The 72,089-nt window shown below is 33.6% G+C and overlaps 4 protein-coding genes and 2 long non-coding RNA genes across 13 annotated transcripts in view; 4 read left to right on the forward strand and 2 right to left on the reverse strand.

The window, feature by feature from the left end:
- Positions 1-8,004: 8,004 nt before the first annotated feature.
- Positions 8,005-9,753, reverse strand: LOC107893544 (uncharacterized). Of its 3 annotated transcripts, XR_001682864.2 has the most exons (6): positions 9,423-9,745; positions 9,132-9,196; positions 8,962-9,044; positions 8,786-8,853; positions 8,343-8,456; positions 8,005-8,227 (listed from the first exon to the last, which is right to left on the reverse strand). It is a non-coding gene; the product is annotated as an uncharacterized lncRNA (long non-coding RNA). The 3 variants fall into 3 exon arrangements; XR_001682862.2 differs by having other exon boundaries at positions 8,343-8,853; positions 8,962-9,058; positions 9,423-9,753; XR_001682861.2 differs by having other exon boundaries at positions 8,343-8,853; positions 9,423-9,748.
- An 11,629-nt stretch (positions 9,754-21,382) lies between these two features.
- On the reverse strand, positions 21,383-22,650 carry LOC121212466 (uncharacterized). 5 transcript variants are annotated; one of them, XR_005907686.1, is made up of 4 exons: positions 22,457-22,649; positions 22,162-22,233; positions 21,815-22,022; positions 21,383-21,727 (listed from the first exon to the last, which is right to left on the reverse strand). It is a non-coding gene; the product is annotated as an uncharacterized lncRNA (long non-coding RNA). The 5 variants fall into 5 exon arrangements; XR_005907683.1 differs by having other exon boundaries at positions 21,815-22,233; XR_005907684.1 differs by having other exon boundaries at positions 21,383-21,732; positions 21,815-22,233.
- Positions 22,651-27,602: 4,952 nt separating this feature from the next.
- On the forward strand, positions 27,603-33,269 carry LOC107893545 (CTP synthase). The gene is made up of 21 exons (XM_016818577.2): positions 27,603-28,205; positions 28,286-28,365; positions 28,444-28,530; positions 28,619-28,669; positions 28,764-28,881; positions 28,973-29,029; positions 29,126-29,190; positions 29,286-29,369; positions 29,462-29,512; positions 29,600-29,662; positions 29,771-29,817; positions 29,998-30,067; positions 30,155-30,217; positions 30,426-30,515; positions 30,601-30,639; positions 30,756-30,983; positions 31,071-31,156; positions 31,272-31,320; positions 31,413-31,493; positions 31,625-31,718; positions 32,395-33,269. The coding sequence occupies exons 1-21, from the start codon at positions 28,088-28,090 to the stop codon at positions 32,580-32,582; spliced, it is 1,809 nt and encodes a 602-aa protein (XP_016674066.1). The 5' UTR covers positions 27,603-28,087; the 3' UTR covers positions 32,583-33,269.
- A 436-nt stretch (positions 33,270-33,705) lies between these two features.
- On the forward strand, positions 33,706-36,371 carry LOC107893546 (serine/threonine-protein kinase RHS3). The gene is made up of 4 exons (XM_016818578.2): positions 33,706-34,019; positions 34,244-34,314; positions 34,402-35,138; positions 35,218-36,371. Exons 2-4 carry the CDS (start codon positions 34,270-34,272, stop codon positions 36,086-36,088), a joined length of 1,653 nt encoding a protein of 550 aa, XP_016674067.1. The 5' UTR covers positions 33,706-34,019; positions 34,244-34,269; the 3' UTR covers positions 36,089-36,371.
- Positions 36,372-55,852: 19,481 nt separating this feature from the next.
- On the forward strand, positions 55,853-65,187 carry LOC107893548 (isocitrate dehydrogenase [NADP]). Its single transcript, XM_016818579.2, has 15 exons — positions 55,853-56,733; positions 56,819-56,862; positions 56,932-57,041; positions 57,147-57,184; positions 57,776-57,853; positions 57,970-58,023; positions 58,106-58,207; positions 58,346-58,437; positions 58,526-58,629; positions 58,742-58,810; positions 58,894-59,009; positions 59,180-59,214; positions 59,867-60,009; positions 64,619-64,741; positions 64,824-65,187. Exons 1-15 carry the CDS (start codon positions 56,682-56,684, stop codon positions 64,915-64,917), a joined length of 1,254 nt encoding a protein of 417 aa, XP_016674068.1. The 5' UTR covers positions 55,853-56,681; the 3' UTR covers positions 64,918-65,187.
- Positions 65,188-66,369: 1,182 nt separating this feature from the next.
- LOC107893549 (UPF0678 fatty acid-binding protein-like protein At1g79260) overlaps positions 66,370-72,089 on the forward strand; it is a 6,018-nt gene continuing 298 nt past the window's right edge. The window contains exons 1-3 of one of the 2 annotated variants that reach the window (XM_016818580.2): positions 66,370-66,862; positions 66,946-67,014; positions 71,989-72,089. The exon at positions 71,989-72,089 is cut by the window's right edge and continues 298 nt beyond it. In XM_016818580.2, coding sequence (XP_016674069.2) covers positions 66,557-66,862; positions 66,946-67,014; positions 71,989-72,089 — 476 coding nt within the window. In that variant the 5' untranslated portion in view covers positions 66,370-66,556. The remainder of the gene's footprint in view (positions 66,863-66,945; positions 67,015-71,988) is intronic. The other variant, XM_016818581.2, reaches the window with a different exon arrangement.

The raw sequence follows: 72,089 nt of genomic DNA on the forward strand, positions 1-72,089 counted from the left end.
ACCCTCCCTTACAAAGCACAAATGTAACACCCTTCACCCAACCCGATCGCTAGATCCAAGCTATGGGATGCCACATTTGTTGTCGGAGTAACTACAATCAGATTTACAATAAAATAATCATTTTCACATGCATTCACACATCAATCATGATTTAAATACAATAATATCTCATTTCCAAGTTTTAATCGAGCTTACGAAAGCTTTTTTGACAACTCGAGCACGAAATAAGACCAAATTGCAAAATTTTAAAAGTTAAAAACTGATGTCATGAAGTCGCCAAAACAATGTCACGTTGTGACCTCAGGCCACTCGATGTCACGACGTGACTCACTATCATTCGATGTTGTGATGAGGTAGGTTGCTCGTTTAGACTTTGTCTTTGGTAAAAAAAATGAACCATTTGACACCTATTTCAATGCTTTCCATCAAACCTATCAATTGGTGCACAAAACATTAACTTCACCTAGTTCAGAACATGCCAAAATCATACCAAACAAGTTCAATGCTCATATTCAACTTTTCAACAAAGCATTTACCACTTAAGCATCATTTAGACTTAAATATTTTCATATCATTAAGGCATACCAACCTCAAATTATTCAAACATCTAACTTTACCTATACCATACCATTTTGAAACAAGACATTTCATTTCATTTACCTAGATTTATGAATCTTATACATAAATATGGCATAAAAGCTTCAAACGTATCTATCAACCATCCAAACTAGGTCATATTTTATAAGCATGTTTTAAGTTGCTAATGTTTAAATACATGACTATTCCATTCACTAACCAATCAAGCTACCATTTCTAACTCATTTAATGATATTCCACATTCCGTTCATATACTTATTGAATATCAAATCTTTAGCATATAAGCATATATATGTCCAACACCATAAACAATGCCAAAACACCAATTCAACATGGTTAAAACAACTCGCCAAAAATAACCACATTCACAAGTTAATAAATATGTCATGTCACCTATATACATGCCACAATCCTTTACTCAAAATAACTAAATAACTATAGAATTAAGGATAGTGTGAGCTTTAAAATGACCTGGCTTGACGTGTTTCATAAGATAACAATCTACAAGGAAAAGAGAATATATTTTGATAAGCATATAAAATGCTTAGTAAGTTCACAGGCATTAAACAACAACTTACCTTATCTTTCAATTAAATAAATTAAACTACCACAATTTGACATAGTTAGTTAGATATGACAAAGTACAAAATCAACAAGGTGAGTTTAACATATAATCAAACATATAATTTCTCAATCATACATCAAACCAATTCATTTCCAAAGCAATATTCCAATACCTTGCTCATTCTCAATTTAACATTTATCCATTTAAACATCAAGCTCATATCATCCAAGTTCAACTTTTCATTTAACTATAATCATATAGCCCGATGAACCCTAGTAAACGAACTCGGATACATAGGTATCTATGCCACACCAGTTACTCGTCCAAGCTAAGTATATTCGTGTCAGGTTACCAATCTAGGCTAAACCTTTATAATGACACATTTGATTGTTTGTCCAAATGGAAAATATACATGTCAAATTCCCCGTTTGGGGTAAACCTTTAAACCGACATCAGGTTACTAGTCCAAACTAAACTTATGTCACATATATCTTCGAGTTTGCAACAAATTTTGGATCTTAGTAACATACGTAATCAATCTTGTACAAGCACGCACAAAATTCTATTGGCATGCCAATCATATCCTAACCTTTACTAAGTTCAAATAGACATCTATTACACAAATTAACATTCTTTACAATTTAGTCTAAATTTCACACTTCATACCAATTTACCAACAATTAATTCACAATCAACTATACATATATAAATCAAACACATAATTATTTAACCACATTACCTAACAAAAAAAAACAAGTTGAATCTCTAGGGACTAATTGATAATTTTGGTTTTTCCTCGATTATATCTAATTTGATCCAATTCTCGATCTAGTCAATAATTTTAAGCAATTCATCAATACCAAACATTTTCTTGTTATGCCAAAATATGCATGAACCTATTTAATTCTATTTTTTGAATTTACCTTAAGCTTTGCATCTTATTCAATTTAGTCCATGAAATGAAAATAGTCATAACTTTCAATTTTGAGCCTTGGTTTAAAAATCGATCTTAATTACATCCTTAAGGACTTTCTAATTTCTATTATTGTTGAAATTTCACAATTTATTCACTTTAATCCTTTTGTACAAAACTAACAATTAAACATTACAATCTAGTCCTTTTTTACATTTAAACTTAAACTTTATCAATTTAACACCAATTTCTTCAAGAATTCATCAATGGAAACTTTCAAAAACTTTACAATTTTGCAAATTGGTACATGCACTAGCTAAATCAAGCTCTCATGACCTCAAAAACATAAAAGTTACAAGAAAAAGCCTTAGAAATTAATTTTTCTTAATCAAGGGTTGAATGTACAAAGCTTTCAAAGGTTTTTCTTCTTTATGTTTTCTTTTTATTTCTGTGGTGGAAGGAAGGAGAATATGAACATTCTCTCTTTCTTTCCACTTATCTTAATATATATGTCTTAATTAACTTAATTAAGTTTGGTTCATTAATTAAATTACTAATCACTTTATTAGTGATTAAACATAATCATCCACTATCACATATTAGGAAATAATTTAATTTTCATTTTGTACCTTTGGTTAATTGTAATTTAGGTCCCTTAATATTTGGCCAATTAAAAACTATAGCAATAACAAATTTACAATTTAGTCCTTGAATCTAAATTAAGCAATTAATTGCCAAAATTGAATGACTAAACTTCAATATTCTTTTATACCAACTCCATAAACATTTTAATTTAATATTTACGGACCCAATTTATGAAAATAGGGTTCTGAAATTGCCTTTTTTGATACCATTGAAAATCATGCTGTTTCAATAAAGACTCTTCCATAAAAGCATCATATTCGATATTCTTGAAAAAATAAGAAGCTTCTAAAAGCTTTAGCTGCTAGCACGAAATGAATAAGGGATTTAACAACCCTAAATTTTTGAATGAAGATAAGCGTGCAAATAGTTGGGATAGGACACTTGCTCAAACAATTTTTGGCAAGGAACATAATGCTTATAAATCCCCATCGTACATCATAAGTAAAGGTACACTCATCCAATAACTTTGAAACCTTATTTCACTTAGATTTTTAAAACTATGTTACTGACTTAAGCATTGAAAGGTGCTCCAAAGATCAAAATCTGGTGCCTTTTAAAGAATTTCTTGCAAATTATTTCCATCTCACCAACAATCCATTTAACCTAGTTCTATAAAATTGACCTAAAAATTGGCACCGTTTGTGGGAACCATTTTGAACAAAAGTCAAACTCTTCTACTAAGCAACATAGACTAACCATTAATGTCACACAAAACCTTGAACCTCGGTAATCGCTTTAAACAAATGCCTTTTAATCACCCATAGTTACCCTGACAACAAATCACTTAAAAAATTGGTGATCACTAAGAATACCTAGACAACCTTAGTTAGTGACCCTTCCTCATGGTATGTTCATTCAAAAATTCCATAAGTCTTTTGACTAGTTAGGTACAACTTAGCCAAAGTTATAATATTGTAACCATTGACCTACATCCTCACACTAATTTTTCATTTCCCACTAACTTGCAAACTAATATTAAACTACCATATGTAATTATAACCAATCCAACAATTCTCAGAATAAGTACTCTATTAGACAAATTTAGACCAATAAATGTTAATAACTTGCCATGAATATTTCTGTAGCTAACGATAACTAATGCCACACCATAAGTTTTACAATAGCCAAACCTCAGTCCAAATGCATTCCTCAATTCTTAATCTTATCTAACACCTTTGAAGCACGACAGAGAGCACTAGATAAAATACAAAAAAAAAATTAGAGCAACTTCTTCAAATCCATAAGGAATAATAATAATAAAAACTATGGTCTGTCCTTCAAAACTTGTAATGCCAAATGAAAGCTCGACATTTGCTACAAAACCTCTATATAAGCAGCAAACTCAGAACGTCTTCCAACCTCAATCAAAGCGCAAATTGGAGTGTTACCAACCTAAATCAAACTTTGCTTATTGATGCTGCAATTCTCAAGGTTGACCAAAAATCCAAAAGACTAGTGCCCTGAGCTATCCCATATTACATCACCTACATTTGCAAAATTTCGCTCTGATCTCCAACTACCATCCACTTTGAGTTTGTACCAGCCAGCCTTTGGATTCTCCCAATATAGTAACATCTTATGCTTCAACTTCATTGGATCCCGAACTCTCCACAAATAAGAAAATTCCTTAAGAGAGCTACTAATCAACTTGATCTTACAACTAAGTGGTAGGGTTGTATTTGGAAAACAAGTCCCATTTCTCCATTTCCAAAGTCTCCAACAAATGTAAGCAAAAACATAAGGCCATTTCCAATCCCCAACATCATGTCCTTGGTTTCAATTATGTTCCAGTGCCACCAACGATCAACCATAAAAGAAGAGAAGTTGCTAACAACTGAACTTCCTAGGAATTGTAGCTAGACGTCCTTATAAGTAACGTAATCTCGCAAAATAACATCCTTCTGGCCAAAACCACAAACATCACATGCTTTTAAACTAGTTAAATTCCTAGTTTTTCGATTATCATTACACATAATTCTGTTTCTCTAGCCACCCAGATTAAAAGTTGCACTTTCGATTGACAAGGGAGCTTCCATATGACAGTGGCAATTGGACACGACTCTCGTTTATATATGTTCATTTGTTATAGACATTAAAGCTTGGGATTATATCTTACGCACTGTCAGTGAATAAGTCCAATGCACTATAATTCGCCATATTATTAATGAGCAAAATAATAAAAAAATAAAAATATTTTTTAGTAAATACCTAAAAATTATTTAAAATTAATTATATTTTCTCCCTTTGTGACTTTCTTATCTCTCCCACACAAAATTTTATTAGTATAGACATTCGAAATTGAAAAAAAAAAAGGGAAAGAATGTTAAAATATTATTTTACTTATACCAAATAATGTTTTATGAATATAAGCATGAAGTTAGACTTAAAATATAATTTTACTTGTAACAAATCATATTTAGCAAAAAGGAAGAAAGTTTCAATCTTGATTTCAGTTCCATATTGTAAACACCCTCCCTCTTTAATGGAAAATTGTTGCATTCGACAAAAAGAAAGCATGAATCAAGATTATGGTGAAGTAAAATCATACTTTAAATTGATTATTTCAACAAAATTAAAAAAAAGGGATTGTCTTTGTTTGGTATAGTTTTTATTCCCAAAAATTTTGAGAACCCTAAATAAAAAGGTTTTAGTGTTGTTATAAGAGATGAAGATAAAAAATTTAATTAATTTAAATTATGTTTAAACAATTCTTATTTTTTTATTAAAAATCCTCCAATATTTTCTTATTTTGCTCATTAATGACGTGACAATTGTGGTACATTGATAGTGCATAGGACTCATTTATTGACAATGTATCAATTATAATCCCTTAAACTATTTGGATATTTTTAATCAAATCATTGAATGATGATTGTAATTTTTAGATAAAATAATGAAAACTTTTATTATTATTTTAATAGAGAAGCTTAGATTAAAAAGATTTTATTATTGGATTAAAAGAAAAGTTTTTTCATAAAGAAACATATGATTCATTACTAATGAAAAGCATCATTGCTAAGAACTTTAGCAAGAGAATCAAGGGGAACATAACACAATCCACTAAGCATAACATTTTTGTAGTTAGTTTCGTAATACAATCAACAACTTTTTTACAAGACCTGGGAATACATCTGGAACAAGTATTAAAAGAACTAGTTAAATAAAAAATCTCAGCTTCAACTTCACGAGATTTCCAGTACAATGAAATGTCATCTTTAAAAGAAGTGATCAGATCGTTGTTGTCAAATTCAAACACCACATCATTCCACTTTCTTCTCGCAATAAATGAAGCTGTAAGACGAACCGCTAAATCTTCTACAACCTGAACATAAGGGGTAATAATAATAGAATTTGCATCTTCGATATGTTGGGAAATGTACCCAAATTGTAGTAAACATGCAACTGTTTTCTATGTATTTGAACAATGAATAAATAAATAAAGTTAATTTCACATTTCATTGTTATATCTTTTTTGTTTTTGTCTTTTATGTTTCTCATGCATAGCAAAATTGTGACAAACAAATATTAGCTCATTGATTTTCTAAGTTCAAACTGATGATAAGTGGCACTATAAGAACGTTTACATTACAAGAAAGACAACTTACTTCAGTAGATAATCTAAATGAGTCCATAATCTCGTAAAAGAATCAAAGTAAGCATTTGATACAAATACTTAGAAGAATAATTATATCGCCTACAATTCCAATTGGGGAGATAGCTAGTCTTGGCTATCAGAATAGTTGGTTCCATGGGTAGAGACATAGATGTAATTATTGGAGGAATGATACATTGGACTAGACCCAAGATGAATTACTAGAGCCTAATTGTATATGTCCGATTGGTCCCACCGCTAGCTTCACGAAAGCTCGATTGGACTGCATTTGAATCAAAAGAAAATACTATGACTTTGGAAATAATTTAATTGAGTTGATTTATTCGATGTGGAATTAAATTAGGCAATCGTGAGAATTGTTCAACTAGAGAATTTGATTAAAGAATTTTATTGAAAAATTAATTTTGGAAAATTTCAATGATTTTTGGGAAAATTAATTTTGATCAAATAAAATTAAATTAATCAAATTAATTATAATTAATATGATATTTTTATAAATTAATTTTCAAGTTAGTCAATTGGCCCAATGGGTAATTAAACTTAAAAATTGGACCTGAGATAGAAAATTGGGCCCGAGAACCCAAAATCGAGGCCGAGACCCAAAAACTATTCGGATCAGACCTGGTATGTGAAACCAAGCCAACGGTCCAGCCGGTGGCAAGATCAGACCGGCTAGGCCATCACTAGGCTCAGACCAAACCGAGAACAATTGAACCGACTCGAGGTGTTGCATGTGCGATGGCACCATCGGACACAACAGTACCAACGACGGCGACGATGACATTCCGGTGGCCGATGATTTGTCCTTCGACGGATGAGCAGTGGAAGAATCACACTCCTATTGGGATTCTACGGGATTATTTGATTTTTGATTAAATAGTCCAAAAATAATATTATTTTAATAGTTTTAATATTAAATTTAATTTAATGCGTATCTTGATAGTATTTATTAATTTAATATTAAAGTGATTAAATTTAATATTTATCTTGTAGATAAATATTATTTTAATTTAATAGATTTAATATTAAATTTAATCTAATATTTATCTTGATAACTATTATATTAATTTAATATTAAAATGATTAAGTTTAATAATAGTTGAACTCTCTAAACTCTCCCTATATAAAAAGAGCCACAAGTAATTATTTTTCACACTTGAATTTAAGAGAAAACTATAGAGAGAAAATTCTCTTAAAAAATTGTTTCAAAAGATTTCTAAATATATGTTTCTTATTTACAACTTGACACGGAAGTTTAGAGAAATTGTAAAATTACCCTACTAGTAATTTTGTGAAAACTTTTCTGATTCAAAGCGAGCCCACACTCAGAAGACGTGAGCTTAAAGATAACGAAGAAGACTACTCAGTCGAAGCGTTCAGGTTCGATTTTAATTAAGAGTTTATTAATTTAGATATCACAACAAAGTTCTTATTTTTGGAAAATTTTTAAAACTCTAATTTTTTTCCTTAAACTTATTTTTCACTGCATTTTCCAAACCCGATTTTCCTACACAATAATAATATTATTTTAATCCCTGGATATGATAGCTGTCCTTGCTATCATTATTTATAAGCACCAAGATGCGTCACAATTACTTTTAATACCACCTTGGCCAGGGGATATCTATTGAGAGGTAGAAATCGCTGACAACAGTCTACGAACTTCCAAAGTCAAGTTTAATTCTTCAGCTTCTTTTATAGCTTTGTGCCAAATGTTTAAATGATTTTCTTTGGTACCTTCAAAGATCAATTGATTTCTAGTATTCCATAAGTTTCAACAAGTATAGGTCAACAACTCCACATGTTTGCTCCACCAAGGGTATACTTCAAGAAGAGATGTGCTGGAGAGTTGGTACTGGTACAAACAATCAAGTTAGAGACTCTGCATGGCTACCTGGTTTAGTTGATTTCAGAGTTGCAAGAAATGACAGTATTTTAGAGATATTGATGGTGGCAGATCTAATCTATGAATATTCAAGGCAATGGAAAAGGGACAAAATAGAAAATACCTTTGACGAGGTAGATGCCAATAGGATCATGTCTATCCCTCTAGCGAAGACCCCACATGCTAATTTTTTATTCTGGTGAGGTGAACCCACTGGTGTTTTTTCTGTTCATAGTGCCTACAAACAGATTTTACAGAAAGCTGCTAGTTCGAAACAATTACAAGCCCAGGCAAATTACAATCAATTTTACAAACAGCTATGGGATTTAAATTTGCCTTCCAAAGTAAAAATTACAATATGGAGGTGCTCAAAAATTTTTATCCCTAGTATTAGTAATCTTCACTACAAAAGATTGACGAGTAGTACTGTATACCCAAAATGTAGAGAGATGGTTGAGTCAAGAGAGTATGTATTCAAAGACTGTGCTACAACAAAGACATATGGCAGTGGATAAAATGTGCATGGCCAATTGAACTAGAAAGAACGAGATTCATGGAGTGGATTACCTGGCTCTTTGCTAATAATCCTACTCGACAGTGTCATTTTATTGCATGTGAGGTTTAGGCGCTGTAGACTGATAGAAATAAATAGGTTCATAAACGAAAAAGAAGATCAAGGTTTGAACTTACTAGATTAGTGAAGGATTACATTATAGATTTGGATGGGATAAAGAATGCCCTACCTAGGCCAACTTTGAGGTAAAATAGCTGGAAACCGCCAGTAGATCCATCGGTCAGAATCAATGTGGATGTTGCATATAGAAAACTGGAAAACAAGTCCTATTCAGGCATAGTGGTAAGGATTTTCAGAGAAGTGTAGTGGGTTCAAGAACAGTGCCAAAAGAAAATGTACCCTCTCTGCTTGTAGTTGAAGCACTGGCGTGTACGCAAGGGATACAGTTGGGTCTAGATATGGGGCTATAGATCGTCGAGATAGAAGGAGATACATTAACAATTATTAGAAATTTTAGAGGAAAATAAAAGATAAACCATAAATTCATGCTATCATCAAAGATTGTCTTTGTTTACAAAGAGGTTTTCGTATCTTTCAAGCATGGATATAGGGCTGTGAACAAAGTAGCACATCTGTTGGCTACAGAAGTAATTAAGAGAGGAGAACTATGGGATATGGGATATACAATACCTGAAAAAGTAGCAATGTAGCAATGGAGGTGGCGAAGGATTGTCAAAGGTTCTTAGCTTCTAGGACTAGAGAAAATGGATTTGAAAGATTCGAATCAGAGAAGATGGAGAGACGAGGGAGAGGTAGATGAAATGGTGAAAGCATTTTAGATGGATGTTTTTATTACTGTTCTTTCCAAAAAAATTTCAAGAGTTGTGATATTTTATTAATTGTTGCTGCAGTTGGGTAGAAGATTCGAGTTGTGATATTTTATTAATTGTTGCTGTAGTTGGGTAGAAGATTCTAGAGCACACTCTTTTGGTTGGTTACTAGATCGGGCCTAGTCTATTGGATTTATTTTATTGTTTTGTTTGTTGGATTGTATTCTACTTTATTTTGGTTTGGTTATCTAATAATAATATCCAACAACTTTTATTCAAAAAAAATTAATCACTTTAATATTAAATTAATATAATATTTATTAAGATAAATGTTACATTTTATTTAATATTAAGATAATCACTTTAATATTAAATTAATAAAATAATATTAAGATAAGTATTAAATTAATTTTAATATTAAACTATAAAATAATGTTTTTGGAATAATTAATCTGAAATCAAATTCTCTGGTAGAGTTTTAGTAGGAGTGTAACTCTTCCACTACTTAACCACCGACGACCAACCGTCGACGTCTCAACCGTCAACACCGCCGTGTCCCATGATGCATGTGCGACACCCTTACGGAACCCTGTGCCGGTTCGGTTCGGGTTAATAACGACCCGACTGGTCCGGTCTAGCCACCGATTGGACCATCGGCCTAGTTTTACATATCGGGCTCGATTCAACTAATTTTTTGGTCTTGATCTCGATTTTGGGCTCCTAGGCCTAATTTAAGATCACATGTCTTATTTTCAAGTTCAATTACCCAGTATACTAATTGTCTGACTTGAAAATTAACTTTCAAAAAGTATTATATTAATTTTAATTAATTTTATTAATTTAATTTTATTTGATCAAAATTAATTTTCCGAAAATCACTTACATTTTCAAGAAAATTCTTTAATCAAGTTCTCTAGTTTAACAATTCTCACGACCACCTAATTTAATTCCACATCGAATAAATTGACTCAATTAAATTATTCCAAAAGTCGTATGATTTACTTCTGATTCAAATGCAGTCCAATTGAGCTTTTTTTGAGGTAGCGGAGGGACCAATTAGATATATACAATTAGGCTCTAGTGATTGCAATTATGTGTAGAAGCATTGTTCCAATAATTCGCAAGTACTTAATCATGGAGTCGGTCTAAATGAAGTACCATAATTGAAATATCCTTATTGTATACTCTTTATGAATGGAATTCATCCAATTGCTTTGTCCAATGACCTGTCATGTATGTGTTACCCTCATATGATATCATTCATTCTCTTGAGTTAAATCTGTTCACTCAATACAATCCTATTTATCTCATTGTTACCATTGTGTCTTCTTAATGATTAATATGATCACTGTTAACAAATGATTGTGATAAGTTTCTTGTTCGAGAACAAGCAACCCGTGGCCACGTTCAATATTTATCAATCCATACAATACTATTGAGAGGATATTATTAACTCTTTAACTGAGCTATGAATTCCACTATTGCTCGTAAAGCTATGCCATACACAAGTCATGTACCCAACATATTGGCAATGAGCTCGATCATCTTTAAAGTATAAGCCTCCACTTATATCAAAGCATATGAGTTGCATACGCATGGTCAATGACTAACTCAGGATTTAGGTAAATCACACCATGAACGTCACAAGTGAATCAATTCACAAATGGATTCAGAATTAATTCATCTTGAGTCCAGTCCAATGTATCATTCTACCAATGAATACATTTATGTCTTTACTCGTAGAGTCAACTACTCCGATAGCCAAGACTAGCCATCTCCCCAGTTGGAATTGTAGACGACATAATAATCCTTCTCAATATATTTGAATCAAATGCTTACTTTGATTCTCTTACGAGATTACGGACTCATTTAGATTATCTACTGAAGTAAATTGTCTTTCTTGTAATGTAAACGTTTTTTACAATGCCACTTATCTTTAGTTTGAACTTTAGACAATCAATGAGCTAATATTTGCTTGTCACAAGTTTGCTATGCATGAAAAATATAAAAGACAAAAAATACAAAAGATATAATAGTGAAATGTGAGATTAACTTTATTTATTTATTAGTCGTCCAAATAAATAGAAAATAGTTACATTTTTACTACAATATGAGCACATTTCCCAACAATTTCCCACTTGCCTTAGTGGAGTAAATGTGGCATGTTTTGCATTCCCATATCCTCGACGTGTTTGTTAAAACTTCTAGTGACAAAAGTCTTAGTAAACAGATCTACAAGGTTATCTTCAAAAGCCACTTTCATCACATCTACAATTCTTTCGACTACTACCTCTCATATCAAGTGATACTTTCGATTAATGTGTTTCGTCCTCATGTGACTTCTCATTTCTTTGGTATTTGCTATTGTAGCACTGTTATCATAATATAGTGTTACAGCTTTTTCCATACTAGGAATAACTTCAGGTTTGGTTAAGAACTTTCAAAGCCATATTGCTTCTTTCATTGCTTCAGAAGCAGCCACATACTCAACCTCTATAATAGAGTCAGCAATGGAAGTTTGTTTTACACTTCTCCATACTATGGCTCCACGGCCTAGAACGAATACATTTCTCGACGTCGATTTCCTTGAATCTTTACAGGTGTGGAAGTCTGAGTCTGTGTATCTAACAGGAGTAAGGCCCTCCCTAGAAAAAAACAAGTATATATTCTCTGGTTCTTTTAAGATACATTAATATATGCTTTACAGCTTGCTAATGCCTGAAACCTAGATTCGTTTGATATCGACTAACCATTCCTATTATGAAACAAATATTTGGACATGTGCAAAGCATCGCATAAATAAAGCTTCCAACTATCGAAGCATATAGAACCTTACTCATATGCTCTCTTTTTTCCACTGTCTAATGACAAACATCTAAAAAAAAATGAAAACATGATACAGTCGGCTAAACATTTGGCTTTACATCGATTATTGCAAAATGTTCCAGTACCTTCTCGATGTATGAAGCTCGAGATAGAGCTATCATTTTATTCTTTGCATCCCTAAGGATTTGAATTCCAAGAATCTAATTAGCTTCCCCCGAGAATATAATTAGCTACATCAGTCATTGCTAAATTGTTGAGTTAACTACAGTTTAACCAATGGTAATTCTCTTACATCATTTCTGATAAGTAGAATATCATCGACATACAAAATGAGGAATACCACATTTTTTTCCTTTATACACTTATAAACACAAGGTTCATTAGCTTTTTGTCTCAAATCCAAAAGTCTTGATTGTTTGATCAAATCTTTTCTTCCATGAGCGGGACGCCTGCTTAAGTTCATAAATGGATCTTAGTAGTTTGCAAACTTTCTGCTCCTTTCTTTTGACAACATAGCTAGTAAGTTGAGCCATGTAAATGGTCTTATTAAGTAGCCATTCAAGAATGCTATCTTGACATCTATTTGTTAGATCTTGTGACCAACAGCGGTGATAATAGATAAGAGTATGCAGATAGACTTGAGCATGACTATAGGAGAAAAGGTCTCATTGTAATCGATGCCTTCTTTTTGTGTGTAGAGTTTCCCTGCAAGTCTAGCTTTGTATGTTTCCACTTTCCCTTCTACTTTTCTCTTCTTCTTGTAGATACACTTACACCTTATGGGTTTAATCCCAATCGATAAGTCTAAAAGTTCCTACACTGTATTAGATTTCATAGAATCTATCTCGGCATCCATGGCCTGTTTCTAGAGCTTGGAATCAACGTCCTACATAACCTCCTCGTATATGAGTGGATCACATCCTCATGATTGACTTTCGTATTATAAATACTACTATCATAGATGAAGAAGTCTGGTTTTTTAGAAACTCTCTCACTATGACAAATTCCTCTATATTGTTGACCATTTGCAGGTTTTTCTACAACTTTTTCAAGAATTAAACTTCGTGATTGTTCTACTACTCCCGAAAGTTCCTTAAGTACCACTTTAATTTGAGGCTTAAAGTTATCCATGTAACTTTCCTTGAAGAAAGTAGCATGAGTAGAAACTTTAATTGTATTATCTTTCAGATTGTAGAATAATCCTCTCTTTGTTCCTTTTGGATATCCTACAAACATACACAATTCTGTCCATGCATCCAACTTTTTTGTATTCTTATCCAGAACGTGTGCTGGATAACCCCAAATTCTAAAGTGATTTAGAGCGAATTTCTTTCCATACCACAGTTCATAAGGTGTCTTACAAGAAGACTTAGTTGGCACATCATTCAGAATATAACAAGCCATTTGTATCATATATCCCTAGAAGAAAGTAGAAAGTTATGAATAGCTTAACATTGAATGAACCATGTCAAGTAAGATTCTATTCCTTCTCTCAATTACGTCATTCTACTGTGGAGTGCCTGACGCAGTCAATTGTGATAAAATCTAATTCTTTATGTGGTATCCTAAGAACTTATCGGACAAATATTCCCCACTTTAGTCGAACCAAAGATTCTTTATGGATAAACCTAATTGCTTTTCCACTTCCGCACGAAACTCTCGAAATTTATCAAAGGTTTCGCTTTTTCGGTGCATTAGATACACAAATCCATAACCAGAATAGTATTTGGTAAAAGTCACATAATAATCTAAACCTCATCGGGCGCTGATGCTCTGGGACCACTTACATTAATGGGCACAAGTTCTAAAGGTTGGTTGGCACTTGTACTTTTCGTATTAAAAGAACTCTTTGTAATAACCCGTTTTTGGTCAAATTAGAACAGTAGTTTCGGGACTACAAATACGAGGTCCAAATATTATTTTATTATTATTTTAATGTTTACAGCATGATTGAATGATTGTGTGAAATTTTTGTTCAGTAATTTTATCATTTGAATGCTTAATTCGGTAAAAATGACTAAATCGCGTAAAGCGTAAAAGTGGAGTTCTATTAGCTAAAGGTGTCTAATAGCTATAGAACATTAAAGTAAAGGTCCCTAAGTATTAATTAGCCCAATATGGAGTTAATGGAATTTAGTGGCTTGGCATTTATGTGAATATTAAAGTTATTAAGGGTTAATTTAGTAAATTGGCTGATTTAAGTTAAATTAAAATAAAACAAAATCAAATTCTCATCATCTTTCTCCATTTTCAACTGAAACCTAAAGAGAAAGAAGTCATTTTTGTCTTCAACATTCAGAAACCTTAATCTCTTCAATTAAGGTACAATTTTTGTCCCGTTTTTAATGATTTCTACGTTTTTGAGATTGTTGCAGCTAGGTCTAGCTAGCCCAGGGACTATTTTGCAAAAATGTTAAAGATTTTAAATGATGCCATTGATGAATACATGTGTATTTTGGAGTTTCTTGATAGATTATGAATGCTTGTTGATAGATATATAAGTTTTGTCAAATGATTTTTAGTGAAAATGCAAAATAGGGATTAAATTGTGAAATAAGTAAATTTTTTGGTTAAAATGTGAAATAAATGAAAAATATAGGCTGTTAGGGGCATAATTGTAATTCGACTAGCATGGGATTATTTGGAATTTCATTAATTTGTGATTTTATGAAATAAGGACTAAATTGTAAAAATATGAAAGTTTAGGGGAAAATGTGTAAAATAGTCCTAATGTTAATTTTGGATTGAATTGAGTAAATAGATTATTAAATAAGTTAATTTTGAATATATATAGATCAAGAAAAGTAAAATTTGGATCTAGATCGGGGGAAAACTAAAGTTATTAACTAATCAACTTAATTTGTCGTTTTCACACTCGAGGTAAGTTCGTATGTGATAAATTTCAATAAAAATGTATTTTATATGCTTTGATATTGTATAAATTGCTAATACGAGACTGTGGATATAAACGATAGTGATTCGATGACAATTTGACATTCGAAATCCCGGTTGAACCTTAGGAATAGTTTAGGATGCTAGTGACATCTCATTAGGGGATACATTGAGTTGGCTTCGGGCAATGATATAGTACTTTGGGTGTGAGTTATACCAATTTGGCTTTAGGCCATGCATATCGATTGATTTGGCTTTGGGCCATAATATCAGTACTTCAGAGATAAATTACCTTGATTTGGCTTCGGGCCATGGTTTAGGTACTTACCGTTTGAAAACCTTGGTTATCTGACTTCTATTCCAAATGGTTCAACAAGTAAATGAAATAAATGATTGACTATGAGAAGGTATGATATGGTACAGGTATGTACGTGATTTGCATAAGTTCTAGTTCGAAGAAACTTGTGAAGAATGTAATTAATATTATAATTGTGAATGTGAAAGGTCTGTTAGCCAATATATATGCTAATTGTTGTTATATTTAAATTGCTGAATTATAATCTTGAGATTTCATTAAATTTATTTCATACGAGCTTACTAAGCTATAAAGCTTACTTATTTCTGAATTATAATCTTGAGATTTCATTAAGTTTATTTCATACGAGCTTACTAAGCTATAAAGCTTACTTTGTGTATTTCTCTGTGTTTTATAGTTTTCAAAGCTAGCTCAGATTCGGGGATCGTTAGAAATCGCGTCACACTATCCACCTATCTATCAGTACCTATGAAATTGGTATTTTAAGTATATGGCATATATAGGGACTTTGGTCATTTTGTTTATGACTTGATAATGAATTTGGCCAAATGAATTAGCTTGTAAATGTATATGTTTTGGGTTGTATGAATAGCCATGAGTGATGGCATATTTTGGTCTATTTTGACATGTTGAATTATGTATATATATGTGTGTGTGTGTGTGTGTGTGTGTGTGTGTGTGTTTATGCCTTGTGTTATGAATTGTTTGATGGTTGGATGATACTTGATGGCTATAGATATTACAAGTGTTCAAACGGTTGAATTGTGGATATTAGTATACTTGTGAAATTAGGCTAAATAATGCTTATTTAAGTTTGGTCATATTGATGTTTGAAGTAATTGGTATTTGGTATGTTTTGACTGGGTAAAACATGAGTTTATAAGCATGTTGTTTGTTAGTATTGGAAATGGTATATTTTTGTCTTGGTTGTGGTTGATTTGGATGCCCATATATGTTTTGAACTTGTGCCATTGGGTTTGTGTAGGTACATGCAAATTTGGGTGGCAAATTGGCATGGTAAATAGCCTATTTTTGTCCACATGAGCAGGGACACGGGTGTGTGTCTCAATCGTGTGTAACATTCGGTCATGTTACATGGCCGTGTGTCCCTTGGTGTTAAATTTGAAATCAAGTTAATATGCTCCACACGGCCTCACACACAAGCATGTGACTTTGCCGTGTGGTATAAGTAAGTATACCCTATAGGTTTGACACTGCCTGGCACACGGGCATGTATAGCCATTTTAGAGCACACGAGCTAGCCACATGGGTGTGTATGTTGGCCGTATGACCCAATTTAGAGAGTTACATGGGGTCAGACACGAGCTGGAACACGACCATGTGCTCCAATTTCGAATGCCACACAGCCTATGACATAGGCGTGTCTGGTGGCCGTGTGAGACACACGGCATGGCCACATAGGCGTAACATTTATGAGATACAAAAAGTAAGATGTTACATTTATGAGAAAATTCAAGAGTGCTCTCTCTCAATTTTTCAGAGAAACAATATCTTTATGGTTGGGTTGGAGGTGAGTGGTGACTTTGAGAATGGGGGGATAAGATATCCCTTTTTGAAGAGGAACTTATTCAACTTTCAGTGAAAAGTTCGTTGGTTGTTCTGAGTGAAAATCCATTATTGATATGCTCCGTCTGGACTAGGAAATCCTATAATTTGAATAGCTTTTGGAAACAAATGAAGAGTATATGGAAAACGAAAAAGAAGCTTGAGATCTAAGTGGTGGATCAAAGCTTTTTTCTGATTTCTTTTGAACATGAGAAGGATTTGGAGTTGATATTAGAAGGATGTCCTTGGAATTTTTTAAGACAATTGATTAGTTTTAATAGTTTAACTCATCCCATTAAAAAAGTAAAATTCGACTTGTATGTTCGCCTTACTGGCTTAAGATTGGTCGTGTCCTTCGGAGTGTGACAAGAAAGATTTGATGCATACGGTTGGCACCATTTTTGGAGGACTTATTCAACCGGAGAAAAAATGTGAGTTTTGTCATTTAAAAATTCAGTTACATGCGTAAATTCCTTTAAGGAGAGTGATTTTTATCTCTACTGCTATACAAGAAAAAGTTTGGCTTTCCTTCAAATATGAGAATTTGTCAATTTTTTGTTTTGGGTGAGGCCGTTTGGGTCATGGACTTAAGGAATACACTAAAATTTCATCTGAGGCACGAGAAAAAGGGGAGGATGAACAACCATACTCAATTGCGCTAAAAGCAGAGTCCAACTTGTTAGGTAAAGAAAGCAAAAAAATTAGTTTTTTCACAAAGAAATCAATGAAATAGTGTTATTACTTGGGTGAAGATGCTGTGACTAGCGTTGGTAAGTCACTGGTTAAAGAGGTGCCAGAATTTGCTCAGCATATGGAGAAGAAATTAGAATCAGTGATGACTTCTAATTTTTTTGGAATCTAATAATGTGCGTCATACTTTTGGGGATTCAATTGCTAATTTTCATCCTCAATTTAATGCCACTGATTTAGATGTGATGGGGGGAAAAGTTAATGCCAAATTGATGTAGTAAATAATGTGGAAAAAGAGAGATTTTAAGTGGGCCCGCTGGTTCTTAGGAAATGAAAGTTTATTTTTAAAAAATAGTTGGAAAAAGATGGCTAAAACAGGGATTTTTTTATATGAATATTGAAGGAATGGTGATGGGTAAAAGAAAGTGTGACACAAAGTTAATGGATAAGTTGGATAAACCCATGGGTCATGAGGGGGTATTAAAAGGTTCAAGTTGGACTTTGGGAATTGTGATGTTTCTATTTTATCAAATTTGTCAAATTTTATTTTAGAGAACACTGATGTTCTACTTGAACAAGGATAAGCGGTTGCTAATAGTAAGTTGACCGGGAGCAATGGAAATGATAAGCTTGAATGTCTACGGATTGGGGAATTTGCGGGCTATTAGAAGATTTCAACATATGTTGAAGATTTACAATCCCCAATTGTCTTCTTAATGGAGACAAAATTGACTGGAAATCAAATGGATAAGGTTCGCAGGAAATGCGATTTTAATAATGGCATAAATGTGGATACTGGTGGTATAAGAGGTAGATTAAGTCTAGCATTAACGGTAATGATTTAGTGCAGCTAAGAATCTTCTCGAAGAATCATATAGATATCGGTATAATGATGGATTATGGGGATAAGAGTTGGTGTTTTATAGGTTTTTATGGGCCTTCGGATGTGCGACATAGAGAGGAAGGGTGAGAGTTGCTTAGAAATTTAGGGAGAAACCAACATTCTCCCTCGATGGTTTGTGGGGATTTCAACGAAATTCTTTACTCATTTGAAAAAAAAAAGTTGGGATGCTAAGAGATGAGAGAAGAATGGAGAATTTTGTAAGGGTATTAGAAGACTGTCAAATAATAGACGTTGGTTTCTCTAGAGCTCGTTTCACTTGGGAGAGGGGGAATTTACCTGAAATGAATATTCGTGAAGGATTGGATCGTGGAGTGGCCAATGCAGAGTGGTTGGATTATTTTCCTAATTTTTCAATTCAACATTTATCACATTCCATTTCTGATCATTGCCCATTGTTAATTAAAACTGATAAAGAGAATCTATGTGATAATTGAAAAATTTTTAGATTTGAGTTTTGGTGGATGCTAAAGGAGTCTTTGAAAAGGAAATAAAACGAATTTGGAAGGGTAGCTCAGATACAATACTAGAAAAGTTGGTGGAGGTAGCAACGAGTCTAACTATTTGGGGAAGAAAAATTAAACGGGAAAGAGCAGAAGTTTCAAAGAGTCTGATTAATAAACTAGAACACCTTATGAAAAGCGAAAGAGATGATGTAACATTGCGAAAATAATAGATTAAAAAATTCATTTGAATATAGAAATGGATAAAGATGAGGCATACTATGAGCAAATAGCTTGAGAAATTTCGATGTGGTTGGGGGGTAAAAACACCAAAATTTTCCATAGCTTTGCCTCTCAAAGGAGGCACACAAATCGCATCCACAGACTATAAAATAAGGATGGGGAGGTGGCTTCAACAGAAAAAAATGTGGAAAGTTTTGCAAGAGCCTATTTTAATGACCTGATTGCTTCAATGGGGTAGGAAATTTGGATCAGATTTTGTCCAGAGTAAAGAGGATCATTACAACCATTATGAATCAAGTGCTTATGTGTAGTTACATATATGATGAGGTGGTAGGTACGCTGAAAGGCATGGGTCCGAAGTTTTTTTTAGAAAGTTTGGAATATTGTTGGGGAGGAGGTTAGCTCATTTTGTCTGAGTGTGGTAAACGGAGGTATGTCTTTGGATTCCATTAATATCACAAATATAGTGCTCATAGAAAAAATTGCTCAACCGACGGCTTTGAATAATTTTAGGCCAATAAGTCTTTGCACAATTTTATATAAAATTATTTCAAAAGCAGTGGCAACTAGGTTCCAACAAGTCTTGGATTTTTTATTGATGAGTCCCAAAGTACTTTTTTCCTGAGGCGTATGATTACCGATAATGTTCTTTTAGGTTTTAAAGTTCTTCATGCTTTGAAGCAAAAAAGAGTAGGTGGAATAGGTTCGTTGACACTTAAATTGGACATGAGCAAGGCGTACGATAGGGTTGAAAGAGGCTTTTTACAATAGATGATGCTAAAAATGGGCTTTGATAGTGGCTGAGTGAATTTTATCATAAAATGCATCATTCTGTTTCGTATTCAATTGTGCTAAATAGGAAAGAAGGTCAGAGATTTAAACCATTTAGAAGACTGAGACAGGGAGATTCTCTAAGTCCATATTTGTTTTTGATTTGTAGTGAAGAATTGTCTTCTTTAATAAGATTGGCGATACAAGATGGTTCTTTAAAATAAGCTAAGGTTTGTCGATGAGTACTAGTGATATCCCATCTTTTATTTTCCGATGATTGTATTCTCTTTGGAGAGTCGTCAGAGAGAGGGGTAAATGTGCTTAAAAACATTTTGAAACAGTATGAGGAAGCTTTAGGCCAATGTGTGAATTTTGATCAGTTAACGACTTTTAATAGTACGAACACTCTACCTAGAAACAATGATTTGGTGACTCAGATTCTTAATATTTGTAGTTTGGCTACTCTGGAAAAATACTTGCGCCTTCCTAATATGGTAGGCAATAGGAAAAAACTATGTTCCAATTGCTTAAAGACGGGTTAATGAGCAAAATTGAGTGCTGGAGCACAAGGTAGTTATCTCAAGGCAGAAAAGAGATCTTCATTAAATCTATTTTATAGTTTGTTCCTGTTTATGAAATGTCCTATTTTTTGCTCCCAAAATCTCTCTGTTAAGAAATAGAGAGCACTATTGCCAAATTCTGGTGGCAAAAAGGGCATGAAAGGCGTGGTATACATTGAAGTGAATAGCAAAATTTCTGTGAATTGAAAATAAATAGAGGTATGGGTTTTAGATCTTTATCACATTTTAATTTGTCATTACTTGCTAAACAAGGTTCGAGGCTTTTGAATTTTCCAGATTCATTATTAACCAATACTTTAAAAGCAAAATATTATCCCAATTCGGATTTTCTATAGTCAGAGTTAGGGAATATTCTTTCATATACCTGGAAAAGCGTTTGGTCCACCAAGGGTATACTTCAAGAAGGGATGTGATGGAGAGTTGGCACTGGTACAAACATTCCAGTTAGAGACTCTTCTTAGGTACCTAGTTCGGTTGATTTCAGAATTGCAAGAAATGATAGTATTTCAAATACGTTGATGGTGGCAGATTTCATCTATGAAGATTCAAGGCAGTAGAAAATGGACATAATAGAAAATACCTTTAACGAGGTAGATGCCAATAAGATCATGTCTATCCCTCTAACGAAGACCCTACATACTGATTTTTTAGTCTTACGAGGTGAACCCACTGGTGTTTTTTCTGTTCGTAGTGCTTACAAATAGATATTACAGAAATCTACTAGTTCGAAACAATTACTAGCCTATGCAAATTACAATTAATTTTACAAAAAAGGTATGTGATTTATATTTGCCTTCCAAATTAAAATTTACAAAATAGAGGTGCTAAAAAAATTAGCCTTAGTTTTAGTAATCTTCACTACAAAAGATTGGTGAGTAGTGTTGCATGCCCAAAATGTAGAGAGATGGTTGAGTCTAGATAGCATATATTCAAAGACTGCGCTGCGAAAAAAGACATATGGCAATGGATAAACCGTGCATGGTCAATTGATCTAAAAAGAACAAGATTCCTTGAGTGGATTACCTGGCTCTTTGTTAATAATCCTACTCGATAGTGTTGTCTTATTGCATGTGCGATTTGGGCGCTGTAGACTGATAGAAATAAATAGGTTCATGAACGAAAAAGAAGGTCAGGGGTTGAACTTGCTAGATTCTTGAAGGATTACGTTACAGAGTTGGATAGGCTAAAGAATGCCTTGCCTAGGCCAACTTTGAGGCAAAATAGCTGGAAACTGCTAGTAGATCCATTGGTCAGAATCAATGTAGATGTTACATATAGAAAATTGAAAAACAAGTCTTGTTTAGGCATAGTGATAATGGATTTTTGATGAAGTGTAGTGGGTTCAAGAACAGTGCTAAATGAAAATATACCTTCTCTGTTTGCAGTTGAAGCGCTAGCGTGAGCACAAGGGAGCCAGTTGGGTCTATATAGGGGGCTATAGACTGTGAGATAGAAGGAGATTCATTAACAATTATTAGAAAATTGTAGATGAAAATAGAAGATAAATCATAAATTCATGCTATCATCTAAGTTTGTCTTTGTTTACAAAGAAGTTTCAGATCTGTCATTTCAAGCATGGGTTTAGGGCTGTGAACAAAGTAGCACACCTGTTGGCTACAGAAGGAATTAAGAGAGGAGAATAATGGGATATGAGATATACAATACCTGAAAAAGTAGCAATGTAGCAATAGAAGTGCCGAAGGATTGTCAAAGGTTCTTAGCTTCCAGGACTGGAGAAGATTGGATCTGCAAGATGGGAATCAGAGAAGATTGGGAGACGAGGGAGAGGTAGATAAAAGGGTGAAAACATTTTAGATGGGTGTTTTTATTACTGTTCTTTCTAAAAAAAAAATTTAAGAGTCGAGGCATTTTATTAATTGTTGCTGCAGTTGGGTAAAAGATTCTAGAGCACACTCCTTTGGTTGGTTGTTGGATTGGGCCTAGTCTATTGGATTTATGTTATTGTTTTGTTTGTTGAATTGTATACTGTTTTAGTTTGGTTTGGTTTTCTAATAATAATATCCAATAGCTTTTATCGAAAAAATTAATCACTTTAATATTAAATTAATATAATATTTATCAAGACAAATATTAGATTTAATTTAATATTAAGATAATCACTTTAATATTAAATTAATAAAATAATATTAAGAAGATAAGTATTAAATTAAATTTAATATTGAACTATTAAAATAATATTGTTTTTGGAATAATTAATCTGAAATCGAATTCTCTGGTAGAGTTCTAGTAGGAGTGTAACTCTTCCATTGCTCAACCATTGACAACCAACCACCGTTGGCCATCGGGATCCACTGTCGCAACCGTTGGCACCGACGTGTCCGATGCTGCAGATGCAACACCCTTACGACACCCAGAGCCGATTCGACTGTTGCCGGTTTGGTTTGGGTCAGTGATGACCCAACCAGTTCGACCTAGCCATCAGTTGGACCATTAACCCAGTTTCACACAATGGGCCCAGTTTAACTGGTTTTTGGGGTCTTAGTATCAGTTTTGGGATCTCGGGCCCAATTTACGATCTTAATTTTTATTGACTCGTTCAAAGAATTCTTATACTTTACACTCACTGAAAACTTACTCTTTACGCCTTACTTCGTTAGACATTATTTGAACATCAGGGTTTCATCAGACGAGATGTTACAAATTAACTCTCAAGTCATTTCCATACTTAGTAAGAAACCATATTCTTTTTCAAATGTAACTCATTTCTATAACTATATCATTTCCAACCATTTTTTGTTCATTTGATTTAACAGACAATTCATTTCTAGTTTCAACAAACTAGTAAAGGGATCGATCAGACTTATATAATTAGACTCAAATGATTTATAATTAAGTTTCAACTTTTCGCCTATTAATTATATAAAATCATTTAGTCATGAAGTCATTCCACTATAGTATCGTGATTGAGCTCTTTCTAATAACATATCATTGCCAAAGCTACTCAATCAATGCTCGTCCAATAATCTATTCATAAGTGTGTTACCCTCATAGAATATCCTTAATTTCTTTAGGATAAATCTACTCTCCCAATATGATCATATTTTATTTCACGGCAATCATTATATTTTCCTTCATAAAAAGTCAATTACTATTAAGTAATTAAGTCATTCCTCACAAAGACGAATGACATGTGACCATGTTTACTTTTCATCTATCATGTAATACCAATGAGAGGATATCATTTACCCATGTATTGGGCTATAAACTCATTTATTGTAAATGATGTTATATACTGTAGAAGTCGTATACCCAATGCACCAGCTTTCAGTTCCTTACTTATTCAATGTTCAATACAAAACATCTCCCCAATTTGACCTGATAGACAACATATTAGTCTTTCGATCGATTTGCTCATTTCCGATTAGACTAAGGACATGTTTAGGTTCATTTATTAATATAAGTTGTCTATCCGTATTACGATCTAACCATGTAATACCACATAGTATTAGTTAACCATTAGACAACTAGTGAGCTAATATTTCTTTCCATTTTGCTTTGCATGCAAAAACCATTGAGGGCAATGTACAAAGAGTATTAATGTAATTCATGAATAATTTTAGTAAACCAATCTGTTCGAAAAATTACAAGTATACAAATGAATATACTACACTTAGGGCACCAGATACAACATATGCCATTTCATAATCAGAATAAGTCTTTTCTCCTTAAGCTTGGTGTTGATTTGATTATTGAGTCGAGCTCTTTTTGGATCTGAGTTCTACAAAAGAGGTATAAAGTTCATGATGCTCTTCCTAACCAGCTTCATCGTGCTAAGTGTTCATATGTTTGGAAATCATTGGCAAAGATCCAGGACTCTTTAAAAGATAATATTTGTTGGGATGTGGAAGATGGTAAAAATGTGAAGTTTTGGGTTGATTCGTGGGTTCTTGAGTTGGACCCGCTTGTGAATTTTAGTTTACCACCAATTCTGAACATTAAAGCAACTGTTAGTGAGATGGTGACTCTAAATGGCAACTATTCATGGCATAAATTCTTGAGGTACTTAAGCAACAAGAATTTATTGAGAATGGTAGTTGTACTTGTTCCAAATTCAAGTGCTAAGTGAGACATACTTGCTTGGAGATGGTCCTATCATGGTATATTTTTAGTTGTAGAATCTATGCTACGTTTTCAAAGTCTAGTTGGGGGCTGAAAGAGATTAAATTGTAAATTACATGGAGGTTGAATGTTTCTTATAGTTAATTTTTTTCTCTAATTAGTTCTCAAGGACCGAATATGGACAAATCAGGAAAGAACAAAAAGGGGGCTACCTGTCGATGCTAGTTGTGGTATTTGTCTGTTGCATGATGAGTCATTGATGCATGTTTGAAAGGATGGCGTGATTGCTAAAGCTATTTGGAATCGGGTGATACCTTTGGAACTATAGGGTGCGTTCTTTTCAATACCAACTGAGCAATGGATTTTGTTCAATGTTCTAAATCAGTTTTGTTTGATTTCTGATGTGATCAATTGAGAAATTATGTTTAGTATAATTTGTTAGAAGATTTGGAAGAATCGTTGTAATACTTTTTTAAAGGGTGTTAGACATTGTGCGGACGAGATCATGATGCAATGTTGGGCATGGGCAAGGCATCTAAAGCAAGCCTGATTTGCAATAGACATAAGATAACAACAAGAATCGGGGGTTGACAGATGGACAATACCTCCTACGAGCTAGGTGAAGATTAACTTAGATGATGATGTCCGTCAATATTCTAGTTGAGCTGCAGAGAGAAGCATTTTTTGAGACCATGATAGGAATTGGCTCATAAGATGTACGAGGGATTTGGGGGTTTGGTTGGTTAGGCATGTGGAGCTATGGGGAGTACTGGATGGTTTGAACCTTGGTTGGGACCTGGGGTATAGGAAGTTTTACCTGGAGTGTGATAATGAGGAAGTTACTAAGGCCTTAATGGTGTTACCTTAAATGCTAGTGGTTTGACATTGATTTGCGCCATTAGCAGTTTACTAGAACAAGCTTGAGAGGTTCACATAGCTCACATTCTCAAAGTGTTAAATGAGGTGAGATTACATGGCCAAGTTACAAGCAATAGATAAGTTCTAGTTCTGTACGTTTTTATGCCCACTTGTTACTATTGAGACTAGCTAATTGCATAAGAAGTTGGAAGCATTATCCATATCTTATCAAGCTTTCATGGTAATTATGTTTGACTTATTATTTTAAGATTTTGTTTTGTAAAATTTATTTTATTGATCTTCTTATTAATTTTGATTGAAATTTGCACATTTATATACCTTAAAATTAATAAATATGAATCTACTGTTTTTTCATAATTTTGAATTGCATAAAATATCATTGCGTATTCATACAATGACCAAATGATAAATGTATTTTATGTGAATATATCATGCATATATTTTGATATGTTGAGAATATTTGGTTATATTTACTCTTTCCATGTAGTGTCCAACAATTACAAAATCTTTTTGAGAAGGTGCATATTTATGTATATATTTATTTGTATTTTAATGTTTAGGAAAGTTATTTCATTTTGATCTTGATTGAAGTATATTTGTTATATTACGTTACAGGGATAAAATTCCCCAATATTTTTCTATTGTATAAAGGTATGGTGTTATTGCTAAGGATCTAAATCAATTGTTTAATTTTAGTTGCAAATGTTTTACATATAAATTTATTAAATCATCTTTACATGCATCTATTATGTAGTTGTTAAAATTTTAAATCATTACTTTAAAAGTAGTTTATTGATTTAGATCAAATTTGCAAATTATTATTTTTTAAAAAAAAAGTTATTTAAATAATTATATATGGCAAATGAAGTTAATGTGCAATTATTTGTAATATGGTTATTTTATATTAAATTTTATACATAGATGTCATTACTAATGGTCTAAATCACTGTTTGTCAATAGCCACAAGCTTGATTTAGATAATATTAATAATTATTTAAAATAAATTTTTCTTTAAATAATTATATATGGAAAATAATATTATACGAAATTATTTAAGATATATAAATGTAACGAGGTTTTGCACATTTATTTTTTTGTATAGAGATATGAAAAAACAATATTACTTTTTAAAAGTAAGTATTTTTGGTAATTAGTGATTGATAGCATTTTAGTAAAATGTTTAAACTTAAATTAAATTTATGTTACACCTATGATGCATGTGAATTTTATTTTATAATAAACATATTTATTAGAAATTCAGGTAAAGCTTAAATGATGCTTTAGTTATAATGACAAAGTTAAAAGTTTATCATGCACGTCTCTTAAATGCAAACCTTACCATAGTATTATTTTATTTTAAAAATATGTAAAGATAAAAAAATCCATGTATTACTATTTACTATTTTTGTTTTAAAAATAATTTTAGTAATTTCTCAATTGAATTAGTGCCTGATTGTTTCGTGACTCTAACTCAATAAAGGGTTTAATATAAGTACCAAAAATTCTACTACATAAGTGTATGTGTGAAAATCAAGCTTAAAATAATCAAACAATAAATAATTAAGCATAATGTTTGAAACTAATAATAACACATATACAATTTAAATCCCAAAAAATATATAAAATTTATATTTTTTTATGAATATAATTTATTTTAAATATAAAAAGATAATTTAATAAAATTTTGAATTGAAGTAATATTATTGATATATGGACAGATAAAATAATGACCATAACTCCAAAACCTTGAAAAAATGTATAGATTATAAGCTTAGGGCTCATGCGAATCTCACAGCACCGAATCAAAGTGATTTATTCATTCATCCACATGTAACCTTAATATTGTGATTATGCTTAATATCTAAAACTGTGACTTGGTCGCTCGTGTGCATAAATAGATATAAAAAATGAAAACCCTTTTCTTCCCATCCCATCCCTTTCCCTCACCCGCCGCCTTGAAGTTTAAGTTAAATATATATTTGCATTGTTGAAGCGCATTGAGCATAAACAGAGGGAGGCAGCTTTTCCTGATTTTGATTCTCTTATCCACATTCCCTCCTTTCCATTTCTCATTCCCATACTGCGAAATTTATCGTAAACACCGTCACCTGTCGTTGTTTCTTTTGATTTTCATTTTGTTTTCGTTTTCGATTTCGATTTAGAGGCTGCCCTTTGGCTTAGGCCTTGGATTTGGCTTTGGACTTTGGTTTTATCACAGCAAGACCAAAGCTTGCTTTTTTGCTTTTTTTTTTACTGCTATAAATAACCACTGTCTTGGCTCCTCCACTTTTTAATTTTGTTTCAAAGAAGGCATTTCTCAAGGAAAAGAAAAAAAATATGAAGTACGTGCTGGTTACTGGAGGCGTTGTTAGCGGTCTGGGGAAAGGGGTAACCGCTAGCAGTATCGGTCTTCTCCTTAAATCATGCGGCTTTCGCGTCACTTCCATTAAGATTGGTACTTATTTCTTCTTCTACGTTGAAATCCCAATGCTTTCGCCTATAGAATAAACCCTTTTGTTTTAATACCATCTGCAGATCCTTATCTCAACACTGATGCCGGTACAATGTCCCCTTTTGAGCATGGCGAGGTTTTTGTCCTCGATGATGGAGGCGAGGTAATCTTTTTTTTTTCTTTTTTTTTTATCATCAAATGCTGTTGATGATGCAAATTAAACCCTGTTCTGCATTTGAAGGTGGACTTAGACCTTGGAAACTATGAGCGGTTTCTTGACATTACGTTAACGCGTGACAATAATATAACAACAGGAAAGATTTATCAGGTCTATTCTCATCTTTTTTTTCTCTTTCAATTCAAGATTTCTAACTTCTGAAAGTCTCTTATCACTCACATGCCTTTGATTTTGACAGTATGTTATTAACAAGGAGAGAAAGGGAGATTATCTTGGAAAGACTGTTCAGGTCTGTTTTAGAGGTTATGGTATTTTTTCAAGAAAGCTTCCCAACATGTTTTATACTTTAAATTTCCTAATTTTGTTTTCCTTCTTTGCTTTAGGTTGTTCCTCACATTACAGATGCGATACAAGAGTGGATAGAACGTGCAGCATTGATACCAGTAGATGGGAAGGAAGGTCCTGCCGATATTTGTGTCATTGAATTAGGTGGAACAATAGGTACATTCACTTCAAGATTGTGTCTTTGTTGCGTTTCTTTTTTATTTTTTCTTTTTGTTATGTTTCTTACTTGCAACTTTTCTTGGTCCAGGGGACATTGAATCTATGCCATTTATTGAGGCACTTGGGCAATTCTCCTACCGCGTAGGTAAGACTATTCTGTTATGCATCCTTATCTAACCGGTTTATACTAATTCTTTTGAATGATCTGCTGGTGGGATTTACTTTGTGTTTCTCGTCTTAGGCACTGGCAATTTCTGTTTGGTTCATGTCAGCCTTGTGCCCGTTCTCAACGTTGTTGGTGAACAGGTATTTCTTGATGCTTTATCTTTTACATGAAATGAACTTCTCTGTTTTGACGTGTCATTATTTCTAATTATCATTATTACCAAATCGAATAACAGAAAACAAAACCTACCCAGCATAGTGTTCGTGGACTTAGAGGACTTGGCTTGACACCAAATATTCTTGCTTGTCGCAGTACAATGGTTCTACTCTCATTTCTCTTTTTCGAATGTATTTTCCAGTGCTGATTTGGCATTTCTTAATTCACTCACCTTTTTTTTTTTTTGTGCAATAGGCGCTTGATGAAAATGTCAAGGAAAAGCTCTCTCGGTTTTGCCATGTGCCGGTAATGCAACATAAAGCTCTTTGTCTGCTTTTTGTCCATCTCTGAAATCAGTAATTACTGTTATTAAGCAATATGACCTATTTTCAGGCAGAAAATATTGTCACACTCTATGACGTTCCAAATATTTGGCACATTCCTTTACTACTAAGGGTAAGTAGTTCACTTTTTGAGTATTTGTAGTCTACCATCTTAGGACAAAACTAGAACTGACAATATCTATTTACTAATTCATTTGTTTATTTTTCTGGTCATGAATAGGATCAAAAGGCACATGAAGCACTCTTGAAAGAACTGAACCTCCTAGGGTTTGTCCAATGAACTCTCTAATCCACCCTGCATTCATATCTTTTCCTTCTGATTGCATGATCTATCTCAAATTCGTCTATGTTCTCTTTATGTTTTGGCTATGATGAGGACACTTATTCATTTTGCCACCTCTGGATCTAGTTTTCTGGTACATATATTTACACTTGTATGAATTGCAGGATTGCAAGGAAACCTGACTTAACAGAGTGGACTGCTAGGACCAAAGTTTATGACATTCTTCATGATCCTGTGGGTGCAAAGCATCAGTAAATTGTTATCTGCATCTATTTGCATATGGTGAAAATCATAACGCATTTGCATTCTTTTACATTGCAGGTTAAAATTGCCATGGTTGGAAAATATGTTGGGCTTAAAGATTCTTACCTTTCTGTTTTGAAGGTGAAAGCTTTGTTTGTTCTGAAAAATATGAAAAGCTCCATCCTTTGTGGTTGTTGTTCATTTATTTATTTCTGCCCCTTCTACCAAGTCATTTCAGCTAGTGCTGCTTACTCTACTCTTACAATGCTTCCCTACAGAATCCTAGTTGGGAAGAGCAAATAGGCATGCAGTGAAATTGGTTTCTAATTTTTTCGGTTCACTGTGATAGGCACTTTTGCATGCATCTGTTCGCTGCCGCAAGAAGCTAGTTGTCGAGTGGGTTGAAGCAAGTCATCTTGAAGATATTACTGCTAAAGAGGTCAGTTTTGATTGTAATACTTCCCTACCACTTTTAACTTGTAGTACTTATATACTCACAATGTCTATAAATTACCACCTTACAGGATCCTGACACTTACAAAGCAGCATGGAATCGTTTGAAGGTTTTTCTCACCACAATTTTTAACTTGAATGATTTATTTTAAATTTGTGTTTATATCCTTCAGTTTCTCTTGAGCTATTTCCTCGGAAAGAACCTCTGAAAGGTCTTTTACTGTAGGGTGCTGATGGTATCTTGGTTCCCGGAGGTTTTGGTGATAGGGGAGTGCAAGGGAAAATTCTTGCTGCGAAGTATGCTCGTGAAAGCAAAGTTCCTTTCCTGGGCATCTGCCTTGGGATGCAAATAGCTGTAGTAGAGTATGCACGTTCGGTTCTTGGCCTGTATGATGCAAATACTGAAGAGTTTGATCCTCAAACCTCAAATCCTTGTGTCATATTTATGCCAGAGGTTTATAAACATATTATTTTTGAAAAAAAAAAAAACCCTTGTCTAGTACCATTAAGTATATTATGTATTGTTTGTTTTATTTCACAGGGTTCTAAAACTCATATGGGAGGAACAATGCGTCTGGGATCAAGGAGGACTTACTTCAAGGTTCCTGACTGCAAATCTGCCAAGTTGTAAGAACGTGGCTCTCTTAAGCTTAATGCTTATATGTGAAGTTACAAACTTAATGAAATTTTTAGGTTTATATTCTATGCATCATATCTTTTTCTTAATAGCTGTTTATTCTAGGTATGGTGATGCAACCTTTGTTGATGAACGGCATCGGCATAGATATGAGGTAGTCTACTCATGCATGGGAATTGCAATTTATATGTGAGTGGAAGACTGTTTATTTTTAAGTTCTTAAGAATGATGTTCATCCTTTTGTAGGTCAATCCTGATATGATATCACAACTTGAAGCAGCTGGTCTATCATTTGTTGGCAGAGATGAAAGTGGTAGGCGGATGGAGGTAATTTACATACAAGAGTAGCATAGTTTATCTATATGAAAGCCCATACTTCCCTGGCTCTACATTTTCACTGATTGTTACTTTTGAATTTAGTGCTTGATGTTTATGAGCATTGTATGTTGGCTGCGCAGATTGTAGAACTACCAAGTCATCCATATTTTATTGGTGTTCAGTTCCATCCTGAATTCAAGTCCAGGCCGGGAAAACCATCTGCACTTTTCTCAGGTACTTATCCACAATTTTGTAATATCTGGAATAAAGGGTTTACGGTGATTGTAGCATAATTGCATTTGGTATTTAAGCTTATTTCATCTTTATGTGTTGTGCCTCCACTTGCTTAATGCTGCATTTTCTCCACAGTCCACTAGAACAGTTAGCTAAATTTAGGGGTGCTACTGCATGTAGGACATTTGGGTCATTTTGTAATGTGCAACAATTGAAGGTGATGTGCTGTTTTCGTTCTTGTTGCTCCTGATTCTCATTCAATACAAAAATATTTCCTCCATATTTTGAAGTATTGCATATTTGTTAGTTGTGCCATAAATGAGCTCAGTTAGAATGCCAAAGCAGCAAAAGTGCATCTTGCTGCTGCATTGGAATCTGTAACCTGGAGAATTAGTTGCCTAGATTGCTGACAGTTTGCCTGGATTAATTCTGAATAATATGTTAGGTAGGTGATTGACTTCAATGCAGTTGACGTCTGTGATCTGCATTGAAGTGCATAACACGATTGGAGAATTTGTTGTTGGGTTGTGATTATGTCATGTCTCTATCATGTACGAATATCGCTTATACTAATGCTTGGCAGTAGGATATTTCTCTTTCACAAAGGAACACCTAAAAATCACCTGTTCAACTTTGGCAGTCAAAAGGTCACCATATAATTTTTGTAAATCTCCAGGGCTTATCGCTGCATCATGTGGGCAAATGGACTTGCTTTTAAACAAATCTGATCATTTGAGCAATGGAATGGCAAATGGGATAAATGGGAAAGCAACTTCCAAGCCCCGGGCAAACGGAAACTGTTTCAAGTCATCCAACGGATCATTAAATGGTGTATACAGCAATGGTAATGGTGTCCACCATTAAGGAAGCTGGATAGAACTCTTCTGGTTATGGGTTTAAGTGTGCGTCTCCAAGAGCTTTACATGGACAACGTTTTTTATTATGGGTTTAAGTTTCCCCAAGAGTTTTTCAATAGAACTTGGGCGTGTCTGTACAGTGGTTGAGTACAAGTAGGGTTTAGCAATTGAGAAACATACTTTTTTCCAGGGAGTTGTTGGGTTTTTGGTGTTTGATGAAACGGATATATATATATCATTATATGCAACAGGAGGTTAGAGAATATGGACAAGAGGTGTCCAAAGTTGAACTTAATATCCTCTGTTTGCTAGGATTTTGGCTTTAATTCATTTAGATTGTAAGAAGAGAATGCTCTATCAACAATTGAAGACCTAGCATTCCTCTGCAACTATACACAAGCCTTTGTGTTTGCAGTAGAAGAAACTGCATGATGATGAAGATGCTGATGATGTTGCATTTTAGATTAGAGAAATTGGAATCTCTCTTATATTATTCTAGGTTGATCTTTCATTCAAACTGATTTGAGTTTTGAGTTTTATGATATATGTATTGCAGTTTCATATCAAGCCTACTTCTGGATTTTATTCTCTGATATAAAGACAAATATTATCATCATTGTTATGGAGTTAAAATTGATCATGATATCGGATCCAAATCTTCAATAACAAAACTTGTGCTTGCTTTGAGTTTCAATATTTGATTACGAATTATTTGGATTTTATATTTGAGTCCAATTTTGTTTTGTTAAGCTATCTCTTTTAACGTATTCAATTTGTAAATTTAGGTCTCACGTGAACTTGAATCAAATTAGTCAATCTCACTGGATGAAGAGGTTACAAATACAAATACAAATACATAAATAGAATATCATATTATGAAGTCGTTCATGGCAAATTCGTGTTGCCAACCAGACATTAGTTTGTTGAGTATCACAAAGAGATTAATTAGTTGTAGATTATTCATACGTGCAAGGCGAAAACCAACATAATGGTTGTTTATAAAAAACACAACATTAAATGGTAATCAAAAGGAAGGAAAGGTAACTGTGATATAGGAAAAACTGAGGGTAGGAAATGTATAGGCAACTACTCTGCCATAAATATTATTTAACCAGAAATTTCCGATTTCATAAAAGCCGAGGATTAAACGGTGAACCATTCAAAAAATCCTGAAATACTTGAATTAGCTAATGGGTTTGTTTGTTGTTTATTATCTCTCACAATTCGTTTATTCTTTTAATCCCTCAAATCTCTCTCCCCATTACCAAAACAATCATAATTAATTAAACTCCCTTATTTTTTCCCCATTAGATAGATCTGTACATCTATGATGGGTGTTGGTGCCGCTGCTCCTCCATTTTCATTTCCGACCAAAATCTTGTTAGCCTGCTGTGTCCTAGACTTCTTTAATTTAATTTATGCTAACTAAATTCCCTTCCTTCTGGTCAGTCCTCCATTTCACCCTTCCTTTTGTTTTCTCCCTTTTTTATACAAAAAAAAATATACTAATTATTTGTCATGTTCTTTGAAGATCTTGTCTTTACATTACATGCATGGATCATGTTTTACGTGCCTACCATAATCTTAGAAAACGTGTTTAACCGATCAAAACATGCATGCAATTGCAAAACATGATTTGTGTGTGTGTTTTTTTAATGTGTTGATCAGGAGTCGTTCGAGTTTCTAATTGGTACATGTCGTCAAAAATTAACAAAACCCTCAACTCTGACAATACCGAGGTAGCGTATGCGTAACTGTTTGGTACAATCTTTTTCTTTCTTTTTTCTTTTTCTTAATTTTAATGGTGTTGTTGATATGTGATGAAGTCGAGCCATATGTCATCGGGAGCAGCAACAGATTCACAACATTCCAAGAAAAAGAACAGCTTAGCTTGCAATCCACCACCTCAAGACCAAAGGAAAGTGGAAGGGATGGGTAAAAACAGTTCCAGTGGTGCATCACATCATGGACATGGGTCCAAAGTGAATGAAAACGTGTCATCTAACCACCACTATGCCCCAAAAATGATGGATCCTGTTAAGATGCCCAATACCCCATCAGATGCTGACTTTCACAGCTCCTGGGCCAAAACCAACGATGCAAGAAATGCCAATCATCAAGGGAGTAGGAACAGCAATCGCAGTGACAGCATGGAGAGCACCACCGCGCCGCTTAGGCCGCATACCGGGGGTGATGTACGGTGGGATGCAATTAATTCTGTGAGTGCCAAAGGTCCTATTGGTCTGAGCAACTTTAGGCTTCTGAAGCGCATTGGATATGGAGACATAGGGAGCGTGTACCTGGTTGAACTTAGAGGAACCAATGCGTATTTCGCAATGAAAGTGATGGACAAGGCATCCCTGGCAAGCAGGAACAAGTTGCTGAGGGCCCAAACGGAACGAGAGATTCTTGGCCTTCTTGACCACCCTTTCTTGCCAACTCTCTATTCCTACTTTGAGACTGAAAAATTCTATTGTCTGGTGATGGAATTCTGCAGTGGGGGCAATCTTCATTCCCTCCGCCAAAAGCAACCCAACAAGCATTTCACCGAGGAAGCTGCAAGGTTCATATCGATTTAGTTGGAGTTGTAGGCCATTGATTTGGAGATTCAGCTTAATTAATGCTTGATTTGGGTTTTGCAGGTTCTTTGCATCAGAGGTGTTGCTGGCACTGGAGTATTTGCATATGCTAGGTATAGTATACAGGGATTTGAAGCCAGAAAACGTGTTGGTAAGAGATGAAGGCCATATAATGCTCTCAGATTTCGACTTATCGCTCCGTTGCTCCGTTAGTCCGACACTGGTGAAATCCTCATCCAGTCATCAAGCGAGCAACGGCGGCGGCTCCACCGGTGGCATCTTGGACAACGAGCACGTCCCCGCGCATGGCTGCATGCAGCCATCCACATTCTTCCCCCGCATCTTGCCTGGCAAAAAGAATCGCAAATCCAAATCAGATTTCGGTCTCTTCGTGGGAGGCTCCATGCCGGAGTTAATGGCGGAACCCACCAACGTCCGATCCATGTCCTTCGTCGGAACACACGAATATTTAGCACCGGAAATCATCCGGGGCGAGGGTCACGGCAGCGCAGTCGACTGGTGGACCTTCGGGATCTTCTTGTACGAACTCCTGCACGGGACGACCCCATTCAAGGGCCAAGGGAACCGAGCCACTCTGTTCAACGTAGTAGGGCAGCCATTGAGATTTCCGGAAACTCCACAAGTAAGCTTCGTGGCTCGCGACCTTATACGAGGTCTATTGGTTAAGGAACCCAGCAAACGAATCGCATGCAAAAGGGGAGCAACGGAGATAAAGCAGCACCCATTCTTCGAAGGGGTGAACTGGGCACTGGTGAGGAGCGCAATGCCGCCGCACGTGCCGGAACCGGTGGATTTTTCGCTGTTGTCTGCAAAGGAAGAGAAGAGGAATCATCATCTTCAACATGAACTTGGAGATCCTGGAGCTCCTCAAAAAGCCAATTCCTCTGACTATGTACAATTTGAGTACTTTTAGCACCACATTTCTCCCATTAATTCACTGCTGCAAATTGATTCATATGAGATGAATTTCAATATATAATTATAATTAACTATAATTATAAGTATGATAATTACTACTATATAGTCTTATACGTATACAGATTGTTGTATGCTTAGTAGGGTTGGAGTTTTTGTTTCAAGCTCTCCTGTCATTATTACTAGAAATGTGTAAAATTTTTCACATTTTTAACATGTATCTCTTTATATTTCTTTTAAAAATTATCTCGAAATATTAGAAATTGCGCCTTTCTATTTTATTTTCTTTTGTGAACTTGTATTATATTTGAAATTAAATATGATTTAACAACCACGTGTATATTTAATGACATATTATCATTGTATGGATAATAAATAGCGATACGAAACATTTTATTCTTGATAAAATAAAATACAATAAATGACAGACTAAACCCGAAACTCCATATAAACCAAAGCTTCCATTGGAAGCAATTTTACCCATTCATTACAGCGTATTTAAACAACTTTTTAACTCCAATTTCATCACAATTGTTGTTTGGATAATATATCAATTGCTGAATGTACTGCTGCACCTTTTATCCGATACAACACAACACTTTTTTTCCCACATTTTGCAAATGTAAATCATATAAATCTATTCTACTTTTGGGTTTTGACCAATTTTATTACAGTATAATAAACTAGGAAATAATTTTGTTAAAACATCATTAGATAACAAGTAAATAATATATATTGATATTTTAATTTAGTAAAAATAATATTTTTTTATATTTAATTATGTAACTATCATTCAAATAATATAAAAATATGTATCTTCAAGGAATGGAGTCTGCGACAGGACTCTGGTTGTAAGAACTCCTAGGCGGGCCCCTAAAAAGGTGAATGTAATATCCCTAAAACTCCCCAAGTCAAAAATAGTGCTAATACAAGATGACAAGTGTTAGAATTTTCGAAAGAAAAAAAAAATTATTAGCATTAGTAGAGAAAGCAGTTGGATACTAGAAGAAATTGAAAAGGCTTGTGCATTGAGAGCAAAATGGAAAATTATTAGTGTTAGCATGAGTTCTGATTATGTATTTGATGTATTCATGAAGTAGAAAAAGAGAAGGAATGATGAAAGTGTTAGAAAGAGAGGTATGTACATCAAGGATCTTACCTTACTCAATTAAAGTATGTGTGATTTTTATTTAAATTGTTATACTAAAATTCTTAAGATTGAACTCTATATATATGTGTGTGGAAATATTAATATTTATTATGAAATTAATTAGAAAGATGTGGATATATGAGCTTTGTTTTAACAACAAAGTAAATAGACTAAGTGAAGTGAAAATTAAAGTAAAAAAGATTAATTGTAAAGTGTACAAAAGTTTGTGTGAAATGAAATAATATGATAAAGTACTTAAATGATGAGTTAAGTGCTAGTAAGATTGATATAAAGTGATATTGAAAAGATACAATAGTGATTATTGAATTAAATGACATTAAAGACTAAATTGTACAGTATTCAAAAGTAATTAAGTGTACTAAAACTTTGAAATAACATATTTAAGTGTAGTGATTTATGGAAGTGAAGTGAATTTCAAAGTGAGAATATAATGATTATTGAAAAGGGACTAAATTGCACAATATGCAAAAAAAAGTTAGAATTAAGATAAATTTATGTTCTGATGTGGGAAATGAAGTATTATGAGATAGTGCGTTATATATTTCATGTGTAAATGAAGCATAATTATAGTGCTTATTGAATTTTTATAATAAGGATTGAATTGAAAAGAATTAAAAAATATATAAGTTTTATTCTAAAATGTAAAAGTGAAGCTAATTTCGATATATTTTCCCAAGTAGACAAGATGCAAATTAGTGGGATATAGATGACATGCCATTAGAAAACATTCAACACTTTCTGTTCTAATAATGCACTTCATTGCCACTCTGTTATGATAAAGCACTTCGGTGTTGTTCTATTCTAATATTGCACTTCGGTGCCACTCTATTCTATTACTGCACCTAAGTGCAACTTTTTATCTTTGTAATGATCAATATGACAAGTTTACGTGAAAGTAAAAGGAGATGATAGTGAATTAAACTATATTGAATAATATATAATTATAAGTTTTAATTTTAGTAAATTCTAAACTTATGTTAAATAATATTAATGTACATTATTTATACTTGTTTAACATGTAAGTAAATACTCGAAGTAAAGTTTTATTGAGGATTAGGCTCTTCACATCTCAAGGACTTGGATATAAGTATGAAATCTTCAAAACTTTGGTTTAGGTTAATGGCATGCACATAGGTGAGCAATAGCATAAGAAAGGGGATGTTTAGTTGTACTTACACTTGTGTTTTAGTATTTAGAATGGGTAAATGCAAGGTATTACATGATTTAGGGGGTTTTGGTTAATACTTGGACTGATTATGAGTAAATTTGGTATGGTTTAGAAGTGTTTGGAGCAAAACTTTCACTTCCTTTGTCTTAGGTCTCAAGACATGCGAAATATGTCTCGAGACATAAAAAATTTGAACCTAAAAATTTATAGTAGCAATGCCACATCTCAAGACATATTGGACTTTGTCTCAAGACAAAAGCTCTATTGTCTCGAGACCTACACCCTATTGTCTCGAGACAAGGCAACTTCAGACCTAAATTTCTACTGTGCCATGGAAATGTCTTGAGACATGAAGGCCATGGTCTCAAGACATACAAACTTGTAAGGCAAAATTTTTAATTAGGTGATATGAGATCCAAAACAAATTTACATGCAATTAATCTTTCTTATTAGTCAAATTATGTTCCTAAAAGCATAATAAAGACTTGAAATCATTTGTAAAAGTCCAATTTAAAAGTAATTGAATTTGTAAATGAATGTTCAATGTTAAATGTAACATTCGTTGCTTGAGTTTACTTGAGTAAAGGGTGTTACATTGTTTTAATATCAGAGCCTAGAAATTTTTATTCTAGGATCAAGAATGAGTCTAAAATTACATGCCATATAGAATATATTGATGTGATGAGATTTGACACCAATGTTAGAAGTATTGATAATGTGAAAATAAGAATCATTCCTGAAGAGATAATGATTTTAAATTAATTTGTGGTGACATAAGTGAAGCATAGATAACTGATATATATATAGATAAATATTGAAACTTGATAGTGAACATCTTATGAAAATTTATTCTCTGTTATAGATGGTGGAAGAAATGACTGTAAATTTGATATTGCCTAACGTGATAACAACCCCAAAATAGAGAGAAGAAGTTGATAGGATGATGAGAAAAGTGCAAGATTATATAATGAAACCTGAAGAAGACATTGCTTAACACCTTATTACTGTAAATTGAAAGATGCGGTAAGTGATATGGAAAAGTCATGAATTGATTAGAAAGAATAAAGTACAATACTTGACCTTTAGAGGGATACTAGTAGAATATGAAAAAAAAATAATTTTGGACCAACTTTGGGAGACATTGACATCGCGAACATATTGGAATCTAGTTATGCGTTATATGAATTATATAATCTTTTATGGAGCAAAGAAAATGGTAGGACTAAGTGTAGGTTTGCAAAAACTTGTTAGGAAACAAAATATTTTTGAAATGCCATAGATGTATAAATTACTTATTAGGAAACTATCGAGAGAATTTATATATTCTATATCCATTATAAAAATGGAAAGAGGTAAAAGACCTTAAAGAGTTTTCAAATTGGATTGCAGAAACTGAATTTGAAGAAAATTTGAAACTGAATATAGGGAATTTTCCTGAGGAAGATACATAATCTGAAATAGAAGAAAACAAAAAAAAGGGCTCAAGTGAGTAAAAATAAAGATAATGTAAAATTTGTAACTCTCTAAACTCGACCTAGACGTCTAGACTAAGTCTAGTGAGTTACATCAATGATACTAAAATACCGCATTTATATCACAGTCAGTATAAACCATTTAATACATAATACCCCATACAGCAATTAAGCGAGTATACTATGTTTTCCAAACATCATATATCTTAGAATATTGAAATCCCTAATAGTAGTATTTAGAAGAAAGATAGAAGTTCAACCAAGCTCTATCGATGCCGACCCGTTCAAGACTGAAAACCACCTGAAATCCAATCAATAATAGAGTGAGTTGTGAACTCAGTGCATAAAGAAGTTTGTTCAACTAAAACACATTTATCAAATAGTTTCTGAATTCAAAAGTTCGATTTGGCAATAGATGCATTTCTAGTCTAGATTCGAGACAGATTAATTACAGATGTAAAAGCAATTTTAGTTTCATATACAGAACATATCAGATTCAGATGCAGATATTCCTAACCCCCATCCGCTACACACTATCTTCGACCATCCCAACACGCTATGAAGGGCATTCAATGCCAGCCAACCCTATACACCATAGAGTGTTTATCTAACAAGATTACAGAAACGTAGCTTAGTTGCTAGATCGTAATGGGACGAAGCACCAGAATCAGAATTATACACATGGTGGCTTAGCCACTAATTTAGAGCAGAATCCTTCCTTCTTCACAATATCCCAACCCATGTAGAATATATAAATCCACAATATGTATTCAGTTATTTTAAATTATTTCATAAGTAGATAACACAGTTCAATACCAGATTGAGTATCACAGTACACATACAAATATGGTATTCATACGTCCGTCACATAGTGTCAGAGAGTACTCGTTCATTCAAATTCAGATCATCCATACAATGAGGAAATCAATATCAGTCTTAGGCAACCTTTATGGCATCAAAAACAGGTTTCAGGCCCTTTTTATATGCTATACGGCCTGAGCACACTCTCATTTCATTTGCCCCTGTGGTTTTGAAACGTAAATAGAAAGTTACATGGCCTGGACACATGCCTGTGTCCTTGCCCGTGTGACTCACACGGCCTAGACACATGCCCATATACCTGCTCGTATGGTCCTAAGTCACAAACAGTGAGTTAAACGGCCTAGACACACACCCGTGTCATTTGCCCATGTGAACCCTACATTAACATGGCTACACACGGCCTGGACACAAGACCGTGTGGCTCCAAATCGATGAACAATGAGTTACATGGCCACTCACACGGCCTGGACACATACCCGTGTGCCTGGACATGTGGCATCGATAGCCACCATTTTCTGCGATCAAAACTCTCAAAGTTAAGGTTCTCGGCACGCACCTGAAGTAACTTTCGAAGTAGCAACAATGTAGGGATTCTCCAACGCCTAAAACAGATAGTTAACAGTCAATTAGCGATAGATCATCATCAATACTAAGTTTTAACGCAACATCAACACACTTCGACAAAATCCCAATTCCATTTAACCATTACTTTTGCGTACAAATGAAGTTCACGAATTATGAATGTTTGAGAAATCGTCGTTCTTGAGGCTTACTAACAATTAACGTGCAAACAGAAAAATTCTATCACTAATCGCGAAACTAATTTCATGGCAAAAGAACAACAACCAACTCACAAATTTTTTCGAAACGACTTACCTATAAAACTAACAGGCAAAATGCGAGTCTAAGTAGACTCTACGAAGTAACAAGAAATATGATCGATAATACGATGAACGAAAAGAAGTAGAAGAAGAAAAAGAGAAATAAAGAAATAATAGGGAAAAAAATGAAGAAGAAACGTAAATTTTAATTGATTTAACTTCCAACCAAAAATTTGACAGTTAGCAAAATTTTTTTAAAGCATACAATGAGATTCGGACTAAGGACCAGACAAAATACAGACAGATGCTTAACTAGTAAACCAGCAAGTTCATTCTTGACATAGGTTCACACAGAATTACACTTAACTAAATAATGCATGAATAAGGGTTATTCTAAAATGATAAAACTCTTAACGACGCGACTTGAACTCCAAACCCTAATCACAAAAGCAGAGCATACAACCACAGATACAGAGACTTAATTACTACAGATTCTCACAATTAAATTCTAAAATTTTGGGGCAATACAAAGTTAGAGACTAAAAGGTGTAAATAAGTATGAGTAAATAGAGTTGTACATATATGAAATGAAATTTAGAAAATTTTGAATCCATAAATGAAAAGTCTGATATATTTTAATGTTAGTCTTTTGAAAATAGAAAATATAGTAGAAGTATAAGAAGCGAAATAGAATAATGTGATAATTTGATTATAAAAATTGAAGAATGAGTTTTGAAGAAAACAGTATAGAAGGAAATAAAAATATTAGTCAAATTAATACTCAACATCAATAAGAAAATAAAAGAAAAGAAAATTTCTTGAATGAAGACATCGAGAATAGAGTAAGTCTAGGAGATTGACAATCTTTGAAGATTAGTTTATCTTTAAGTGATAAAGGAAGCAATTGAAGTGAAAGTTGGAAGCTAAAAACCATTAGGTTAAAGAGGAAAACTATGATAAATATAATAACCTTAGATAGTCTATTAGCAACAACTGGGCAAAGTAGATTCTAGAGGAGAATTGTAGCGATTCAAAGATCTACAAAGCTATTATATTATATATCTTTGTTCAATCAATGTTTGCTTTTACAGAAGAAAGATTAGAAAGAACATAAGTAATTTAGTTACAAGTGAATATGAAAGTATATATAAAGAAATTAAAAGTGAAATAATGATAATGTGAAGTGAAGGAAAAGTGTGAATAAAAGAAAGAGAGTTCACAAATAAAAAAGTAAATTTAGATTTGATTAAACATTGCTATGTAAAAGAAGAGTTAAAAGAAGAATACTACAATTAATCAAGTTTAAAGTCATACAAGAACTAGATAGATTGTGATAAGGCAATTGAGAATTATTAATTGAAAAAGGTGAAAAGATTTAGATGATCAGCAATAGAAGGATGTATGTTTACCCCTATTTTTGGCAGAATAAAAATTATTAATGGAATTTATACTTAGAAAATAAATCCTCACTATTTTCAGGCAGAATAACAATATTTTAAAGTTCTATGTTTAGCCCTGCCGGTACCATCTATTTATAGGGAGAAGAAGTGAAATCCTTGTTGAATTAGTAGAAGTCTATTTCAATAGAAAAACAAAATCCTAGTTCAACTAAGAGAGAGATGGAAACAACCATAGTTAAATATACTAGGGTTTGTCATCCCATGTAATAGCATGAAGGGCTTTTGGGCCTCTCCTATATTGGGTCTAATTATAAGTACTTTCTGAACTTTTAATCTAATACTTTATAATTCAATCCGACCCAATACAAGTTTTCCTATTTTCCAAAATAAAGGTCACAAAATTATTTAAATAAATAAATTAAATTTCTAATTAAATAATTTTCTCAACTTGATTCTAAATTTGTTAAAACATGACAACTTTACAGTAAAAGAACATATGAGAAAAAAATATTTAATATTTCTACATTCAACGGATTCACTATGACCAATTAATTTAATTATCATATTTGAACTCCAGTTAATTAATTGATTAATAATTTAAAAAACCATAAATTAATTTTCTAGGTCATTTCCATTTAGTGAGAAAACCACATTCATTTTCGAATGTTTCTCATTTCTCCAACTTTACAATTTCTATCCATTTCTGTTCGTTTGATTCAACATGCAGTTCATTTCTTATTTCAATGAGCTCGTAGAGGAACTGATTGGATATATGTAATTAGGGCTTAAATGATTTATAATTAAGTTCCAACTTTTCGCCTATTAATTATAAACTCGTTTAGTCGCAAAGTTATTTTACTATAGTATCGTGATTGAGCCCTCCCTAATGACATACCATTACGAAAGTAACTCGATCAGTGTTCGTCCAATGACATTTTCATAAGTGTGTTACCCACATTAGATATCCTTCATCTCTTTGGGATAAATGCACTCTCCAAATATGAATCTAATTTATCTTATGGTAATTATTACATCTTCATTCATGAAAAGTCAATTACTATCAAATAGTAATCAAGTTATTTATCACAAAGACAAATAACCCGTGACCATGTTTATTTTTCATCTATCATGTAATACTAATGAGAGAATATCATTTACCCGTGTCTTAGGCTATGAAATCCACTATTGTGGATGATGCTACATATTACAAAAGTCGTCTACCCAATGCATCAGCTTTCAGTTCCTTATTTGTTTGAACTCAGCCTTTTACTTACATTAAAGTATACAAGTTGTCATACTTTAAGGCTTAGAATTCGTATTTGACTAGCTGACATGATGGCATACTCTTGTAAGTTAGTCCGTCTAATTAGCAAGATTAGACCGATGTTGCGGCGGAATCGTCTGGCGAATTATTTTGCTATGATTTGTCATCTAGTGAACTTTCGTTTCTCTAGTATTGATGAACTTCTGCATTGGCAAGTTCTCCCATGTGTGAACACACCAGTGGCAGGTTCTTTTATAGCTTGGTTAATTGTTCAATATTTTAATTTGGAGTAGGCGGGACAAATAACAGTTATTTGTTAAACTCTTACTAAAGAACGTGCCATTCTTCATGACACTTGTAAAAACTCGTTAATGATGTTTGATTAGTGGAACCATATGTGATTAGTGGAATCATGTGTGCATGAAAGACGATTAGGTAACTTGTTATACTAGGATTATGGGATAATTCCTATATAAATATGATGAAAGATTAACAGAGAAGAACTTTACTTTCTGTTTCTCTGTTCATCCTTGTTCTTTCAAAAGGAAACCTAAAGTATTTTTACAGTGTGAAGAAGGTAACATCAGCTTGATTGACCTTTCTCAAGCCAACTGTTGGTAAATTCTTAGGTCATTTAGTTTATTATCAGGGGATGATACAGTCATAGGAACCATTTATAAAGGTTTCTATTAGAGGTTAGAGGGAAGGAAACTTTCTTCGGGTTAATGTTTGCATGTTTTCGATTCTTGTTTTTACATTAAAAGTTTAGCTATTTATGTACTTAAAGGAGTGTTTAATCTTATTTAGCTAAAGAAACGAGAGAGGGCTTGAGTGCAAAGGGAAATTGACCTTGTAGATTAGGCAAATCTTTTCTGGTAATCTCTGGTGAGTTCCTTTCACTCGTGCTCCTGTTAAATCTCATCTAATTCCTTGATAGTGTTGTCTTCCTGATAAGTATGTTATTTACAATCAATTGTGAATTTTTGTGTTAACAAATTAAAATGATAAATACAATATATGCATGAATGGTTTTGAATGGATAGTCTTCCTTGGCACACAAACTCCCTATTCGAAATGGTGGAAGGGGGAAATGGTAGAAACTGTTGAGATGTGATGGGAGATATGTATGGAGATTATGATATGAAATGAGATTACATCCGGTATAGTATGTAAATGCAAATCGTGATTGGTGAATTCCTCGAACTTGCAGGAGGACACGTAAGTGTTCGAATTAACAAGGAGGATTTGCAGATATGAAATACTAGCTTAATGGAGTATTACTGTGAATTTGAAATCATGACTCTTCGGAGTGATATATGGATCAGAAGCTAACGCAAGGAAGGGGTCCATGAATAGTCTATGCAAAGCATGCAAATGTTACATAAATTTAATGTATGTGAATAGTACTTAAATGAATGGGTATTTGCTTGAATTGTGCTTAACAGTGAAAAATATTCGCATGTGAGCTAACTTGGATTATGATGTGAAATTGTCTATGGTTATGGTTAGACTTAACTAGTATTCGCACGAAAGTTAAGTTACTGGTAATTGTATTTAGTGGTGGATAGTATCCACTAACAAACCTTAAATTGTTTGATGTTATGAATCCATTAACGGATCTTATACAAATAAGTTGGTGTATCCATGTGTAAGTTGTTGGTTTTGCTGAATGGTAAAAGCCCATTTAAATTTCAATTCTTGAAAACCTTAACAAAATGTTTATTATTTATCTTTGGAACTCACTCAGTTTGTTATGAACTTACATAGTATTTATTACCTACCATTTCAGGATCTGTTGAGAAAGAGGACTTTTGAAGGAACTCAGCCAGCTAGCAAACTTTTTTGTGAGCCATTCATTGTTCCATTGTAACATGTATATCATTTCGGGGCTACCTATGGTTTTAGTCTCTTGTATTAAATCATATAAAAGTGGATTCAAACTTTTTTATTTCAATTGTTTGTATATAATGAATGTTGGCTCTTCGCCCACTAAATTTTATATCATGCGAGTTAAACTTACTTACCCTGTGGCTCTGCAACCTCCACCCCCTTATTGTGCCTTCCCTAGCACCCCCGCGTCCTCAAGATTTTGATAAGTTTTCACAAACATCCAATCGATAAAATCTAAAATATAAAAGGAATTTTGAGGGAAATGAGATGAAGATCTTGCTAAAGTTGAGTATTGGTTGGAAAAATTGGTCGACTGCACACGTGTACATTAAAACAATAAATTTATATAACAATTTTGAAAGTACAATTTTATTGCAAACATATAGTGTTAGTTGTAATATTTGTAAGTGTACAATAGAACACTTGGAGTATTCCAAGGACTGAACCTAAAGAAGTTGGCGATTTAATAATTTCAATTAAAAAATACATGTAAGAAAGGAATCTAGCTAACTACTCACTAATTTCTATATCATGACAAAGCATAAATAGAGATTTTTAACACAAATTTCTAAACTAACTATCATAAGGACTAAATTACAAAAAGAAAAAAAAACTAAGAAATTATCTGGTAAATAACTAATAGTGGTTGGTTGACTTTGATGTGGTTCACTGGACTTTTAGAAAAGGGACATAAATTGCGTAAATTACTAAGTAACTCCATTTTAACTTCCAATCTCAGTTTTATTGACTTAGACAAATTAGGTCTGATTTATCGTTTGATCTTACCGGTTAATCCAGGACTAATGAACGGGTGCACGATAAGATTACCTTCTTGTCACACTTTGTCTAGATGTTCCCTTAGGGGCGTCATTACCTAAGTTCTTAGTTCTATTCAATTTAGTCCAATTTGTTATGATTCAGTCCCTTATCTAAAAATCAACTTACCCACATCTCTATCAACTAATCCCCTAGGGTTTAGTTACCTATTACCATATTAAAGCTAATAAACATGAAAGAAACAACTAATATATCCATAAACATCAAACGTAAGAAAGCAAAGATAAAATATTGGATTTTTAATGAAGAAAACTAAAAGCAAAGTAAAGATGACCAACTAGTAGCAAGGTAAGAAGCAAGAAACATTGAAGGTAGAATCTTTAACAATTAGAACTAAAGAAAATTGAAATAATATTAACAAAAGATTAAAGATTGATTACAAGAAAGTTTAAAGTCTTTAACATGTAAATAAAACTAAACTTCAACAAAAACTAACTTGACTAACAACTAGGAAACTAAGTAAAACCAGAAAGAAACATAAACTAAAACCATAAAACTATAGAGAAGAAAACTACCCTACTCCTAAGCTAAAAGATTAAAGAAACCCTAAAACTAAGGAGCTTTGTAAGCTAAACTACAAATAAAATGAAAAGGAAAAGAAACCCTAACCCCTAACCCAAAACTAAGGAAAAAAATGATAGAAACAAAAATGAAAAGCTCCTCTTTTTCATTCAGCCAAAAGTGGATTTAAATAAATGATTTCAACCTAACTTTTGGACCAAAATGTCCCTAGGCATCTAATTTTGATTGGTGTGGCCGTTGGACAAACACTATCCCTACAGTCATTTTTTTGCTTCAAGCTTGGGTATTGCGATATCCAGGGTTAGGTATCATGATACCCAATTTAGTATTAAAATTTGAGGCCTTGTGGGTCTCGGTATCGCGATATCCATCCTTGGTATATAGTATCGCGATACCATTGCATGTGACCTTTATTCTCCTCATTTTAGCATTATAAAGGGTATCACGACTTTTATGCTTCGATATCACGATACCCCTATTCTAAGTGATGTTTTCTTCATGTTTAGGCTACTGTTGACTCCCTACAACACTTAATCAACTTATTAAGTTCCCTATGGCACATGTAACACCCCAAACCTGACCTAGACGAATCTGGAGTCTTATAAAAATTAATTTGAAGAAAATCAACTTAAATAATAAAAACTTAAAAATTTCCAAACCATTAAAACAACATAAACAACCCAGTCCAATAGTTTTTAAAAATAATAGAAAAACAAGGTAAAACATACAGAATAGCATAAGTTCAATAAAAAATAAAAATAATCCAACGAAGATGACCGAGCTTCCGCCACACCGAGCCACCTAAGTCGGTGGGTTACTTAAAATTCAGTCAAATAGACAAAATTAGTTTACCGACACAGTGTGTAACTTATAAATTTTATTAAGTATAAATTATTATGTAGATTTTTAGTTTCTCATTACTCAAACAGTTCACAGAATCAGATACGAAAGTAGAACAGAATATATATCAATTACAGACACAAATTATAACAAATACAGATATAGGTTTCCTACCACATCCGCTACACACCATCTCCGTCCAACCCTACACATCAAAAGGGTATCGAGTACCCATCCATCCCTACACACCGTATAATTATCGTTTGTCACCTTTAAAGTGTCGCAGACTAACTGGTAGAGCACGGTGTAATAAATCACCAGAATCAGATACATATACGTGGCTTAGCCACCAGTGTTGGCAGATTATTAGACTGCCCACACTTCCTCCTTTAATCATTCGTAATCCCAATGTTGATGTAGATTTTTCAGATATCAGATATAAGCATACAGGTTTACAGATTCAAATTAACTCATTTAATACAGAATACACTTACTCACCAGTCCACATATCGATTGTACATATAAATAGCAGTTTGTGCATAAACAAATTATCAGGTAATGGGTTTTATAGCCCAAATCAGATCATATGAAACTTACAGTAGGCCTACGTCAATCTAGAATGATGTTTATAGCCTTAATAAGAAAATTCAAATTTAGGACTATACGCTCGTGTAGATTCACACGGCATGGTAGGCTGGCCTGTGTGGTTTACACGGCCTAGCACATGTCTATCTGGCCCATTTCATTTCCACACACGGCTTACTATATGGCCTTTTGGTTCAAAATAGTGAGTTACACGACCTAGCATACGGCCCAGCCTACGCTTGTGTGATCCCTGACCCACAATATATCTCACACGGCTTAGACACATGCCCGTGTCTCTAGCCTGTGTGCTTGAAATTTTTAAACAGTGAGTTATACGGTTTGACACGTGATCATGTGGCTCACACGGCCTACCATACAACCTAGCACACGGTCGTGTGGCATCGGAAACCATGTTTTTCAGCTTTTGTCATTCATAAGATTCGGTGTTTTCATTACACACCTGACACAGTTTTGACATGGAATCAACCAAGGTGAATCCAAAGCCTAAAAACGACAATCTAAAGGCCAATTACTAGAATTAACATACAAAACCAAAACTTATGTCGCAAAGCTTCGACATAAAACCCCATTTCAAAATTCAATGCTTACCTTGCACGAAATTGTGAAAAATAGAACTAGTGCATTCGAATAACGATTCCAGTAAGATATTTACCTGAAAAGGAAGCCAATCAAACACTTAAACAGAAATTTTGAGTAAACTAAGTAGAAAACCAATTTTGACAAAAACTAAACAAGAACAACCATCTAACAGAATTTCTAAAACAAAAACTCATGCAATTAACTTTTCAGTTGACAAACAACATAATATGCAACTTCCCCGATAACATAGTAGCAAAAAAATCAATAACGGAACTTTATAGTTTATGGAAGAAGAATAATAATAAAAGAAAGAAAAAGAAAAAAGAAAAAAATGGAAATGAACGTGAAAACAAAAGAAAGGAAAGAAACAATTTAGTTAAAATTAAGAAAATAAAATAAAAAATAATAAGAATAACTAACTCTGCAGAGTAGTAAAAACATATAGTTTCCTCTTCGCTTAAACAGAGACTCAATCACTAGACCAAAGAGTATACAGAAGCTTAACCATTGAACCAGGAGGCTCATTCTTGACACAGATTAACGTAAAAATAAGCTTAAGTCAAGAGGTCAAGGATAGAGGTTAAACCAAAATAAACAATAAAAATTCAAAAAGAGAGATTCAAACTCTCGATCTCAAACACATAAATAGAACACTTAACCATAAATATAGAGACTTAATTATTGATATAATTTATCTAACAGATGTTCAAAATTTGGTGCGTTATAGCACGATTGGCCATTTTGGGTCTTAAAAGTGTTAAAAACATAACTTTTCATTTATTAAAGCTAAAAATGAAAACTAAGTAAAAACACGATAAAAAACATATAAATTGCTCGAAAATAAGCATGTTGAATGTAATGAGGAGACTAAATTGACACATCAATTTTGGTAAATAAAAAACACACAACGAGTTTTTGACGAGATGATCTGCTTACCAAGTGACTATTTGAGGTGTGTTGTCTTGTTATTAAAAGATAAGGCGTATCAGTGGTGGACTATTCACCTTACAGATGCTTAACTTGGCTTTGACATCCACTTTCCTATTGAACCTGCTTGGAAAGAGTTCGCTAAGGAATGGAAAAATTCGAATAGATTTTTTCTTGTTGATAACCTTGTTGAAACCAGTGTTGCCCCCATCACTGGATGTGAAAGGGATGAGAATGAAAAGGTAGAAGTGGAAGAAGATAGTGTTAACCCTAATGATGCAAGTACAAACACTTTATTTCATTTTTTATGTATTTCTTGTACTCTGTCATTCTATTTTGAAATGAAAAGACTAGCTTTTAGTTATGTCTTAAACATTTGATAACTAATTATGAATTTTCCTTACTAAGTTGTTGAATTAAGTTATAATATTAAATTACTAACCAACAACAAAGCCAATCGCGATTGTAAATTATTATACTGCTCAATGTAGATGCGATCTTAAATCTGCATACTCTAAAAAATATCAATTGGTTTAACTCTTAAGTAAACTGTTTGAATGGAATTACGATCGTAAATTGATGAACTCAAAATAAGTTTTTCATGATCATAAATCAATGAACTAAAGCTGTGATCGTAAATAAAAAAATTGTTTGAATGAAGTTACGTTCGTAAATCAACGAACTCTAAATGAGTTGTTTATGATTGTAAATCAATGAACTAAAGCTGCGATAGTAAATCAACGAGCTTTAAGAATGTCAGTTGTGACCATAAATCAACAAATTGTTTGAATAAACTGTGAATGTAAACTGGCGAACTCTAAATGAGGTGTTCATGATCGTAAATCAATGAACTAAAGTTATGATCGTAAATCAACAAACTGTTTGAATAGGGTTGCCATCGTAAATTGATAAACTCTAAAACTTATCCAATATTTCGTAATAATAAATGAAGTTACCAATAATCATAAATTTATTGAAAATGAGAATGAATTTCTCATACATTCAAGTGACGAGAGTTCTGTGTGTGAGGCAGAATAAGACCATCCATCTTTGCTATTTTTGTAACACTCGATTGATTTTTAATTGACCCAAAATTTAAGAAAGTTAGGATTAAATTGAAAGGATTAGTGAAATGTCGGGCTTCACTAGGAATTTTAAAATTTTAATGGCTGAATTGTGGTTAGTTGGATCTCAGTTCTGATTTAGTTAGATGGGAATCAATTGGTTCTATAATGGGAGATAAAATGATTAAGGATGAATGGTTGTGCCGATCTATAAAGATCGTGCCATAAGAGTATATATATGTGTGTGTGGAGACGAAATTTCTCAATTTTTTTCACACATTTTTCTCTCCATAATATCAACTTCTTCAGTCGCTCTGGAGAATAAGAGGATGTAGCTGAAGGAAGCTCTGTATGTTCCAACAGTCCTGTGCATTAAAGTCTAGTAGTAGAGAAATTGAGGAACTGGTAAGCTTCTTTACCTCTCTGTACTTGTGGACTGAATAAATAAGTGGAGTAAGAACTCTTAAAAACTTTTGTATAATGATCGATTCTGGGTTTTAAGGGTTGAACTCCTTTAGTTTAACCGATAAATGGTTGTCATGTTTAATTGCCAGGACAAAAGAGGCTCTGGTGTTCAGACAAGTTAAGTTGACAAGGATAAGGAAGTGAGGTGAGTTTTTGTACCTTGCATTTGGATGATAGATGGTGTTGTGTGACTTGCATGTATCACATTGGTGATGTATTGAGGTTACCTAAGGTATGGTGTGTATATACTTGAAGAAGGAGTAGGTTGTGTGAGCTTTCGCCAGTTGACTGTTGATTGTTTTATGGTAGATAATCTAGCGTGATGTTTGTTTAATGATAAATCACATTATATGCTTGAGTAATGTATGCATAGTGTGGTGGGAAGTGTTGAAGGGATAAATGAAGTTAGGATGAATAGAAATTTTTGTCAAATACCGCCATATGGTGTTGTTGAGTGTAAGTTATGATGTGCAAAGTTTCGGGCCTTACGGAGGGGACACTGTTGTGTTTGAACATCAAAGTTAGGAATGCTGAAATGGAGGAATAGGTGGAGGAATAGGGAAAATAGAATTCTGTTAAAAAATCGCCATACGATGTTGCTAAGTGTAGTCGTGATGTGCATTTCGGCGCTTGCAAGGGACACTTAGGTGTTCGAGCATCAAGGTGAAATGTGAAACAAGCCCTTCGGGATGACATCATGATGATGGTTATTAGGTTCCATAGAGCAACACCGTGACAGCAGTTATCAAGCTCTATGGGGTGACATTTCAGTAGCGATAAGGCCTTACGGAGCGATTCCTCAAAAGAGGTCTAAGGTGGAAGACCATATCTCGGCTAATGGAAACCAGTACAGTACAGTCCGCTGGGACAGTAAACATGGGGTAGTCTGACGGGATAGTAAACATGATGAAGTTTGCTAAGACGTAAAACATAGGGATCACATTTGGAAAGTTCACTGTTCAAAATGGAGGACAAGGGATTTAAGTGGAGTTTGTGGTGTGACTGAGGTGATAAGTCACAAGAATGAATAAGTTTGGTGTGTCTAAGTAACATAGACGACAAGGATAATGAGAAAATTCACCAAGGACAGTAATGAGTGATGCCAAGGTTATGTTTCAACCTAGTTAGAGTGAAAAGAGGAAGAGACTCCTTAAATAAGGGGGTATACGTAATATACGATAAAACAAGTTCGCCAGAAAAGTTGCGGATCCCAAATGGTTTAAGCAGACACAAAATAAGCTCTACTAGGATGTAATCATAGATTGTAAGCCGACTCTGGTGAGCCTGGTCCATTGAACTGAATTGAACTTTTATATGGTCTAGTTGATTTTGACCGAACAATTCATTTTAAGATCTTTCTTCTTCTTTTGTTGCTTCCTCTTCTGCTTCTGCCCAGCCTATCCTAAATTTCAATATCCCCCCTTTTTTTTTCTACTTGTCCCTTTCCCCTCAAAATTATGTCCCTTCGACTGCTCAATTCCAACGTGGCGAGTTAACTAGCCACGTCAGCTAGTTAACGGACCACGTCACCTATTCCATTAGGCCTGTAAACGAAAATGTTAGTGGGTGACTGATTTGTTATTTTCCTAAAGTTTAGTGACTGAGTTGAAAGTTGAGTGATTGTTGGTGTAGTTTACCCTTTTCTTTTTAAGTACATATGTTTGACACTCATTTTCGTATTGGATATTTATTTGTATTAAACACTCATACCCCAGTTTAAGTAATATAGATAGTTTATAGGTTCAAGCATGTGTAGATAGTTTATTTACAAGAATATATGAACAAAGCATTCTCAAAGAAAGTAGCTAGCTTTATTGGTTTTGGTTACAAAGCGACGATCACAACCAAAGGTTAAGGCTAATGGAGTCTTTCTTTTGGATCAAGAAAGATAAATGAAAGTTCTCCTAGTGAAATTGTGCCATTTTAATACTGACAATGTTATTTTCCATTTTGGTTGTAATATTTGCTTCCTTGTAGATATCATGTTCTCTGCAGGTATTTGCATCTACCCTTGTAATACTGACAATGTTATTTTCCATTCTGGTTGTTTTCTTAGTATTGAACTATTGGTTCATGCAAAGATGTCTGTGAAAGCTTTGGCTTAGGCATCATATATACTCAAAAATATATTATTATGGTATTTACATGACTTTTTAGTGGCATAACATATTTTTGACATATGGTGTGTAATATTTTCATTTCTTATCAAAGGATGTGGAACTGTTTTCTTTAATTATTAATAATGTTGTTTCTTTCTCAACACTTATTGTGAGAAGTGCAAAAGGTGTCCAATTTGTTGTGTTTCTATTGAAGAGCGACTGCCGGTTTATGATGTCTAGTCTCAAATTATCTGTAGAAAAGTTGATGTAATTTTTCTTTTCAAATAGTTTCGAATTTGCTTGTGATTTTAGATGAAGCAACCATTGAGAAGTCGGCCATTCTGGTTTCTCCAGAAATGATATACTTGTGTTTTGCCACTTATAAGTTGTAAATGGCTAGTTGCATTATGAAATGAAATTATAATGATTTTGACATATTTTGTGATAAATCATGGGTCTTTTTCCCTTTTTCTCTTATGAAATATAAATAAAGATGGGTTGCATTGCTCTTTCACCATCGTTATATAAATCATGGGTCCTTCACCATCCTTATTTATATTTCATAAGCAAAAAAGGGAAAATGACCAATGATTTTTAGGAATTATATGTTAGTCTTGGACTTTTAGGAATTATATGTTGCTTGGGTTGCATTATGAGGATAAAGAAAGATTGATGAGTTAAATTTTTTGGTTTGTGACAAGGGGAGAAAATGGTGGGACAGTGTGATTTGACTAAGGTCAAATGGAGAACTAATCAGAGTTGTTGAGCAGAAACAACCAAATGAATGCAAATATAATGATGCAATTGATGCTTTTTCTATTGTAAAATGTTGTACAGGAAGATGAAAATGAATTTCAAAAAATCTTTTAATATAATTTAATATAAAATATTATTTCTAAATTTCAAAAAATATAAAATATGATTTAATATATTTGTCATGGTAGTTTTTTTTTTCTTTTAGATATTTATCCTTCACACTTAAACATATGAATACTATTACAGTAATAACAATAATAATTCTATCCAGCCAAACTATTGTTATGCTTATTCAATTTCATTCCAATTCCTTTTCCACATAATGACTATTATATTATAGAGGTGATCATGGGCCGGGCCGGGTTGGGTTCGGGTCAGGCTCAACTAAAAATTTAGGTCCATTCATTGGGCCCGACCCGACCCGACCCGACCCGGCCCGCCCGTATTTATTTTTATATTATTTTATATAATTTTTAAATATATATAATACATTAAAAATACTAAAAAAAATCAAAATAAATATTTTCCAACAAATTAAAAATAAATTTTAAAAAATATGTAGACTTAAATAACACTAAGATAGATGCAACTTAACAAGCAAATACCTCTAAAATAATAATAAAATTAACAAATGTCTTTAAAATAATAACAAAATTAATAATAAAATAAGTTTTATACAATATCCAAATAATAACAACAAAATAGGAGCAACTAATATTAATATAGTAGCAAAATAGAGAGAAAACAATAAGAAAATAACATTCAAAAACAAAAAAAAACAGAACTTTTTTGTCATTTAGTGAATTCAGGCCGGGCTGGGCCCAGGCTAAAAATATTTTACCCGAGGCCCGGTCCATTTTTTAAACGAGCCTCATTTTTTTGTCAAAGTCCATTTTTCAGGCCTATATTTTTGTCTAAACTTCCCATATTTTGAGTAGGCCTTCGGGCCAGGCCGGATAACCTGACTCATGAGCAGGTCTATTTTACAGTTTTATTTCGTTCCAGTGAATTAAACCTGCTGTAAAAGTTGGATTCTTTCAAGAAATGTTCTCTCCAATAAACCTGTTGGAGATGAATCGAGAATTGCAGAAGAAAAAAAATGGAACCAAAAGTGGCTACCATCGTTGAACAAAGAAAGGATGAAACTGAGTCCAAGGTTGGTGATGATCACTCTGTGACAGACATGGCGCCGAAGATTGATTTATTAGTGAACAAGGTAATCAGCTTAAAAACTACAATTTCATCTCTGTTAGTTCTTATTCAAAGATTAAGATAAAAAATGATGAATTTCAAGTGCAAATTCAAAGCCTAGAAAATGGTAAGGCAATCTGATTGATAGGAATCTTGATTTGAAGATGAAGATCATAATAGGGATGGAGCTAAATTTGTTATATATATGGTCATGATTTGAATATGAAGATATAAATTTTTTTTTAAAATTTTCTAAAAATAAGGATTAAATTCTGTAAAAAAAATAAGGATTAAATTGGAATAATGTGTAAATATTCAAGATTAATTTTTAAAATTATAATAAATTGATAAAATATGCGAGGCCTAGATTTATCGTTATAGCAATTCTAAAACCAACACTACTAATGAAATTGAATAAAAGGACAAAAAGTGATTAGTTGCAGTTCACACCCCCCCCTTTAAAAATAATAATAACCGTATCGGTGATACCGATGGGGACTACTTGCTGAGGGGTCGAAGAAACATTCTGCGACTGAGTTGACCTATTTTTTGGAATTGAATCATTTGCCTGGACGGTGGCCACATAAGGAAGGCGTATGAGAAGCTGAGGTTCTGCAGAATCAATATCCTATGATCTTTATTTCAAACCTCTGAGAAGGTGTTGGTGAGTGGGCGTTTCAAGTAAATTCGAATCGACATGGCATTCCCTACTAAGATAAAAGTGATGAATCCAATAGTTGAGATGGACGGTGAGATTCCAATCCCCCGAATTCTCTCTTTCCGCTTTTTGTTTCTCTACCTTAACCGCTGATTCTTCCTTCCTTTCTAATGCAGGAGATGAAATGACTCGTATTATTTGGAAATCTATAAAGGAAAAGGTATTTTTTTTTCAGTTTGTTTTTGAGGTTTTTTTTTTCTTACATCTGTTTTTGGTTGAATGTTGTCAGCTAATTTTTCCCTTCTTGGAGTTGGATATAAAATATTTTGACCTTGGTCTTCATAATCGTGATGCCACGAATGATGAAGTTACCATCGCAAGTGGCGAAGCTACTCTTAAGTATGGCTTTGAAATCAGTGTTCATATGTTTGTAATTGTATGCAACATTTGATATCTTTGCTTACTTTGCTTTGCCATTAATTACTTTTGTATTTGTATTTTTAGGTATAATGTAGCAATTAAATGTGCAACCATAACTCCAGGTATGAGTTTCCTATTTTCTTTTCGTTTTTCTTTTCGAAGTTTCAAGAGTTCCAATAAAATCAATCATTACTTGTACTGAACTAAACATCTAACTCAACAAATAACTTAGTTCTATCTAATTAACTAGCTAACTATCCAAAGCAAATTTGAAGGGTGAGACTTGAACCTGAAATATGAAAGTTACCATCAGAATCAGTCGTTAAAAAAGTGTGGGATTCAAATTTGGGCAAGTGTTGGATTCACAATTGAGATCTCAAAATTCCAAGGCCTCAACCTACTATGGAGAGAGGGAAGAGGAAGAAATGAGAGATAATACAGTGGAAAAGTAGAAAAAAAGAAAAAAAAAATAGAAATTTGGACAATGCTTTTTTTCTTTTTTAATTTTTGTAAGGAGCAGAATAGGTGAAAATGTTTCCATGTCTCATGTTGTTGCATTGTAAAATATCTCATATCATCACGGTAATGGTGTTTTCCTAATGGAATTAGTAATTTTACACATTATTAACAATGTCTCCATGGAAGAGGACTGCAACTGTCTAGATTGACTAAAGAGGGTTTATCAAAGTGATGTACTGTATGATTTTTGACAGATGAAGGTCGTGTTAAAGAGTTCAACTTAAAGGAAATGTGGAAAAGTCCAAATGGGACTATTCGAAACATTTTAAATGGTTGGTGATTCTCACTTGGTATCATGTTGTTCTCAGTTTTTGGTTATTATTATCTGCTTTTGTTTTGGGGGGTTTTGAAACAGCTAAAATTATTTCTTTTTTTTTGGTGATTCCAGGAACTGTTTTCAGGGAACCAATTATCTGCAAAAATGTCCCTCGGCTTGTCCCAAGTTTGAGACTTCATCTTAATATATCTGTTTTATTATTCTTACTATTACTGTTATTTGTATTTATTCATCAAAAACATTACAGGTTGGACCAAGCCAATCTGCATCGGAAGACATGCTTTTGGCGATCAATACCGAGCAACTGATTTAGTTGTACAGGAATCTGGAAAACTTATGCTTGTCTTCGGTAATCTTGTATTTTTAATAGAGAGATTCTGTTAATTCATGTTTTGTATTTTGACAAAGATTGCAGATTTTCTGTAAAAGAAAACCTGAATCAATCTTCATTTATCTTATTTTATCTCATTAATCTCAATTTTTGCAGTTCCTGATAAGAGTAATGAGAAGAAGGAGCTTGAGGTTTTCAACTTCAAAGGTGCTGGCGGTGTAGCTTTGTCGATGTACAACACTGATGAGGTACATGTTCAACATGTTTTGCTGATTGTATGATCCAACAGGTTCCTAGAAGCAATTAACTATTATTATGGCTTTGAATTGGAAACAGTCTATTCGTGCTTTTGCTGAGGCTTCAATGACTACTGCTTACCAGAAGAAATGGCCACTTTATCTAAGCACAAAAAATACAATTCTAAAGAGTTACGATGGAAGGTTTGCATTTGTATTATATGGTCTTTTTCTCATTCTGAGTTATTACTTGATCTTTGTTACCATGTATTCCTATGTTTTGGTGATATCTTCTAATGTTTTTCTTTTTATGAAGATTCAAAGACATGTTCCAGGAAGTTTATGAAACTCAATGGAAATCAAAGTTTGAGGCAGAAGGTATTTGGTGAGATACATTACCCATTGCAGTTTGCATTTGTTCTTAGTTGGAGTAACTACACTGACAATGCTTATATTGCTGTGTTGTAGGTATGAGCACCGGCTTATTGATGATATGGTTGCTTATGCTCTAAAAAGCGAAGGAGGTTATGTATGGGCATGCAAAAACTATGATGGAGATGTGCAGAGTGACTTCTTAGCCCAAGGTCTATCATAATTTAAAATTATTACATCTGCTTCATATGTAATCATGATCAATTGCTTCCTGAAAGTGAAAGTAAGAAGCATTTCATTGAGATATCTCTAACAAAGGTTTTATTGTTATGCTTGATTTCTTTTGTTGATTTCCTAAGCACTTTTTTTTGGCATGGGACAGGGTTTGGATCACTTGGGTTGATGACATCAGTGCTGGTATAGTCTCTCTCTCCCTTTGAACCACACTCATGCTTAGACAGAAAGAAAACATTACCCATATGCAGAGCAACATAGTGGCCTCACACATAAAAGAGAGGAAAAAAAAAGACAAAAAAATCCATGCACAAGCACCCACAATGTAACAACAATTAGGGAATTTGTGTTTTTGTGAGCTGTTGGCGGGTCTTTCTTTTCTCTTTCTTTTTTTTTTGGGGGGGTGGGGGGTGGGGGTGGTATAAATATAATACTGATGAAGCAATCCATCATCTCTTAGAAGATAGATGTTTCAATTGCAAGCATACTTGGACAGTTAGCATAAAATCATAGTTACGAGGAAACAATTCTTATGTTAACATTGATCAATAATTCATTAAGTTTACATAGAGGTTTTACTAGCGTTGCATTATTGTAATTTGTAAATTAGTTATATAATTATTTTATCACAAACAAAATTAGTATAAAGTCATCACTGTTTACGAATACTAACGGAAAATGTTTGGTTTATAAGGTGGGTGCATATGCATTGTACAACTTTGAAAAAATTCATTATATTCGCAACGCGGACTACTATGACAAATCCCAGAACTTTGATTTTAAACCATTATCTTGTATTTTCTTTTTGGTTATGAGGAATTTGATTCCTTTTCAGATGTGCCCAGATGGAAAGACTATTGAAGCTGAAGCAGCCCATGGCACTGTTACCCGCCACTACCGTGTTCATAAAACAGGAGGTGAAACCAGCACTAACAGCATAGCATCAATTTTTGCTTGGTCACGAGGCCTTGCACACAGGTAGTGATTTGTTATTCTTAATCTAGTTATTGAATGTATGTAGTTTATTTTCTGAAAAGCTTGGAATCCTTATGATGGTGGTGTTTTAAGTCTGGGTTAACTTCTCTTGGAAACTAGGAACTCTTGATGAACAATAATGTGAAGGAAAATACACAATAATGTAAATCCTTGCATTTGGAATCATTTGCAATTTTTCATGGAAAACAATTTTCCTAGGCTGTTGGACCAACATTTTAGAAAATAGGATGGTTAACGCATGTCAATAAATTTCCTATAATGCCCTTGTTTGCAGATATATTACTTGAATAAAATTTTCTTAGTAATTCAAATTATACTGTGTAATAGACACAAAGTTGATCATATTAAATAGTCAATAGTATCTTAACTAAGTTTGATGCTCTCCACAAAACAAAATATATTATGATATAAATGGAAAAGGAGTCCAAAATAATCCTTATTGTTAAACTGTAATTTAAATTGCATTCAAGCACCTTTGACATAGATGACCTGTTTGTCCAATCACAATTTTGTCCATGTTAATCTCCTGTTATGGTCTCTAGTTATGGACCGAATCACTGGACAATTTGTGGGAAAATCGTTTACCTTAGCGGGGCTTTTTCCCCTTGTTTTTGTTTCTTCCATGCAAATGCCTTATGGTGAATGTGTAGAACTCTTCAAAGGGGGTCCCTTACCTTAGACTCCTTAGAGGAAGTCTTAAACCTCTTAAAATTGATTTAATCTGAATTTTATTTCTGCCAATCGGCCACTTGAATAGAGGTTACATAGGTTTACTTGTTTGAATTAAAGACTTATAAGCTAAGGAAATTAAAACAAGGATTCTAAATAAAGGAAGACACATAATATCATAAAGATACTTTTTATTAAAGAAGATCTCATTCTCCTAATAAAAATAAGCTAATCTTTCTGAAAATAATAATTAATGTCTTCAATGGCAAGATAATAATTGATGTCTAACATTACTCTCCTTTAAGAAAAAGAGCTTGTCCGCAAGCTTGAGATTGAATAGTTCGTGCATTTTTGGCCTGTTATTGCATGCAAGAAGATTTAGTTTCCCTACCCTCCTCTTGAGTCTTGATTCTGTGCAATATCGTTAGGATCTTTTCTCTCCCACCAAAATAAGTTTTTACGTTGGTGCCTGAACGAGTATGGACTGTCACAATCGTAGCAAAGATCCATGTCTCTTCATTCTGGCATCTCTGAACAAGTCAACCTTTTAAAAAAGGGACGGTTTGTCTTGCTGGCACTGGAGTCTCTTCTTGATGCCCGGCTCCCATCCGAATTGACTTTTGACACTAAGTCAATAGGTCTGTTAACTGTTGTTTTTTTCTCAAAAGTTCTTGTCTAGTTCATCGCCTGAATTGGAGATTTTTGTATCTCCACATCTAACCGAATGGAACTTGACAACCCTGTGGTAAATATGTCAACTTGTTGATCTACTCGCACAGATTCAGTACGGGCTAACAGCTCTTCAAATCGGCACTAGTATTCCTCTACTGTTCTTGTCTGTCTCAATTCTATCAGTTCTCCCAGGGGGTTATCACTCATCGGTGGCCGAAATCTGATCATACAGTACTCCTTGAACGCAACCAATGAGAAAGATAGAATTCCTCCTTTTCCATCAGGTAAAACCACAAGTGTGTGTCTCCCATAATGTGAAGCACTCTCAATCGCACTTAATCTACCTTAGTTGTTTTTTTTATTTGAAAAAATTTTCTCACACCTGTGTAGCCAAATTAAGAGATCTTTCGTTCCGTCAAAGGTTGGAAAGTCTTAACTTTATATATTGTGACACCATTCTTGAGCCACTTGTTGACTCTGCCCTGTTCTCTTGTCTATTTGGTCAACTACCTGCTTTGTTGACACTGCTGTTACCTCTTTCAAACCCTCTTTCCCTTTCAGGATTCTGGTTGGAAGCTATCAATTCTTGTATCTGCAACGACAACTGTTGCGATAGCTTATTTTCCAACTTTTCAATGCTTGCAGCCATTGTAGAATTCCCTTTTTCTAGTTTTGCATCAAAGTCTCTCTAAGGTTGGAATCGTCTGTGGTGTCTGGGTTTGAGGCCAAATTGTTACAGTCCTGAGTTCTGGATCAAGTCACAGACGATTTATAGGAAAATTGTTTAACTTAGTGAGGCTTTTTCCCTTGTTTCTATTTCTTCTGCGCAAATGCCTTCATGGTGAATGTGTGGAACTCTTCAAAGGGAGTCCCTTACTGTAGACTTGTTAGAGAGAGTCTTAAACCTCTTAAGATGAGTTAATCTGACTTAGTTTTATTATTGTAATCAGCTTCTTAAATAGAGATTACATAGGTTTGCTTGTTTGAATAAAAAACTTATTGAAGATAAATCTGAATTTTTCTTATTCTTAGTACTATTACAACCTAATATAGGCTAAAGAGTGGCTGGAATCACAGTCCACTAAAATAGAAAACAGAATTCCTATTAATGAGGAATCCCAACAAAACAGGAAAGTGAATAAATTACAATAGCTAATTCCTAATAAACAAAAACTGAATCTGATCTTCTCAATAAATAAATAAATAAATATTGACCCCTTTTTCTACACTTATAAGCTAAGGAAATTTAAATAAGGACTCTAAATAAAGGAAGACTCCTAATACCATAAAGATACTTTTAATTAAAGAAGATATCCTAATAAAAATAAGCTAAGATATCTATAAAAATAATAATTAACATCTTTAATGGCAAGACAATAATTAACGACTAACATCTCCCTTAAGCATTCACTTTCTAACACAGATGATAGATTGCATAATTTAAACTTGAACTTCTAGATACAATAAGGCGTGATAAATAAGTCAGATTATCTAAATTAGTTTTAACTCCGGTTACATTGATGGAGCATCACCTTGAGGTTTTATTAGGTTTTCTATTACTTAGAGATATATTTTGAGTTTTTAGATTATGACCGACCATGCATAGATCCCATTGCCCCACCCGATTTTGATTGTGCTACATCTCTTAATCAATTTGTAGGAAGCCGAAAATCTTTGCTTTTTGAATAATCCCTTTACTTAAGTAGATCACTCTACTCATGGCATCAACAACCTTGTTCTTTACTTTTTACTTAAAATTGCTTTTCCAGTAGTATAGCTAAACTTGTCTTGTAGGTTCAGTGTCTTCCTTGATGCTCTTCTTGATCCACCAATTCAGGCTTCAGGATAGCACCCTTCCACCTGTTCAGCTTCATCTGTTTCACATGCAGCCAGTGCCTTTATTATTTCCATCCTCTTTTCACCTCTGATTTAAGGTTTGATTGACAGTTTTACAAGCAAAACAAAGATTGTGATGCCCATGTTAGCCTCACATTCCTGTATTTTCTTCTATTTCTCTTTTTGATATCTGATATCCTGATGCCTCTCTAGTCGGAGCAGTGTCACAACTACCATTGCTTCCTCTGATATGATTTTATCTATGCTTTTCATTCCTGTTTTGGTTCTGAATTCTGATATAAAACCTATTTCATATATATATATATATTCTTTTTACTGTAACAAGGAGCTTCAGCATGTCTGTGGCTCTGTGTTTCATATACCGATGACCTTTCTATTCCCTTTCCAAGTGAAAACTTGCTTTTCTTTTCCTAACGTGAAGATTTTTTGTTCTCTTATAAACCGAGTCCTTTCTTTTCTTCCTATCTGGATATAGATCTTGAGCCTAGGATGGAAAGCAATATATGTTTATTATAGGTTGAAATTACATTCTGAAATACTGCTGCGGTAATTCATGTATAATCTGATTCTGATGGCTCCTTCCACTGGATTATGAACTTCTGAAACCCTTCATATTTGGTAAATACTATTTCATTGTCTAGAACATCTTTGATAAACTTTACCTTACATTTTAAATGTGGCAAAGATGCTGCTTTCTTGAAGTTGTTATGCCCTCCATAGATCCTTGGTAAGAAGCAAGGTCTTTTGCGTTAAAGATGTGGATAATTTCTAAATCTTATGGCAACACCAAAAAATGTAAGCTTTTGAATTGAGTGAAGTTTTGTTTGGGGGAGCAGTTTCTTCAGGAAATGTCTCTGGTCATTAATAACCCTCTTGAAATAAAATCTCTTGTAGCTTTTGTTGCAAACAACAATATTTTGTTAAATTTAATCAAGAATTTCCTGAAGGCTGGATGTATTGAGGAAAATAAATTTAATGGGATGGTGCGACCCATTAACGACAATTTATGAATTGATTGGATGTTAAATGGCAAATTCTTCAATAGATAGTATCAAATCCCATTTAGAAAAAGGCTTATCAGCCAGACGACACAGTGTTCACCTAGATTTCAGTTGAGAACGTAGCATCCTATATCTGAGGCACAGAAGCCAAGATATATTCCTTATTGGAACTTCAGATTTGCAAAATCGAGAGAAGATCCAATTGCATGGAAATTATATCGCTACAGTTTAAACTTCAAATGCAGTTTGTTTAAAACGCTTGTATGAAATTCCAAGATTTTGCCAAGGAATTTCCGTATGAAACGATACACTACCTTAAGAACGCTAAATTTTAATACTGCTTGAGAGTTGAGACATGACAATTGCACTTAGGCAATATAATGTATATGCAGGGCAAGGTTGGATGGCAATGATCGACTGCTAGATTTTACTCAAAAACTGGAAGCAGCCTGTGTTGGAACAGTTGAATCTGGGAAGATGACAAAAGATCTTGCGCTTTTGATTCACGGTCCTAAGTAAGTTCTCTCTACTAGCTTTCTAAAAGTTTTGCTGCACCTTAGGCAAGTGTATGTGAAAATAAATTCATGTGTTTTGCAGGGTTAGTAGGTCTCAGTATCTAAATACCGAAGAGTTTATCGAAGCAGTAGCCAAGGAGTTGAGTAACAGAATGTATGTGAAACCAAAGTTGTAAAGCATGCGTGTATTGTGTGCCCTCTCGTCTATCTTTTAGCTTTATTTATAATTGCGAATAAATAAGGTCTAGTACATGTCCTGCAATGCATGCCAGTTCTATAGATTTATAAACAAATAATGTATTGAATCCTACATAAACATTGTAATAAGTTGAAGTTCGGGACACTTTATTTGATTGAAACAAATAAGTCTCGATTATGTTTAGAGTGTTATTTGTCTTTTATAAAGTACCTAATTTCAGTGAAATCAAAGACGTTGAGTTCATTAATCTGTATGAACTATGAACATGGTGAAATTTCCATTGTGTGCGTTAGGAGATATTGGACTTTTGGATATTTCCATTGATTTCCCTTTGTAGTTTTTCACATTAGAGACTGCACGGCAGGCTTTCTAAAATGTCTATAACTTAAGTCCTGAAGATAGTTACTTTTGTAGTATTTTTCTAAAGAGGTGAAAATTTGCAATGATTTTTTAAATTAATTCCATCCAATATCATGGAGCAATTCCATTGGATTCTAGAAGTTTGTATTCTTAAATTCGTTACAGAAACCTAAATCTTACATTTAACGTAGTATTGTTACAATCATATCTTTATTTCCATTCAAGTACAAATCTTATCCTGTTATCTGAATACATCGATCTCGATTGATTTTGTTTTATTACTAAATATTATATTTTATTAAAAAAAATTTAGATAATTTGTAAATTTAGTTAACATACTATCTTATATTAAACCCAAGTGAAACGAGAATTTTAACCACAATTTCATATAAGTTGATTTAAAAATTATATCTATATTCTAAAAAAGTATTATCTTGGAATATAAGATTATTATGAGAATATACAATAGCTTGAACCAAATAGTCTTGAAAAGGTTTGGTTCAAATGATATAACATTATCAGCGTATGATTGATTTCTCATGTAAGTAAAAGGATTTGTCTGGTCTCTCTCAATTTTGATATTAAACATATTGGTTCTTTTTAAAAAATTAGAGTAATTCAATCCCTCTCAATTTTGAAAGTGAACAGTTAAAGGATAATTAATATTTTTTGTCAATTGGTATAATAACAAATGTAGCCTTCAAAGTTTACATGTTCTATCAATTTGGTATTGATTTAATAAATTTATCCAACAATATTTACATATTCTATCAATTTGGTCTTGATTTAATAAATTTAGCTCACAATATTTATACTTTTTGTCGACATTTATATAAAATATAAAAAATTAATAATTAAATTTATTATTATACCAATAAAAAATATACAATAGACATAAAATATTAATATTATGATCAATTATTATTAGTTGCTTACGTTCGATACTGATAAAAATTAAATTGCTCTAATTTTATTGAGAGGTACAAATTCAATTAATATAGAAATTGGGATGCTCTAATTTTATTGAGAGGTACAAATTCAATTAATATAGAAATTGGGAGGAAGGGAGAGTAGTTTTTACCACTAATGCATTAAGTTAAATTTTGCAAAAGTTCAAAAAGTCTAGAGGAAAATGAAGACAAGTGGCGTGGGTGCGTGTGAGACAAAACAAGAGGGCGGGCAAAACAGAGCAGATCGATAGCCCAACTTCATTACCTCCCGATGCCAAAAATTACTGTGAAATAGTTTGAAAAGCCATGGATAAGGAGAAGAAGGAAGAAAGTAGCGCAATTCACCCCGCGGTTGCGCCACTGTCCTACTTGTTGGGCACATGGAAAGGCGAAGGCGAAGGAGGATACCCCACCATCAACTCCTTCCGCTATGGCGAAGAGCTTCACTTCTCTCACCCTGCGTCTGGGAAGCCCGTCATAGCCTACTCTCACAAGACCTGGAAACTCGATTCTGGTCAGCCTATGCACTCCGAGTCCGGTTATTGGCGTCCTAAACCTGATGGCTCTCTTGAAGTTGTCATTGCTCAGAGCACTGGCCTTGCGGAAGTTCTCGTATTCCCTTCTCCCTTTCTCTCTTCCCTTGTCTTTAACCTCCGTTTTTCTTCTTTTGTTTGATGTATGTTTTATTATATCAGAAGGGGACCTACAGTGCAGAGGACAATGTCATCAAGCTTCATAGCCAAGTCGTAGCCAATGCTTCCAAGGTATTCTTTTCTTTTCCTCTTTTCTCATTCCTCAGCTATATATTTTGCTATCATTATGATTTCTTTTTCCATTTCTATCTCTATTCCTCGTGCTCTTTGAATTTGTTTTGCTCAATTTCAAATAATACATTTCCTTTGTAAAATTGGGTTGGAGTTCCATGTTCAGTATGTTGTGATACTGCCTGTCGTTTGTAGTACCTGAACCTCTAAATCTTGAATAAAAACCTCTGTTTTTGGCATCTCAAGCATGGCCCTTGATACATTTTAGCTCGCTGGCCCTAGCTTTTTGGTTGGGGGAGAGTTCAGGGTGATAAAATCAAGTAAATTTTGGTCAAAGTCATTTCTAGCTATGATGAACTCTGTCTTCCTAATCCTTTTGCTCACTTTTTGATTATCTTTACTAGTGAGTGGTGACTTAGATATACGAACTGTTGACACAAAGGGATATTCTTCTGTGCTTACTAATCCTTAGTAAGTTTAAATTCTTTTACTAATGTTCTTATAATGTCCCACTAGATACACTTTGAAATAGTAACAAGTATAAATAGTCATTTGAAATGTTTGAATGTGTAGCTTAGGATACCCATCTTTTCACGTTTCTGCATAAAAATTCCAAGTAATCATTAAAGTTATGGGGTTGGAGCTCCTTTTTCGTTGAAGTTGGGTCTAACTTGAACCATCTATGCCCTTGCCAATAGCAAATTATTTTTAAAGCATGAGCACAGACAATTAGTTAATATGCTACAATGTAATTACTTAACAGAAGCAGTAGCTAAAATTTCTTTGTTGGTTCTTGTTCTGATATAACATCTTCTTCTATGATAGAATATAATGGAACTGAAGGAGAACCTGCCCTTTTCTAATTCAAATTTATGCTTCTGGATAAAGTATAATTCTCCACTATGCTTTACAACTTTTGTTATCCACATTTCCACACACTCGTCCTTGATACAAGAAGCAACTGTGCCCTTTCTCCTTGGATTTATTAGTTCTACTTTTTTGTTTTTGCTCACGGCCTATGATTTATACCTACTTGAAACTAATCTTAATGAACTTATTCAAATAAAATTTACTTTGTTCTCTTTTGAGTTCCTTGACAATGTTGCTGCTCATTCCACACACTTAGCATTTCTGAAACTGCCACATCAGACTTGGGAATTCCCAACTATCCAGAATAGTTGTCCTGCTAAATTATGTGCTTGTTTCACTTCATTTTGAGTTATATACCGTTGAGATATGGCGCTCCTTGTTTTTATTGTCATGATATCATTAACATAGCCTCTTTTTATTACTTTAGCCTTGGATTGGGTGTTATACAGTTGACCTCACTAATGATCTCAATTTGTAATTGCATATTTTAAGAATAAAATGGGATATCATCGTGGAAGTCATAGATATGGTTCATGCTGGTGGTATCACTTAGGAGATGATTGTTAAAGCCGATTCTGAGGATGAGAAGGATGGCTTGAAAATCTAACCAAATTTTATATAGATACCAAAACCAAATAGGATTTATTTTTTATTGACATGGTTTGCATTGGTTTGAAGAAAATAAATAGTGGCATTGGTGAGAAAACTAACTAGGATTTCACACAAAAAGTTCTAGTATTTAGATGGGAATTAAAAGAGTAGTAAAATATATGATAAAGGCAATTTAGCAATGGATAGTGATTTATGTGGAACAACTTTTATTTTGAGAACCAATTAGTGTTTATGTTCAAGAAATCATTGAGCTATTAAATGAAAACATAGTGAAAAATTCGGAACAACAGGTTGGGTAAAAGTCAAAACTTAGACAAATGGAATTGAAATATCATAGTTACAGGGAAAGGGAAACTATAAAGAGCAAGGAAAGATGAAATGTCAGATCAACATTTTAAGGTTCTTAATAATCTATGAAGTTACTAGAAACTGAAATTTGAAGTTACCAACAACAGGATGTTTGTAGTTGCCAAGGCATGAGAGTAGGGAATATGATGTGTGCATAAAGATGGCAAGAGTGATGAAGTTAGTCCCTTGGGGTCCTAATCTTATAAGTAGTTATCTTTAGAAATTAGATTTTTCTTTAGTATTTAGCTTCTGTGATTCTCATTTTGTGAACTATATTGATGTTTATCTCCTTAGGTTATTATTATTATTATTATTATTATTTATCAATCAACATAAAATTTTCTTATTAGTTAATCTTATCAAGTTGGTTGTTTATGCTATAAGAAAATTTCTTATTCTCTTTGTTGCTATGAACCAAGTGGCCATGTTTACCTTAAGCTCAATTTAGTACTAGAGACAGACTTGAACCATTATATAGATTTACAGGTCACATTTAGGGGTGAGTATTCAGTCGAATCAAGCGATATTGAGTGAAAAAAAATTTGAGTTAATAAGGTTGATTTGTTTTATTTTGTGAACCAAACTTGACTTGAAAAATTACCGAATTGTGTCTAATGAAAAGAAATTCAAGTTAGATTCGATAGATCTGTTCAAGTTAAAATAAATATTTAATTTTATTTAAGCATATAAAGCAAGTGGTATAAAATTTTAGGTGACTTGAGAGTCCGCTTAAAAACCACAAATCACCCACAAATACAGATGCACAACTTTTAAGTGGAAAATCGTTTGATAAGAACGTAAAAAGTACTGGACTAGGGTCCACCTAAAAAGTTTCATTTAACCACAGCATTACAATTTTTTAGCTATCATAAAACAATGAAAGTTCAGGTTTTTCACAAAAAATTAAGATTTTTGTTTAGGCTTTAGATTGAAAAGCTATATTAGTTAGATGACTAATTTAATAATTCAAAACTAGCATTTACAAGCCTTTTAGTCATTGTCAAAAAATCTGCTCGATCGAACCATTTGATAATTTAATCGGTTTTTTCGAATCGAAGCAGAGTTGGCTCACCTTATCAGATAATAGGACGGAATTTTGAATCATTGCCACCCAAATCTTAGACAATCTCATAAATGTAACAGATCACAATCACAATGAAGCTGGGAATAAGATCTGACCTGCATGGTATGGAAGCCTGCATTGGGCTGACACATGCTCTGTTACTAATGGTAAGTAGTAACATTCAGGGCCTAAGCATATCTAAGCCTAGAATGTTTTGAGCCTAAACCATATTACCCTTGAAAGCTTAGCTCAAGTTGCTAGTTTTGATAGACTTAAATCATACCTCATAAGGAAGAGAAAGAAAAGGTGAAAGCTAAAGCTTCTTTTTTCACATTGGACCACCACATTTACCGTATGAGGAAGAGAGAACATGGTTAGAAAAGTCAACCGAAGAAAAAGTCAACAAATCTAGTACTCTCTTACATGGCTATACCAAATAAAGAGCAAAGGCATAAAATGAAGTAATTCCTCCACAACAAACATGAAGGGGCACATGAACTCCACAGAAGTGGACCAATAGGCTAGCCAAATACATAAAGGTATTAGGGACATCAGTACTTTGCCCCCACAGATCCCCCTATTTTGCCTTTTTATTTTATTTTTTTAACAAGTGACGGGATTCGGGTCACACAACTCTAACAGAGATAAGGTCCCCAATGTCACAAGGCTTGCAAAATTGATGCCACAAATGCCACACAAAGAAAGAGTGCAAGCCACGTACACCTCAAGAGGAAGAAAACACTGACATCAACCATCGTGTCAACCATTTTTGAAGGGAGGGATAACACAAAAGGAAGGCCCAAAGAAATCTTGAAGACTCTTTGAAAGACCATAAGGAAGTTCAAGTGGAAGATGTTATTAAAATAACTTTTAACACCTTTAGGGATGATGTGAAGTTCTTTCAAGTGGAGGATGTTATTAGAACACCTGAACACAACACTTGAGAGAAACCTTCGAGTGGAGAATGTTATTGAAACATTCAAACTCTTGGAGATGATGTAAAGACCTCCAATACAGAAAGAATTTGTCAAAAAATTTCAAGGACCGAGAGGATCAACAATACGAACCCTAAAACAAGTGGAGGTCATTACTAAAACACTTTGAGCATTTGGGGAGATGATGTGAAGACCTTACATACATAGAGAATGTTATCAAAATAATTTTGAAGACTTGGAGAACTAATGATAGGATACTAAAATAAGTGGAAGTTGGTCACAAAAACACCAAACGCTGGGAAGGATAATGGGAAGACCTCCACGGCATAGAGAACACCATAAAGCAATCTTAAAGACTTGGAGAAAAAAATTCAATGACAAATAACCCCGAATACGTGGAAGTCGTTGAAACTTTTGAACATTTAGACGGATGATAAGAAAACTTCCAATACGTAGAGAAAGCTATACTTGTAGAATGTTAATGGAGAAAACATCAAACAAGTGGAGGATGGCATGGAAAACCCTAAACAAGTACCAAAAGTTTAACTATGGCATCAATAATAGTAAATTTCTCATGTGCATAAACTTCTTGAAAACACGTAGAATAATTAAGTTAATAGAAAACTTTGCACCAAATTCCTCATTTGCCGTGATAGATATGATCTTGCTTCTTAGATTAGGAAGATTAAATCAATGGAATCTAAACAAGATAGCACTTCAGTAAAGCATTTAGTCTCAAAATGTAGAGATTCTACTTGCATATTCCCCACATTCTCAGGTTTAGACAGACCATGTTGCATTATGTCTTTTGTCCCTACCTATTTGTTATCACCTTTTGATTATTTGTTGTGCTTGTTTTCTATGATGGAATTGAAGTGACTGGGTTTTCCCCAATTTTCAAGCATTATCTCATTCGGCCTACTTCATTCTTTTCAATCATTAAAGGCATGCATATTTGCAAGTGGGATCGATTAACTGCAATCCAAATAAGAGAAAATACCCTAACTAATAATCTACGGTTGTACATTAGGCAGTTTGAGACTTTTGTTTCTAGCCTAGTTTGAGTGAAGAACATAGTGTGGATGGCATATGAAGAATAAAGTGGAGCCTTATTAACAGCAGTGCATTGCTTTTTTTGTTGAGCAGGTGAGGGAGATAAGTCGAGTTTACAAGATTGTTAATGGAGATCTACATTATGTTGTTCAAATGGCTACCAATCTTACAACTCTTCAGCCACATCTTAAAGC

This window comes from Gossypium hirsutum, chromosome A13, assembly GCF_007990345.1.
Source record: "Gossypium hirsutum isolate 1008001.06 chromosome A13, Gossypium_hirsutum_v2.1, whole genome shotgun sequence".
NCBI classification, from domain to species: Eukaryota; Viridiplantae; Streptophyta; class Magnoliopsida; order Malvales; family Malvaceae; genus Gossypium; species Gossypium hirsutum.

What these genes read in the sequence shown, in the direction of transcription:
- LOC107893545 (XM_016818577.2), top strand. Translation starts at nt 28,088, where the DNA reads ATGAAGTACGTGCTGGTTACTGGAGGCGTTGTTAGCGGTCTGGGGAAA. An exon ending in CAACAGGAAAGATTTATCAG is followed by an intron (nt 28,531 to 28,618) that starts GTCTATTCTCAT and finishes TGATTTTGACAG; the next exon opens with TATGTTATTAACAAGGAGAG. An exon ending in TCAACGTTGTTGGTGAACAG is followed by an intron (nt 29,191 to 29,285) that starts GTATTTCTTGAT and finishes ATCGAATAACAG; the next exon opens with AAAACAAAACCTACCCAGCA.
- LOC107893546 (XM_016818578.2), top strand. Translation starts at nt 34,270, where the DNA reads ATGTCGTCAAAAATTAACAAAACCCTCAACTCTGACAATACCGAG. An exon ending in TCAACTCTGACAATACCGAG is followed by an intron (nt 34,315 to 34,401) that starts GTAGCGTATGCG and finishes TATGTGATGAAG; the next exon opens with TCGAGCCATATGTCATCGGG. An exon ending in TTCACCGAGGAAGCTGCAAG is followed by an intron (nt 35,139 to 35,217) that starts GTTCATATCGAT and finishes TGGGTTTTGCAG; the next exon opens with GTTCTTTGCATCAGAGGTGT.
- LOC107893548 (XM_016818579.2), top strand. Translation starts at nt 56,682, where the DNA reads ATGGCATTCCCTACTAAGATAAAAGTGATGAATCCAATAGTTGAGATG. An exon ending in GGAAATCTATAAAGGAAAAG is followed by an intron (nt 56,863 to 56,931) that starts GTATTTTTTTTT and finishes GAATGTTGTCAG; the next exon opens with CTAATTTTTCCCTTCTTGGA. An exon ending in AAAACTTATGCTTGTCTTCG is followed by an intron (nt 58,208 to 58,345) that starts GTAATCTTGTAT and finishes CAATTTTTGCAG; the next exon opens with TTCCTGATAAGAGTAATGAG.